This window comes from Gymnodraco acuticeps, unplaced genomic scaffold (assembly GCF_902827175.1).
Source record: "Gymnodraco acuticeps unplaced genomic scaffold, fGymAcu1.1, whole genome shotgun sequence".
NCBI lineage: Eukaryota > Metazoa > Chordata > Actinopteri > Perciformes > Bathydraconidae > Gymnodraco > Gymnodraco acuticeps.
In genome coordinates, this window is record NW_022992226.1 from 67,169 (window position 1) to 139,257 (window position 72,089).

Here is a 72,089-nt window from a genome sequence, read left to right on the forward strand (position 1 = left end):
TTTTGTTTTGTTACTGCACTATCTGCACTCAATTTGTTGACATGGTTATTTTGTGGTGGACCACTGATAAGCTTTATTTTGTTTTGATCCAATGCTGCACAACTGAACTGATCCAATGCTGCTGTGAAAAAAAGAAGCTATATCCATGTTGGATAGAATGGATAGTTGGGTACTGTCATTTCAATAAAAAAATAACCTTAAGGGACAACTTGAATGCTTTTTTTTCTCTTAATGCATTGCATAAAGATCGGATCGGGAAAAATCGGTATCGGCAGATTGTCAAAATCAAATGATCGGAATCGGATCGGGAGCAAAAAAAGGTGATCGGGACATCCCTAGTTCTGGTCCTGATGGAGAGAGGTTCTGGTCCTGATGGAGAGAGTTTCTGGTCCTGATGGAGAGAGGTGTTGGTCCTGATGGAGCGCAGCCTCCAGACAGAGGGTTGTGTTGAAGGCAGAGCTGAAGTCCACACACAGGATCCTGGCGTAGGTTCCTGCTGTGTCCAGGTGCTGGAGGAGGAAGTGAAGTGATAACTATTAGTAAACCATAATGATGGATGTTATTATCAGCAGCTGCCAATAGATCCCCTACATCTTGTATGATGGACCTTTGAAGCACAAGCGCACGCACGCACTATTGTGGGAACAATCAAACGCACCCTCCCAGGCACTGCGTGTTAGCGAAGTACAACTAGGATTTCGAAGAGGAAGATATGCTTGGTCAATTCTTAATAAAAAATAAAAACCAACAAATTGAGCACTTGAGTTTTCATTAGCAGTGCCTAGCTACAGCTGCGGAGCTTCGGTCAATACCACTAACAGTCTATTTCCTTAAAATGGTACATATCGCTGAATCTATATTTTCATCTTCAGGTGATGACATCTGCATAATGTCCCTGTACAATAAGATTCGAGCATTTTGTAATCCAGTGAGGAAATTCAAGACCAGTAAATATTGATTGATTAAACAACACTAAATAAAATGTTAGTGTTTTCTTCAAACTCAGACTCTCTGCTGCGGCTGTACCTCAAAGACAAAACAATTGTCTGATGATCTTTGTTGAACAAGGTCTGATTGTCCTGTACATGTACAATGTGGGGTATTTTTAAATACTTTACTAAACCACATTCAATATTATGTTAGATACAAGTTAGTTATTACTCACATATCAAAGTCTTTTCATCTGCAAGATGGAATAATAGCTGGGTGCTGCCTGGAGAGACTGATGAGAGGGACACAGGCTGGCTTCAGCAGCTTTCCACACAAAGCCATCACATCTTCTCTTCCATAGTCCTCACTGTCCACTGGTGCAGCGGGTAGCCCCGTTTAAACGTCCTTTATCGTCCAGGCCAGGCCAGTTTTTGGTGGCCTTTCCATATAGCGTAGTACCGGCTAGTGGGTATTTTCCCCCAGTTTTTCCGGCCCCATAAAATCGTGGTTCTAGGGCCAGGGACAACGAGGCTGAGTATGCTAAACTAGAGAGGGAATCGCTAGCAAGGGTGGTACTACATGCATACATATCTAGTAATCAAAATCATTGTATCTACTAAGTAGGCCTACATTGGGGTTGTATTGTTTGCCTTTTTAGAAAACTTTATTTTATATTATTTGGGCAGTACATGATATACACAATTGTATTGTTTGCCTGTAGTTGGCCTTTTAATTAATAAAATATTTGAATTTGAAGTTTTGTAGATAAGGATCTTTTGGATCTTTTCTCAATACAGCTTTTTCTAACACCACAGTGTCGAATTCCCTGTGTAAACATATGCAATCCAAGTCGTCTGTGTGATGCCCCTGCGGGTGCATCAGTAGATAGGGTGTGGCTGTTCTGTCTGTGCTGCATTGGCTCCAGTGATTGCACCGATTGCAGTAACTCAGGGCACCTGGGTCTGGTGCTCTGCAGCTATCTTAAAGCCTCTCTGCTCCTGTCTGCTCTCTCGCTCTGTTTTCCTGCAGGCACCCGGCTCTGATGAGTATAAATGTGTTGAATTGACCAGTGTTGTGCAAAATAAACACCTTTACCTACCCGTTGACATGTTGTGTCTCCTTTTTGTTGTGGCCTTTTGAGCCAGGTCACAACAAATGGGGGCTCGTCCAACGGGTTATTTATTTAAAAAGTTTGTGTAGTGCTCATTGAGCAGCTGATTCATTGTTGTGGTCCAGCTGTGTGCTGGCTCTGCGCTGCTATTTGGGGGACACATCATGTCTTTTGGGTTTCAGGATGCTTTAGTGTGTGACATGGCATCAGGGTTTGTGTGCCAATCAGAAGGTAAGATATTGCTGTTTGTTACGCTTTTGTAAAAGAGATTTTCCCCGCTAGGCTTAAGTGGCGTTTCCCCTTGGGTTCCGTCTGTTTGTTTTTTTCATAGTGTTGTGGCGACGTGGTTGGTGTCAGCTGTTTTCGGACAGCTGTCTCGGGGGCACATCCGCGTGATTTCTTGGTGTTACCTGCGTGCAGGTCGCTCCATAAATCCGCCGGGTTCCAGTGCGTAATTACCCGCCGCAAGCCACATGAAGACTAGGTGAGATTAGGAAGATTTTGGTAAGGCAGTTAGGGGGGAATTCTCTGTTGGGTTTTGTCTTTTCGCCCAGGCGTGTTGACAGTTGAGTACTTTGCTTTCTGATTGGGTATAGGCAATATATTATGGCTTCTTTGTCAGCGTTTGTGGATGCGCCCTCAGTATCTTTCTTGGATGGTTGCCAGAAGGCGCAGTTGATCGAAATAGCAGAGCATTATGAAATTGCTGTTGTAGGGAGCAAGCGGAAACATGACATTAAAGCTGTCATCGTGTCATCTTTGTTTGAGCGGGGAGTGTGTTGGAGATTTAAAGGGATATCTGATCCGCTTTTCAAATCTCCGCGCGTTCCTATGAAGCTGGTTATAATACAGGAAGGAATCCATATCTACAAAGTAACCGTTAACAATAATCTACTTTAATGGCAATATGACAATGCAATACAATCATTACAATACAACATGATATATTACAGTTATATTGCAATGCTTAAGGAGTAATGCCGGCTTACTCCTGCCCCGGTTCGCATACTGCAGAGCTACTTTCACCCGAGGGCAGCATGTGAAGAAGAGGCCGAACGCCAGGGATCCACCGGATATATACCAGAGTAAGAAGGAGGGGTTTGGTGTTAGGTCAGCTGGTCATCTTTTCAGGTCATCTCATTGGGAGACGCAACGCAGCAGGAAACGCAGCAGGAAACCAAACAGGCTCACTTTACAACAAAAGGTCTCAAGGCCTGCATACCTACACCTCCCCCACAGAGCAATAAAACCCTGTTTACTCCAACCAGCCCAGAATGTTTATAGCCATTTGTAGTCCTTACATTTATGAAAGGATAAAACAGAGAAATCAATATAAAACACAAACACAGGTATTGTTTGAACAGTATTCACTTAACTGCTACTATTGATAAGCACCAGAGAAACCCAAGGGACCTCTCTTAATATCACAAACCACTGTAGCTAGATCTAAGTTGAATGCAAATCAGGACATGCTCTCACCTTCCCCCATCTTCCTTTGTCCTCAAAAACACATGTCAACAGGCCCCAAATGCAGCTCACAGTTTTACCCAAATTATTCCCATTTTAAGCTTATCCATAGTTTGCTAACATGAATAAATACAAATATAACTCTACAAATCCCCCTTTTTATCTCCTTCTCCAGAGATAAACTTAGACAAGGCATTTTGAAATATACCCACTGTCATTATTTTCTACTGTGTCCATAAATCCATCCGAAGCTGGTATTTAGAGTACTTGAAACCTTCATGGAGACCGAACACCACTTTCCATGGCAGTGAAGGAACCATGAGGGGGTAGCTGAGTGCTAGAATCATCAGCCCCCCCCCCCCCCTCGGAGGAATAGCCCACAAGGACAGCTAATAGGGAGGGGGAGATGCAGCTTGCCCTTCACGGGTGGAACTGATCAGAGCGAAGTAGACTCCTCTGCTGCCTCGACAAGTTCCCTGTGCCGTCCTGGCTTGCCGTGTCTTTGTCTCCCCAAATCCGCTGACAGCAGCTTCTGGGCTGCCTGCTAGAGAGATGTCTTCCTCCTCCTCGTCCTCCGGCCCGCTGATGGCGGCTTCCGGGTCGATGCTGTAGAGATGTCTCCAGGGTCCTCCTTCTCCGGCCCGCTGATGATGCCTCCCGGGTCGTCTGCTGTAAGGATGTCTCCAGGGTCCTGCTCCTCCAGTCTGCTGCTTCCGAGTAGTCCACGTCTGCCAGGGCCACGTCCGTCCTGATGTCGTCCCCTGGTCCTAGCAGGTGGTTTCCCCGCCGCACACTGGCTCCCGTGGTACGAGCTGTCCCCCTTTTCTCCCAGGCAGACGGCATAAGAGGTCCGCTGGGTCACTCGGTCGGGGTCGGAGAGCCTGGGGTTGAGCCACTTTGTCCTCGTGCTTCTCGGGTCCCCCTTTTGGCGCCAGTGACCTGTGTGGAGAAATCTGATACAACTCCCTCAAGCCTACGCTCAGCTGTTTTGCCCCACTTGGAGCCTCTTGGTGGGGTGTCTTGAAACAACAGCCGTCTGTGAACAGGTTTTCTAAATTAATTGTAGACCTCCTATCTGCCAGTGCAGCTTCAGAATCTTAATACTTGGATTGTGCCAACTAAATAAGAACCTCAACATCTTTAGGTAAACTAAATAACATATTTCAATAGCTCTGAATTTCTGACAAGCATCCGTGTTTATTTTTAAATGAAATCCTATTTAAAATCTAAATATAATATGAACTGCTAATGTTTCTGGCAAAGAAACACACTAATGTTATGGATTCAAAAACAACCAAAATCACGATGCTAACAAAGTGAATGATTTCCTGGTGATACTGCTTCTACCTGTCAGTGCTTAGATATTATCACGCTGAAAAATGAATACAGAATTCCAACAAACTGTCATCAAATGTCTTTCTATTCTAAATTTAGATGAAATGTATATCCCCATAATGACCTAAACAATAAAGTCTATGGCTTTTACTTCTTTACCAGGCTAGTTACATGATGTTGTCTAAATTAAATTCTGTCTCAATACACTACTATGTTTTAGCTTTAACTGTAATATGTTCTTTCTACATTTCAAACCTCAGTTACTCTAATGTCTGTTAAAATATTACAAAATTGTTTAACTATCACAGGTCAACTTCTTCGGTTTCACAGTAGCCCCTTGACCACTGCTTCTGTGCTACCTGTTATAATTCAAATCAATATTTAGAAACATCTCAACCTTCATCAAACAGTATCTTATCCCCAGATATGGAGCAGGTTAATTACATTCAATGCTCAGTTTGAACATCTGGGTTGGGGTGCAAGGTTTCCGTCAATCCTTAAAAGAAAAATTTAAATTGTGAATTTTACAGCCATGTTGACATTTATACCTTATACTCACTCCCCCCTTTTACACATGAAATAATGTGTAACAAAAGCCTGTAATGGGAGGGGAACAAAAACTGTCAGGTAATTGGTTAGGGACATAACGAACATTATTATCATTATTTCCACAGCGAACACTTCAGTGAAAAGAAGTGTTCCTCTCCGTCCTTCAGGCCTAAAAGAAACAGAATCTTCAGATTGTAGTTTTACATTTGCAAACCGCCAACTCATGTGAGAGGAAAATATCACATGTGCGGTTTCCCCTTTTTGTGGAATTTTTAGGAAACCTCTCGTTTCCCTTGGAGCTCCAAAATAATATGTTAGTCCAAAAACATGCTTGGTTAATTATTGTTTTAGAATCATGCAGTTACACTGATCACATGCCGGCATACATTCACACTCACACTGTCTGGTTGTCATGTCAAGTTTGGTCAGGTTCACCCCAGAGTCAGTCATCCACAGTGCCTTGTCAAGTTACACTGTCGGTCAGGGTCAAAGGTCAGTTGGTCTCCGTCTTTTTTGGCCATGTGTCGTGCTCTGCAGAGACTTTGACATTTCAGCATAGGCCAGTATCCTTTGTCTACAAAAATATGTCACGATTTCAACTATAATTTTCAAGATGATTCTCACTTGTCATTGGGACTTCCGCCTCCCACTTTTCCTGAAACTTGGTACAAAACTCACTTCCTTCGAGTACCACTACTAATTAAAATGTCTAATGATCTATTTCAGAAACTTTTGTACAATAAACTATTATCTTGAGTCAAAACATTACTAGGATCTGTGTCGCTCTGCATTTCATAGCTCATTATAATTCTGGTCTACTTAAAAAACGATGTTAAACTCTTTAGCAGTGTGTGGAACCTTGGGTGTCCGAACATGCAACAATTACTCCCTCCTTTATCAAGGATTTAAAACCGAAGTCTGGTAATAACTATGCCACAATGGTGAAATCAACACTTTAGATTGGAATTGAATATGTGGCTTGGCACTAGCCATTAATACAAACAAAGATTTGTCCTATAGAGTGGTTCCTAAAACTATCCTTTTAATGGTGATCAATATTGTAACCAATGAGATCACTACTTTATTCACACGTGAATAAAAATGTCTTAAAGAATGAATTGTTAACATGATGAAAATATTGAAGAATATGGTTCTACTCTGTCAGTGTGTTTTAGGATGATTATCATCTTACTTTAATATTTTCCTCTTTACTGCTATTTTTAATTTACCAAATGATTAATAAATCTTTCTGTCTTTACGTATTTATGAAGTTAATTCAAGTTATTTAAATGTGCGTTTCGTGAATAAGTGTGTTTATGTGTAACTCACTCATTCCCGTTCTCCTTTCCTCCTCCCCTGGTTTTCTCAAGCCGTGACCCTGGCCTCCTCACTTCTAATCGACCATGCCAACTCCTCTGATTCTGTCTTCTCTTCAGTCCATCAGCTGTTGAATCCATCCGCTGTAACTTTTGTAGGCAGCCATTGGCCCAGTCACATCTGCAGCCCCATCATGCCACTGTTGTTGCACTCCTCCTTTACAGTCTCTCTGCTGTTTTTATGGAGGGCGGATTCTGCTCTCATGTCTATTGTGCCAAATCTCGCGGCGCAGTTTGGAACTTCATGTCCTGTTTGAGGGACCGATGAGAGTTTGCCTCTTTGTCAGCATACTGGTTTGGTTCTGGATGCCTCAGGTCGTTGTTGGTTCAGCTCTGGTTCTCTGTCTGTACGATGGAGAAGGAGGAGTCTCCTGTTGGGTTAGGTCTCGTTGTCTGCTTGGAGGGTCGGGATCAAAGCCTTTCTAACTCAGAGGGGGAGTCCAGGTCCCGGTACACATTACCTATAAGAAGTCTAGCACACTGATGTTAAATAAATCCAACCCTTTCCACTCTGTCTCTTTGTAATCATACTATCTGTCCTAGTTGTTAAATGCCATCTAAACAACATAATTAATGTCTACTTATGATATTACAAAAACTCACTCCAAAAATTGTTTCATCCATTGTTACATATTTACCCAACACAACTCTGAAATACTTACATGTTTCCAGCATCACATATTCCACACACTATGAAAGAACATCTCCATATCTTCTCTCATTTTAAATCCCACTGTTACTTCGAACAATAGTAAACCTGCAGAGCACACCAATCGGATCACAGTAATGAAATTTGAATCAAGTGTAGGCCTATGTCTTCTTTCTGAACATTTATTTATATTGTCTACATTTGCAAACAGTTCGAGTGTAAAATGTGTTTTGCACAATGTATTTACACTCTACAGATTCTTGAGTTTACTCATCTCCTGGTGCTGTCGTTGTAAAAAATGTTCAATCCCTTATTGTTTTGTACCAGTTTACCAAAATCAGTTATAATTAATATACTGGGAACGTGCTTCCCGTCTTCAATACCGGCCAGCAATGTAATGATTAAACTCTAAGCTCGCATAAGTTTCAAGGGTGTGATACCCCCTTTCAGCCACTAGATGGCAGCAGCAGAAGTTTCAAGGGTGTGATACCCCCTTTCAGCCACTAGATGGCAGCAGCAGAAGTTTCCAGACAAAGGGAAACGCTCTACCTTGGTTTAATATATAACAGACCTCTGGCTTTAAGCTTTTAGCATTGGTCTGTTATTTAAACCCCAGTTTTAAACGGCGACTCGATCTGATTTATCGAGTTTCCAGGTTTTGCCGTGCAGGATTCAAACCTCGCATTCACACAAACTGCACCATCTCTACGCCACTCAGGAATAAACTACCTGCAGATCCGCGCCAAACTGCTCTATTTTACGTCACGCAGGACTTTCGTCTACCTGTCGATCAACGTTTACGTTTTGTATATAACTTTCCTAACATAGTAAAATATGCATTGTATATTCCATTTAAACTATAAAAACACTGTGAAACGCCTACAGACAATCCTAAAGTTTTAGCGTATCCAATTACAGACAGGCGACTTTCATCGTCTGCTTACCTTATTTGCAAAGTTGCAGAGTCCTGCTGATTGTCTGAGATGTTTGAAAGCGTCTGAATTCTTCCTCAGCTTCGTTATAGACGTCGGGTCACCATTTTGTTGGAGATTTGGAGGGATAACTGGTCCGCTTTTCAAATCTCCGCGCGTTCCTATGAAGCTGGTTATAATACAGGAAGGAATCCATATCTACAAAGTAACCGTTAACAATAATCTACTTTAATGGCAATATGACAATGCAATACAATCATTACAATACAACATGATATATTACAGTTATATTGCAATGCTTAAGGAGTAATGCCGGCTTACTCCTGCCCCGGTTCGCATACTGCAGAGCTACTTTCACCCGAGGGCAGCATGTGAAGAAGAGGCCGAACGCCAGGGATCCACCGGATATATACCAGAGTAAGAAGGAGGGGTTTGGTGTTAGGTCAGCTGGTCATCTTTTCAGGTCATCTCATTGGGAGACGCAACGCAGCAGGAAACGCAGCAGGAAACCAAACAGGCTCACTTTCCAACAAAAGGTCTCAAGGCCTGCATACCTACACCTCCCCCACAGAGCAATAAAACCCTGTTTACTCCAACCAGCCCAGAATGTTTATAGCCATTTGTAGTCCTTACATTTATGAAAGGATAAAACAGAGAAATCAATATAAAACACAAACACAGGTATTGTTTGAACAGTATTCACTTAACTGCTACTATTGATAAGCACCAGAGAAACCCAAGGGACCTCTCTTAATATCACAAACCACTGTAGCTAGATCTAAGTTGAATGCAAATCAGGACATGCTCTCACCTTCCCCCATCTTCCTTTGTCCTCAAAAACACATGTCAACAGGCCCCAAATGCAGCTCACAGTTTTACCCAAATTATTCCCATTTTAAGCTTATCCATAGTTTGCTAACATGAATAAATACAAATATAACTCTACAAGTGTTACAGAAGAGTGAGTCTGGTGTGGCAGGGGTCGGGCCAGTAGTGGTTCAGACAGCTGGTTTGACATTCGAACAGCAAAAGGAGCTTTTGGCCATGCAGTTTAATCAGGAGAGATTGCAGTTGGAGTTGAAGTTGGAGCAGGAGAAGTTGCAGTTGGAGATGAGGGGTCAGCAGCAGGAGGTAGAGAAGCGTTTAGAGGTGGAGAAGGTGCTGGAGGTGGAAAAGATGAAATGTGAGGTGGAACATGCTAGATTACGGCTGATGGGAGAGGGCAAGTTTTCTCCAGGGGAGGATGGTGGTGCTAGGTTAGCATCAGGCAGTGGCGATATAATTTCTTACTTGCGATTAGTGCCAAAGTTCAATGAGCGTGACCCGGACATTTTTTTCACTCTATTTGAACACATAGCAGAGGCAAGAAACTGGTCAGATTCGGACAGAGTGCTGTTACTTCAGTGTGTACTCACTGGGCGAGCACAGGAAGCCTATTCAGCTATTTGTGGCGAAAATACTTTGGACTATGATAGAGTAAAATCAGCGGTGTTGAAATCTTACGAACTGGTTCCTGAAGCGTATCGTCAAAGGTTCAGAAGTGGGGTCAAGGGAGATAAGCAGACACATGTGGAGTTTATCCGTGATTTAACTTCTCATTTTCAGCGGTGGTGCGCGGCAGCAAAGGTTGCAAGTTTTGACGGTCTTTGTGAGCTCATTGTCTTGGAACAATTTAAAAACATTCTCCCTCAGCGTGTGGCCACATATGTGAATGAACAGAAACCTCCCACCGCGTTTAGAGCTGCTGAATTAGCGGACGATTTTGTGTTGACACATAAGGGCAGTTTTGCGGAGAAATATTCTAGGGGTGATTGGAAACGTGGAGAAGACAATGGAGATGCCCGTGCAAAGTTTTCACCAGGCTCCTCCCGTAGATTTGCAGGTACAGGGCGACCCGAGGGGGCCAAAGTGGACCAATGTCACTATTGCAAAGGTGGGGGTCATTGGAAGGAGCAGTGTCCATTGCTGGAAACGAAGGGGAAGCCTCGTTTGTCACCACATGCTCCAGCCATGTGTTGTTCGGCCGTGTTGGTTAAAAAGCCACAGGGTGTAGGATCGGGCATGGTGCCTGATAAGAAGCTGGTTTGTGCCGACTTGGATGTGGGTTCTGTTTTTGGGCCGTTCATAACGGAAGCCGTTGTGTCAATAGTTGGTAGTGACAAGTATGTTCCGATTAAGGTGTTGCGTGACACAGCAGCTAGATACTCATTTATTGTTGAGTCAGTGTTGCCTTTTTCGTCAGAGACAGAGACGGGGGATTTTGTGCTGATGAGGGGAATGGAGATGGGCTTGATTCCTGTGCGACGTCATACAGTAGTGCTGGATTGTGAGCTGGTACGGGGAGTTGTGTCTATCGGCGTGCGTCCCGCATTGCCACTTGATGGGGTACAGATGATTTTGGGCAACGATCTTGCTGGTTGTGTGGTGTGGGCAGGTGTGCCACCGCCTGTGGTGGTTTCCAGACCGTTGGCATCTGTAGAGCCAGATAAGAGTGGTTTGCAATTTCCAAGTGTGTCTCCTTTTTATACTATTATGCGTGTGCAGAGCCGTAGGATGTCTACTGACCTACCTGTTTCGGAGTCTGGAAAAAGTGGCCCAACACGGTCCTTTGACTTTCAGATCGAGACAAAGGTGAAGGAGAAGAAAGAGAGGAAACGCCGCAAAGCGAAGAAGAGGAGGCCGAAGGAGGTCAGCGCGCCCAAGAGGCCGATGAGCGCCTACATGCTGTGGCTCAACGCCAGCCAACCCAAGGAGGAGTGGGACATAAAGGCAGTGGAATCGAAGAAGCAGTACGAAATCGCAAGGCAAGAGCTCGAAGACAGAGGCGGAGGAGGAGCGTCCTCCAGTCCTAAGATGGAAAGTAAAAAGCTGGAGTTAAGAAGAAGGATGTTGGGTTGTCGTGGACCCCTTTGGGGCCCCGTCTTAAGGGGGGGGCTGTGATGCCCCTGCGGGTGCATCAGTAGATAGGGTGTGGCTGTTCTGTCTGTGCTGCATTGGCTCCAGTGATTGCACCGATTGCAGTAACTCAGGGCACCTGGGTCTGGTGCTCTGCAGCTATCTTAAAGCCTCTCTGCTCCTGTCTGCTCTCTCGCTCTGTTTTCCTGCAGGCACCCGGCTCTGATGAGTATAAATGTGTTGAATTGACCAGTGTTGTGCAAAATAAACACCTTTACCTACCCGTTGACATGTTGTGTCTCCTTTTTGTTGTGGCCTTTTGAGCCAGGTCGCAACATCTGTGAACAGTTTATTTTCAAGCTCTTCAAGCTCATGACAACATATGTTCATAAGAGGATTGTCCATGGCTACACACCGATCGCAAGTACACCATTCATGTACAGGTCTTCCTACTCGCCTCCCGAAATCAATTGCACGAGTAAAGGGATCGTCTCCAGCAAGATCACCGTGCTGTTCATCCTCATCGTCACTGTCCCTGGATTCCTGACGGTTCTGACTACTTGGCTTGAACCTGTATGGCTGAATTCCCCCATCCAATCTCTTCATATTGCTCAAAACTTCTTCCTCGGCTGACGAGTCCGAACTCAAATACTCCGCCATGTTTTCGTGTGTTTACAAAGTGAACGCATGGATGACGTCACGACCATCACGTGACTACTGAAAATGGCCAAAATGGCAGCGGCCTGACGGAATATACAGGTTTTGATAAAAAAGAGCTATAAAATCATTATTTACCGGGGAATATCGCTGATTTCTTCAGGGTATGGTTTAAACATAATGTTTCACTAAATACTGAAGTTTTGATTAATTATCTAATGAGTGGAGCATTCCTTTAAGAGTGGTGGGGGCGGGGAGGGAGCGGATTGACAGCTTGAGCAGCTGTCAACTCAACATTGTAAATAACCAACCAAAAACGATCGCCGGTTCATGTTGTTTTTGGAGTGAGAATAGTTTGGGCAGCGTGAGAGCGTGACATTGAGAGTGAAAGCGTGTGTCACACGCCAGATGCGTGAGAGTTGGCAACCCTGATTTAACGTGTAGATGTAAAACGATCTCGATATTAATCCATAAACTCCTGTAGCAGACATACAGACAGCTGTAGCTCCAGCAGGAGGAGACCCGCTCAAACTGACTTTGATGTTTCAAATGTGAACGACAGGCGCGGACAGTTCTCATTGGCAGGTTTCTTCGATGACGTTTATATTAACCAATCCGGAGTGTTGTGGACTCATTCCAAACATGCCTGACTTGTCTGCCGTGTTTTGGCTGAATTCTATTTCAAGTGCCGTAGCTCTGGCTGTCGGCCAGAATCCGAAAACCATACATTATACTGTAAAACTAAGGTTTATTACTGTAAATTGACCAATGGAAAAAAAAAGCACAGCAACATAAATAAAACAAGGATAACTGTGACTTATTGTTGAGTAAATAACATTGTGTGTTTTAAACCTTGGTCCTCCCTGCAGAGATTTCTCCACTTTCTATGATTTTCATTTTTTTTAATGATATTGTCAACTGTAGATGTTTACAATCTAGTAAGTTAGGAATTTCATGAAAACATATTTATTTACTTTTGTTTCAACATTGGATATTTTGTGTTTGTGGTGGATTCAATCGAATATTGAGAAAATGATTTATGTAAAAATTAGGGCTGTCAAGTTAACGCGTTAATAACGCGTTAACGCAAAAAAAAAATTAACGCCACTAATTATTTTAACGCGATTAACGCATGTGTATTTTTTTTTCTCGGCCGCCCCGTAGTTTCAGAGCGCATCGAGTTTAAAATACCATCTACAAGCTGATGCTGACAGCCCCGCTCCTGCTGCCCGCTTGCAGCAGACCACACTTCCACACTCACCGGCAGGCACCGACTGGCTATTGGGAGGACCGGGAGGGTGTGTGTATGTGTGGCCCGAGCGAGCGAGAGAGAGAGACCTTACGTGTATTGTTGTTGTTAGCATCTGGTGCTAGCTAGCTGCGCTAACGGATATAAGGAGCTGTTTAAATGAAAACAGAGGAGCGACATTTCGCCACAACTGCGCCGAGCACTTGACTTTATGCAGGTAGCCAGACAGTGGGACATTGTACGAAAAGTCAGTTGAGTTGCATTGCTCCAACGATCCATCACACACACACACACACACACACACACACACACACACACACACACACACACACACACACACACACACACACACACACACACACACACACACACACACACACACACACACACACACACACACACACACACACACACACACACACACACACACACACACACACACACACACACACACACACACACACACACACACACACCATTTGTATTGTATTATTGTATGAGAGTAGGGTTGCCAACTTCCAGAAATGGAGAAACAGGATACATGCACGTGTCCCCCGCCCGCGCGAAGATTTTCGGGTTTCTGGCGGATTTAGTTACTTTTTTTTGTTACTTTATTTCGGTTTTAGGGTTAGGGTCAGGTTAGGGTTATGTTATTTAATTATTTTGGGGGAGCCAGCCCCTAGGGTTCGAAAATGTTTTTGGGGGTCAAACCCCCCAAAACCCTCAAAATGCATAGAACATGCATTTCACACAATACAAACACAATGGTCTTACACCTGCATTAGGCTACTACATCACATTGTACATCAGCATGTTCAAATCGGATAGGTGGGCACTAGGGACATCTGGGCACCTCGATGTACAATTGTATTAAGTAATGCAAAGTATTAGGGCCGGGACTCGATTAAAAAAATTAAGCTAATTAATTAGAGGCTTTGTAATTAATTAATCGAAATTAATCGCATTTTTAATCACATATACATATTTGACCTGAGAACAGTGAGAAGCAATTTTTTTCACATGGATTTTAGTATACCATTAGGCGCATTCCCACCGCAGTACTTTTCCCACAAAGGTTCATGAGAATTTACTTCATGAGAACTCTTTGAACGGAGCACGAGACACTGTTCCCGGGATGACAGGGTTCCCTGTATCCCGTAGAACTGCGGGGGGGAGAGGCGAACTGCAGAGACTATCCTCTGCCCATCCGCCTGCTCATCCATCTGTCCATCAGACACACGCGCCGCCACCCTGAGTACCATACAGTACTCTGATAGCGCCGGGTGTACATTCTCTGGATGTGCTGTGGTTGGTGGCAAACCACGCCAGAGCCCTCCACACGCTGCATTCCACACAGGCTCTCAATATGTCGCCGTTTAGGAGAAGACTCGTAAACCACGCGTTCACACTCAACATCACTAAGGGATGAGCGGAGGTGTGTGCAGTGCTGTCCACACAATGCGTAATAATGGCCCTCCGTGGGCTTATTACGACCGTGGGTAGGAGGTACGTCTGAGACAGAGAAAAAATCCGTGCTGCCTAAACACAAAAAGTTTAAGGTAGATGGATTGAATAGTAAGCCCTGCTGTTTTATTAACCGATAAGTTAAAAAACCCAGCCGGCTTAGGCAGCGAGCCATGCTGCCAAGTAACCAATAGGCTATTGGCAGCCGGCTTAACCTGGGAGCCAAGCTGCATATTATCTTCCATCTGTCCATTGAATACACGCGCCACCACTCAGCGCGCCAACCTGCTCTGGATGTGCTGTGGTTGTCATGGTGACGAGCCATGCCAGAGCCCTCCAGACGCTGCATTTCACACAGGCTCTCATTATGTCCACTGTAACACATTTTCCTGTCAAATAACAGTAAAGTGCCGGCAGTCTCTTCTCTGCACTTCACTGTAACACCACAGTACTCATACTGTGAAATGACTCTACAGCCTCTTACTGTAAAAATAAAATACAGTATACTGCTGTATTTTTTCAATTAACAGTAAAATATTGGCAGCAGAGATGCCAGCAATACACTGAAATTATACAGTATTTATACTGTTGAACAATTTCAGTTTATTACTGTAAAAAATTAAATAATTCACAGTAACATTCTGGTTAGGGGGCTGCCAGTAGATTAGTGTTGAAAATTGGCTGTAAAATAACAGCAATTGCTTACAGTGTTACACTGGACACCGAAGTGCGTTCACGCTCAACACCCCTAAGGGATGAGCGGAGCTGTGTGCAGTGCTGTCCTCACTGTAATAATGGCACTCGTGGGCTCATTACGACCGTGTGTAGGAGGTAGGTTTGGGACAGAGGAGAAAAACTGAGCTGCCTAAAAACCAATAGGTTTTAAAGACAGCCGATTTATGCAGCGAGCCATGCTGCCTAAAACCGACAGGTTAGCGGCAGCCAGCTCGTAAACTGGACATTGAGGCGCGTTCACGCTCAAACCTGCTGAGGAATGAGCGGAGGTGTGTGCAGTGCTATTCACACAGTGCGTAATAACAGCCCTGGGCTCATTACGACCGTGTGTAGTAGGCACATCTGGGACAGAGGAAAATAACCGTGCTGCCTGCTAACCGACAGGTTAGGAGCATCAGGTTTAAACGTCAAGCCCTGCTGTCTAATAACCGCCTGGTTAAATACAGCTGGCTTGTGCCACGAGCCCTGCTGCCTGCTGACTGACAGGTTACAGCCGGCTCTTGCACCTCCACACGCTGTATTGCACAGCAGCTCTCATCATGTCGCCGTTTAGGAGAAGTCTCGTAAACCGGACATTGAGGCGCGTTCACGCTCAAACCCGCTTGAGGAATGAACGGTGTGTGGAGGCATATCTGTGACATAGGAAACAAGCCTGTGCTGTCTAATCAACCACCAGGTTTTAAAGACAGCCGGTTTGTGCCGCGAGCCCTGCTGCCTAATAACCGACAGGCTATGAGGCAGCCGCTTATGTCATCCGGAGGAGAGCTCTCCTGAACCGGGGGAACGGGGAGATCTCATTAGGCGGCTGCCTTTCCGATGATCTCCGGGAGTTCCTGGAGAATACCACCTATACGGCAGAGCCGAGATGGCGGATAGAGGGACCCGGTGTCAGCCCGGCAGCCGAACCTATAGGCTCGGCTGCCGGGCCGACACCGCCCTGTCTCCCCCGTCCGGAGGAGAGGGAGGATGGGGCCGGGGGAACCACATGGTGATCCGTAAATGGAGGGGAAGGAGTCGCCTGACTGCTGCCCGCCACTCGGATCCAATAATCAAGGGCTTGGTCCACAGATTAAGTCTCCTTGACTAGCCAATCATCCCCGGCCGCAGCCGCGAGAGCGTTCACTCTCCGCTGTCTGTGGGCCAGAGGGAGACGGACACAATGAGTGCACGACACCTGGGGAGTGCGAGCCGCGTTTGCGTGCTCCAATCCCCGGCAGGACTCACCTGTATCGTCTGTGTAAAGCCGCTTCCTCCCTGGAGCGAGCCAGCCACAGCCGGTCGTAACGCATATGTCGGCTAACACCGAGCCCCGCCTTGTCTCCCCCGTCCGGAGGAGAGGGAGGATGGGGCCAGGGGGAAATGTTTGCTTTCTAGTAAACAGCTCTGAAAAGAGCTTGTGTCTGTACAGTGCTTCTGCAACGGAGTGCTGAAGAAAAGTGGGAGCAGATTGTAGGAACTACTTCCTATTTATACGGAAGTGAGTCCGTAGGTGGGGCCCACGTCATAGGTGGGCGTGGATTAAGTCTGTCAGTGCTGCACACGTGCAGAGGGATTACCCAATAGCGATAGCCTTAGAGGGCGAAGCCTTATACGAAATAGAACAACCAGGGTTTAACCAGGTCACCCTCTGACTCTGAGATGAGGGAACCGGTAGTGGTAAAATGCTAACTCACTTCCGGGTTTCAGGACTCGTCACTGCACCACTCTATTGAATGAAAGTAGCACTTGAGACTCTCAAGTGTAGAAGTGTGTGTGTGCATGTGCTTTGTCATTGTATTGTTCTCTATTTTAAAACCATTTGTATCCTGTAAGTAATCCCCATTTTTATTTTGTTACCAAAAATCTGATATCTTTTTTTTCTGCAGCTGTAAGGTAATACAGTTACTTTTTAGTAACTTAGAGTTCCCATGTCATGCTTTTCCGGTTATTACCTGTCTCCTTGTGTGTTATGAAGGTTTTTATGCATGTAAACGGTCTGCATAGTCACAAACCCTCAAAGTACACCCTGTAGCGAGTAAAACTCTAACACAGAAAATACCTCCCCAAAACGCCTCGTTGAAGATTTCATGTTTTCTTCCTGGGTATCGTGACGTAGGGCAGGGCTCTCGACTAACTTTTTTCACCATCCTTCCGGAACCGTCCCGAAATACAATCTAAGCCGTCCCGAAATTAATGTGGACCGTCCCGAATTTAAAATGTTAGTTTTTCTACATTATCATTAGTTAAAATCATTCAAAGTGACCTTTAACATAAATAAAACATCATAATCATTAGATGATAATTCATCAACCTTTTTATTTGAGTAAATCATTCAATCACATAAACAAAGGCCAAATATATTTAAACAAACACAAACGAGAAAGTTACTCTAATATTGAATCCAATCAAGTCCCATCAAATTAACAAGCAAATCCAACACTGTCCTGAAGACAGAACCCAGAGTAACCACTAACCAGGATGACAGTCTGTAACACAGTCAGGAGGCCTTTACAAACTGCCCCGCCCCCTCGCACACAGACAGGAGAGAGAGATCTCGTCTGGATTGGAAAGCTCAAAAATACATCATAGAAGCATGTTGTAGTCTTATTGCATATTAGAAACGGAGTTGGCGAAACTAAAACTGCGATATAATATGTATGTAGCAATAATACATATGACATATATCTTTTAAATGTCTCCAGTACCGATAAAAAGTCCGATAACGTCGGAGCTTAACGTTACCACTGTCTTTAATTCCGGCCCGGGGCCCGTTTAATACCGGGGCTCGGTACCCATCCCTACATGGGGAGAGGCGCAGTATATAGCTAAGGACTAAATACAATGGAGGGTTCTCAGCCTTATTACCCATAGGGGATGAAGAGGAGTAAGTAAATAAAGAGGCCGGCGCTCCAGTGTCTGGTTCTGCTGTGCGTTTTTGTGATGTAACGGTAAAACATTTCAGAATTCCTCCACGAGATGCCATTGTCATTGTACATCACTCAACTCGCGAAATACACACACTCAGTAGCCTACATAGCTAGACCCGCGAATTTGCGGGCCAAGAATTCGCGGGCACAGCTGTAGCTACGTACTGTGTGTGTGTGTGTGTGTGTGTGTGTGTGTGGGTATTTCGCGGGTTGCTAAATGTTTTGTGCGTGTGTGTTTATGTTGACAAGGAGGTTTAATAACTGTGTGCTACACAAAACGTGCAGTCGGTTTCATTTTCATCGGCGTTTGTAGTAGAGTTAGCAGGGTATTTTTATTTTAAATTATTTTACCCAGTAGCCACGCCCAGAGCTATGGCCGCACCCTCTGCCAGACTTTCACGAAACAAGAGAGGCTTCTCAATTCTTAAATTTCCCCTCCTCGACTCCCCTCCTCGAGACTTAGTCCCGCCCACAGGAGATGCGAGCAGAGGACCGAGGAGGGGAACCGAGGAGAGAGGAGGGGAAGCTCCATAAACTGGTCAGACTACTGCTTGACCTTTCATCTAGAACCCACCTCACCTCTGCCCACTTTGACAACCTAGGATGGCTTAGAGTAGACGACAGAGTACAGCTACTTGCAATGGGCCTGGTCTACAAGATCCACTACACATCTATGGTACCCATGTACATGTCAAAATTATTCCCAAAGGTCAAGGAATACCATGATCATAACACCAGAGGGAGCTCCACAATTACATTACATTACATTGCATTTAGCTGACGCTTTTATCCAAAGCGACTTACAATAAGTACATTCGACCAGGAAGACACAACCTTGAAGAAAACAGAATCATATAAGTACATCAGGTTTCATAGAGCCAAACATTTCAAGTGCTACTCAACTGGCTTTAGGTAAGCCAGTCCTTTATTAGTATAAAAGTGCTTCGTTAATAGTTCTAACGCTCGAAGTGGAGTCGAAAGAGATGAGTTTTCAGTTTGCGCCGGAAGATGTGCAAGCTATCTGCCGTCCTGATGTCAATGGGGAGCTCATTCCACCATCCTGGAGCCAGGACAGCAAACCCACGTGTTTTCGCCGATGGGAACTTGGGTCCCCCTCGCAGCGAGGGCGCAACGAGTTGTTTGGCTGATGCAGAGCGTAGTGCACGCGCTGGGGTGTACGGTTTAACCATATCCTGGATGTAGGAAGGGCCAGATCCATTCGCAGCACGGTAAGCAAGTACCAGTGTCTTGAAGTGGATTCTAGCAGTTACCGGAAGCCAGTGAAGGCAGCGGAGGAGCGGAGTGGTGTGGGAGAATTTAGGAAGGTTGAAGACCAGACGAGCCGCTGCATTCTGGATGAGCTGCAGAGGTCGGATGGCACATGCAGGTAGACCAGCCAGGAGGGAGTTGCAGTAGTCTAGGCGTGAGATGACGAGAGCCTGGACCAGAACCCTGAGTCGCTTTCTGAGTCAGCTGGGGACGTATCTTCCTGATGTTGTAAAGCGTGTATCTGCAGCAACGGGTTGTAGCAGCGATGTTTGCAGTGAAGGACAGTTTGTTATCTAGGGTCACACCCAGATTCCTTGCAGTCTGAGTCGGGGAAACAACTGAGGTGCCGATGTTGATTGTTAGGTCAAGAGTGGGACAATCTTTTCCCGGGAGGAAGAGCAGCTCAGTCTTGTCAAGGTTGAGCTTGAGGTGATGAGCAGACATCCACTGAGAGATGTCAGCTAGACAAGCAGAGATGCGTGCGCTGACCTGGGTCTCTGAGCGGGGAAAGGACAGAATTAATTGGGTGTCGTCAGCGTAGCAGTGGTAAGAAAAACCATGCGGGCTAATGACTGATCCGAGCGAGTTTGTGTACAGGGAGAAGAGGAGGGGACCAAGAACAGAGCCCTGAGGGACCCCCGTAGTTAATTGACAAGGGTCGGACTCAGACCCTCTCCAAGTCACCCTGTAGGTACGGTCTTTCAGGTATGAGGTGAGGAGGGAAAGTGCAGAGCCTGAAACTCCAAGTTTTTGGAGAGTGCGAAGGAGGATCTGATGATTCACCGTGTCGAATGCAGCAGACAGGTCCAAAAGGATGATGACAGAGGAGAGGGATGCAGTTTTGGCAGTGTGCAGTTCCTCCGTGACAGCAATGAGAGCAGTTTCTGTGGAGTGACCTGCCTTGAAACCAGACTGGTGCGGATCCAGAAGGTTGTTCTGATTAAGATAACAGGAGAGTTGTTTAAAGACAGCGCGTTCAAGTGATTTAGACAGGAACGGGAGGAGAGAGACAGGCCTGTAGTTTATAACATCAGACGGGTTGAGAGTGGGTTTCTTTAGGAGAGGGTTTACTCTTGCCTCCTTGAGACTGTTTGGAAGTGACCAGAAGTTAGAGAAGTGTTGATGAAATGGGTGAGAAACAGTAGAATATCAGGAGCGATAGTCTGAAGGAGGTTTGAAGGGATAGGGTCCAGAGGACAGGTGGTAGGGCGGGCAGAGGTAATGAGGGTAAGAACCTCACTTGGAGAGAGAGGGGAAAAGGAGGTTAGTGTGTTGGTGGAAGGAGGGTCTGGTGACCCAGCGGTGAGTAAAGGTGAGTCAGAAAAGAAGAGCGAATATCATCAACCTTTTTTTCAAAGTGGGTAACAAAGTCGCTTGACAGAAGTGAGGAGGGGGGAGGAGCTTTTGGAGGGTCCAAGAGGGTGGAGAAGATGGAAAATAGTTTTTTAGGATTGGAATAGGAAGATTGGATCTTATCTTGAAAGAAAGTGCTTTTTGCCTGAGAGATCGAAGCAGAGAAAGAGGAGAGGAGAGCTTGATAGGTTAGGAGGTCGTCACGGTGTTTGGATTTCCACCATTTCCGCTCTGCTGCCCTAAGGACGGTTCTATTAGCACGCAGTGCATCATTTAGCCAGGGAGCAGGAGGGGACTGACGAGCCTGCCGAGATGTGAGAGGACAGAGCGAGTCCAGAGTGGATGAGAGAGTAGAGAGGAGAGTTTCTGCAGCAGAGTTTGGAAGCAGGAGTTGGAACGAATCAGAGGAAGGGAGGGCTGAGAGCACCGACGAGGCAAAGGTAGAGGGGGAGAGGGAGCGAAGGTTACGGCGGACAAGTGTAGGATGGGAAGAGATTAGTTTGTTATGTTTGGAAAGGGGTAGAGAGAATTAAATGAAGAAGTGATCGGATGTGTGGAGCGGGTTTACAGAGAGGTTAGAAGTAGCACAGTTCCTTGAGAATATGAGATCAAGGACATTGCCAGCTTTATGAGTCGGTGGGGACGGAGACAGTGAGAAAGCGAAGGCGGTTAACAGAGATGTTAGTTCGTCTATCTTCCCCGTCTGGAGGTTGAAGTCTCCGAGAAGGGACCAGTTTTAGGGATGAGTGAGAGGAGATTATCTAATTCCTCCAAGAAGTCCCCCAAGGCGCCTGGTGGACGGTAGAGAACAACAATGGTTAACTGTATAGGATGGGTTACTGTGACGGCATGGAACTCAAAGGTGGAAGGAGTGAAGTTAGGTAGCTTGAAGAGGGAAAAGCTCCATTTGGGAGAGAGCAGGAGACCAGTGCCACCTCCTCTTCCAGTGGGTCTGGGTGTATGGGAGAAGGAATATGCAGTGGAGAGCGCTGCTGGGGTGGATGTGTTGGATGGAGTAATCCAGGTCTCAGTGAGAGCAAGGAAATCCAGAGACTGCAGGGAGGCGTAGCCAGAGATGAAGTCAGCCTTAGGAACAGCTGACTGGCAGTTCCACAGGCCACCTGAAACTAGATGTTGGATCTCAGTGGAGCACGTGGGATAGACGAGAGCAGGCCGGTTATATCGATTACGAGATACACGGACGGGGCCAGTGATAATTGCGAGAAGACACATGAACAGGAATGGAGAAAATACACATGATTATAGCATGAGGGGCTAAACAACAAAATAAAATGAAACAAAATAGAAAATAAAAAAAAACACCAGCGATACTTAGCTCAATCAAAGTAGGATTTGCCTCCTCTTTGCCTCCCTCGTGACTCCTGTAGGACTCCAATGTCTTTGTCAGTCTTCGGCTGTCTGACGCTGAAGCTCACGCTCCAGGAAAGTGATACCTAAAAATGGACGCCTGATTGCTCAGTTCTCACAGCTGTAGGGGCACGCCCCTCTAATTAGTTAACTATCTACAGCTGATGGGCGACAATAGACTGGCCCTGCCTATATTAATAATGCAGGCTTGAGTGCTGAGACCTGTGAAACCCAGATTTGGCACAAAAAAGGGGGAATACACGTTTCGCAATTATGCCACATCAAGGTGGAACGCTCTTCCCACAACTGTAAAGGAAAGTAAAACTATACTTACCTTCAAAACCTCTCTTAAAGAGCACCTTCGGGGGAGAGCATTGCAAAACTGGCCCCGGTAATGGTACAAATCTCAACCTGTCGTTCAATGGACAGCTTCCCCCCCCCCATCTATGTATATACTCGCATTTTAGACTCTGTTACTAACTGTATATCTGTAGACTTGGTATGTCTTAAATGTCCGGTTAGGATGTATTAGAACGAAATCTAAAATGAAAATTGTAAACAAGCAATCTGTATGTAAAAAAAAACCACCTGTATGTAAATTGTAAATAAGCCATCTGTATGTCAAATATGTCTTATATGTCTTAAATGACATGATGAATTGGAAATGGGGGACCCTGATGTAAACAAGACGAAAGTCTTTCTCTGGTCTGCATCCCCTTAACAATTGTATGTTTTGAGCTGTACTGTACTGTACCCAATATACAAGCTGTTAATAAACGTTTCAATCAATCAATCAATCAAGCAGCAGACGTTTAAAGAAATGAGAACTCCTCTCCTCTGAGCGGTCATATTAAAGCGACGTCCGTTCATTATTACTTGGCAACAGCTGCATCAGCTGTCGAGTGTTTTGTCATAGAGCTGTATTTTATAATCTCTGTTAGATCAGCTGAACATTGTTCCCCCACATATTTACTTTGAATTCATTGAGAGTGCGGTATAATGAGACAATAACAGGCTACATATGCGGACACACACAATTATTATTTGACGGTTATTGCTGCTCCCGCTGTGCATAATCTGTGTAATATGTAGCCAATAAATTCCACATTGTTGGTAAAATAATATTTTGGCCTGCCCCGAATGTTTTTTCTGTAGCCCCGGACAATTCTACCTCAATAATATAATACATTAACCGTGTTTTACGTGAACCTCATCGTGACACTAGAGAGGACGACAGGACTGTAATTTCCCGTGTTCAGTTAATGCAACAGAGGGCAAGACACCAGACCAATCAGAGAGTTGCATGGAAATAAAAGTGTGCTTGTGTCATTCAAGCTCGGCTGTGTGTGTGTGTGTGTGTGTGTGTGTGTGTGTGTGTGTGTTGTGTGTGTGTGTGGTGTGTGTGTGTGTGTGTGTGTGTGTGTGTGTGTGTGTGTGTGTGTGTGTGTGTGTGTGTGTGTGTGTGTGTGGTGTGTGTGTGTGTGTGTGTGTGTGTGTGTGTGTGTGTGTGTGTGTGTGTGTGTGTGTGATGGATCGTTGGAGCTATGTGCAACTCAAGGCATATGCTCGAACGGGAGCTGCCTGGACGCTGCAATCGTGTTGCGCACTTTCCGTGCTGAGTGTGCTGACTTTTCGTACAATGTCCCACTGTCTGGCTTCCTGCATAAAGTCAAGTGCTCGGCGCAGTTGTGGCGAAATGTCGCTCCTCTGTTTTCATTTAAACAGCTCCTTATATCCGTTAGCGCAGCTAGCTAGTACCAGATGCTAACAACAACAATGCACGTAAGGCAGGGGTGCCCAACCTTTTTTGAACCGAGAGCTACTTTTAAAGTTGCCAGTCTGCCGAGATCTACCAGTCCAAATAGAGAGGCGTAGCCATTACTGAGCCTACTACCAGTTAAATACACACTTCTACTTGTATAAAACTGACCTTTGTACGATGAATACTTCCGAAAATACTGCAGATCCTTTATCTTACCTCTTTCTAATCTACACACATACAAGTATTTAACTGAAGTTACACAACAGTGTTGTTGATACAGAGTTGGAGTTTATTCACACGTCACTACAGTGGGTAATGTTTTCAAGAAACATTGAACAGTGCTGCCACATATGACACAAAAAGAAAATACTCTGAACCCTTTCTTTGCCATTATATAAAAATAGTGTTGCTACAAAAGTATAAATTAGGCTTATTAATAAGAAAACTCAGATCTGAAGCTACACAGGAATCTGCTGCCAAAGTGCAATAAAAAAGACAAAATGAATAGAATCAAACCCTTTTTTGTAGCATTTTAGTAGAGTATAAAAATAAATAGGATGCAAGCAACACTAGTTTCTTAACCTGAATTGATAATAGACTATAATCAATTTAAGTTTGCATTCTTATACCATTTTGTACAATAATTATAATGAATAAGTTCAAACAAACTAAAACTTACAGCTGATTAATAACAGTATCTAACTTGAGTTTTTATTATATCAAAAACCTGTTGAAATGCTACTGTTATTTTTACTGTCCCCCAAAAGCGCATCGGCAGCCTCCAGGAATGCTTCTTACACAACTTCGCCGTCTTTGAAAGACTTGATAAGAACATGACTGACACGATAAGATGCTATGGTAGCAGCCTTGCTCTTGTTGTTGGGCGTGGTGAAAATGGACTGCTGTGCATTTAGCCGTCCTTTCAGGCCCCTCCCCTTTTGGGAGCGTAGGACAGAATTAGGAGGGAATTCCGTCTCGTAGTGTTTGTGCACTGTTTTGAAATGCCGCTCCTAAATTACCCTTCTTCGATAAAGCCACGCTCGCATTGCAGATGAGACAGATGGAATTTGAATTGGAATAGATACAAAAATAATCATCCTCCCACTCGGAGTGAAATTATATATTTTGGGCTTTTTTGCTTCTGCCATAATTGCGGTCTTGTGTGTGTGCGGACTGTCACTCCTGTTGACCGTTGACACGGTTGACACGCACAACGTCAGCGAAATAGTGCCCACTGCCCACCAGCCACGCCCCGACACATGGGGTCACACCGGCCAATCACAAAGCTTTGATGTGTTCAAGTGCATTATTCTGGCACAGGAAGATTATGTTATAGGACATTAACGATAAAACAGAATATGGTTGTTCTATTTTTAGACACATCTCGCGATCGACTGGGAATCTCCCCGCGATCGACCGGTCGATCGCGATCGACTGGTTGGGCACCCCTGACGTAAGGTCTCTCTCTCGCTCGCTCGGGCCACACATACACACACCCTCCCGGTCCTCCCAATAGCCAGTCGGTGCCTGCCGGTGAGCGTGGAAGTGTGGTCTGCCACAAGCGGGCGGCAGGAGCGGGGCTGTCAGCCTCAGCGGGGCTGTCAGCATCAGCTTGTAGATGGTATTTTAAACTCGATGTGCTCTGAAACTACGAGGCGGCCGAGGAAAAAAAATACACATGCGTTAATCGCGTTAAAAATAATTAGTACCGTTAATTTTTTTTTGCGTTAACGCGTTTTTAACGCGTTAACTTGACAGCCCTAATATTTACACATGTTCATTTTGTACATTTCTAAAAATAAAGTTTGATGGAAATACTTAGTAGCCTTTCTTCCCTGAATTATTTGCTCCTATACTAGGGCTGCACGATATTGAAAAAAACTGACATTGCGGTTTTTTGTTCCCCTGCGATATATATTGCGTTTTTTTAACCTGTTAAGCCCCAAGGTCCCGGCGGGTACTTTACTTTTTTTTTCACGACACTGTGTCTCAGGGGATCTTAATATTTAAGAATATTAATGTGTCATACCAGATTAACGGGAATAATCTCAGCTAATTGACGATACAAACCATGTTTACCAAAACAAAACACAAGTCTCATAAGAAGCATCTAAATGACCCCTGAGCGAAAAATGCTAACGGACTTTGGCACAGAACTCAAGATAAAAGTACCCTTATTACTTATCGTAGCTGCGCATACAAGATATCCGATTAAAGCTGAGGTTCCACAGATTATTTAGGTATATAGTATCATCACTGAGTCATCCGAACTCACGACAGGGGAAGAAAACACAGACATCACGTACCTTTACGGAGCTTCTAGGGGAGATCGTCTCACCATAGCTGTCAATCTGATCAAAAGACGTGTTCAATGGCATTAATACGAGAAAAGACGCGGCTGAATCGGTTAATCCATAGGTTTTTAACGTCTATGTATAAAAACATTATTTCATTTATAATCCATAATTCAATTTTTATGTAAAAATCGCAGAGCAAAAGTTAGCTGCTAATGGTAGCCACCAGAGTGGCTGATGCTTCCGGTCTTGGCTATGCGGCAGTCTAATACACACATTACCAAATAAGGAGTGAGAGTGACGCGTAGCCAAAACCGGAAGCTGCATACACTCTGGTGGCTACCATTAGCAGCTAACTTTTGTGCTCCGATTTTTACATAAAAATTGAATTATGGATTATAACAATTGCTTCAAAGCCACAGATACATTATTAACCTATGGATCAACCGATTCAGCCACGGTTTTTTCTCGTTTTAATGCCATTGAACACGTCTTTTGATCAGATTGACAGCTACGGTGAGATCTCCCTAGAAGCTCCGTAAAGTTACGTGTTGTTATGTCTATGTTTGCTTCCCCTGTCGCGAGATCGGATCGCTTAGTGATGATACTATACTTAAATAATCTGTGGAGTCTCAGCTTTAATCGGATATATTGTATGTGCAGTTTCGATAAGTAATAAGGGTATCTTTATTTTGAATTCTGTGCTATTTAAAAAAAATGAATAAAACCGCACGTCCCTGCGGTGTGAATATCGCGCATGCGCATATCGCGGTTATCGCCATGACACGGTATATCGTTCAGCCCTATCCTATACCATATCATTCATATATAGCAAACCATGATTTGATTTTCATCAAACAGTAGTAGTTTATTACGGGTAAAAATAACTTATTATTCTATAACAACAGTTGTAGGTACAGTTCGGTTAGTTAGCTATAACATATACGGCTGTATATGTTCAGAGCGAGCCAAAAAAAGCACTGTCAGACATGGGCAAAGCCTCTCTGGTGGTTGACTAATCAGAACAGAGTGGCCGAGCTGACCAATCGGAGCAGACTGGGCTCACAGGGAGGGGGGGGGGGGGGCAAGAGCTCCAACGAGCTGTTTAGGACAGAGTGAATACCGGTGAATACACATACTTTACAGAGATGCTGTATGCGAAACCAATGTGAGTTTGGAAAATTGCACAGGATAAATCTATTCTAGTATACCTCAACAATGGAATTATGATCAGTGGAAATGGCCATGACATGGGACCTTTTTAAATAGTAGACTTTTTAGTAACCTATAAATGATCACGAAACATGATCCATGACCATTACTCCACAAACCTGGTGTTTTAATTACGAGTTCAGAAATATGGAAGGAGTCAAGGATGAGAGAATGTAGTTTAGAAAGAGGGAGAAAGAAGAAAACAGGACGTATGCTGGAATGCATCAGTTCTTATAGATTATTTAAACGTATAGTTTGTAGGGGTCTTTATTATAAGAATCAGGTGATAAAGTAGGTTTACACATGCAAAGATTTGGTTAGGTCTACAATGGTGCATACATAAACACAGTACATACAATAAAGTTGTAAAAAATAAATACTTTCCAACATATTTAAAGTTTAGAAATCAGTCAGTACAATAAGAATATGACGATTTACAATTATAAAAAAAAATACATGCAGTATATCAGAATCTAAATGGAAGAGCTGTGCTGTTTTGAAGAGGTTGCATTGAACGTCATGGTGTGTTTAGTTATGTTTCTCTAACATATTATCTATTGCCTTTTCCCTCTGTCACACACACACACACACACACACACACACACACACACACACACACACACACACACACACACACACACACACCACACACACACACACACACACACACCACACACACACACACACACACACACACACACACACACACACACACACACACACACACACTTGTTTTAGTGTTTTTATTGACATTTATGTATGCATTAAGAGAATAATGCATTTACAATATGGCATGTATAGTGCGTGAATGTGTTTCCGCTCACTGTTTTCACACCAGCTTTTCCCTACCAAACACACACACACAGAACGCTCCCCGCTCCTCCTCTATCTCTCTTTCTCTCTCTTTCTCTCTCTCCCTCCATCTCAATCTCTCGCTCAGAGCGCTGCGTTCGGCAGAGCGCTACAACAGAGTAGAGTGTGTGTTTGCCGTGGCGTGTGTCCAGAGCAGCGATCACAGTGAAAAGGGATAGAGAGATAGACGGACAAGGCAGATTGAAGAAGAGAGAGAGAGAGAGAGAGAAAGAGAGACATCCAGAGGCAGGACTGAGCAGACAGAGAACACACCGTGAGTACTCCACTATATATACATGCTTTCTCCATTCACTCTTGAGGGGGCTTCTTAACTAACTGAAGTGTGCTGTACAGTAGACAGGTGGACACTGTAGGAATACAGTAGGAATGCATGGGAAGATGCACATGGGCACTTTGATAGTGTTGGTGAGACTGAAGCTGCAGAATATGCTGTGTGTGTGCGTTCATAGTGTATGTAAAGGTGGATATGGCATATATGGAAATGTGTTGTTTGTGCATTTTACAAAACCACCCTATGGATAACTCAAATGTCTTTATCTTGTTTTTTATATTGCATGCAACTAAAGCATTTTCGGTTGTAGTTACACTTGCAGACTTTTCCCGCAGGCAATTGACATTTCTGAATAATGTTTTTGTGTGAAATGTAATGCATTTTCATTGTAATACTATTTAAAACATATATGATATGCACTGCTGTTGTGCATGCGGTTTTATAGAATCGGATCAAATTTATTAGGTAGGTTTACACGTACAAGGAATTTGCTTTGGTGTATAATGGTGCATATGTTAACACAGTAAGAGGAATTCAGTTGTGAAAAAGGAGCAAACATAGAAATACTAGACAAAATATTTAAAATATTAGAAATAGGACAACATTTGACAATACATTTAAATGTAGAAAGAAGTAAGTACAATAACAATATGACAATTTACACTTAAAATTTAAATATGTGCATTATATTGTAATATGAGATATGTGCAGCTTTTAGAATGAGACTAATGTTTGTTAAGTCGAAACAAGAATTTGATTTGGTGCATACATGAACAGAGTAAGAGGAATTAAGTTGTGGATTAAAGTTGAAGGGATGCGCAGTGTAGGAGAGGTAGCATTGAACGAAAATGTGCAGAATATGCTGAGGAATGTGCAAGATATACACTATAACATTGTACAAGATCTAGACTTGTGGTGTGTTTGACTTTTTTGTCTATTTTACATTTTTTCCTGAGAGGGTTTTCCTTACTCTTACCTTCTTTATATTCTGAACTGAAGCGATGTAATGTTTTTTTCTCCAGTGGTGTTTCCCAGCACCCGTCTAAAAATGTTCCTCCCCCCCCCCCCCTCCTCCTCTCCCCACCACCACCCCTGGAATCAGCTACTGTAACCGTCTCTCCACAGATAAGATGTGTTCATTTGTAGTGTTTTCACTTCTCTCAGATAGTGTTGGCAGCGAGGGCTGGAGAATACCAGAGGCGTGTTGTAGGGAGCAGTGTTGATGCTGAGGACAGCAGAGGAAAAAGGGTGGGTGGGGGGGGGTGGCGAGGAGAGGGATTATGATAACCTCTTAAAAAGAAGGATAACTGCTGCTTCCTTTTCCCCTCTTCCTCCCTCAAAGTAATTATTTCTGGAAAGCCACTTTCTTTTTCTGTGGCTTTTGTCAGCTCTGTTTTCTTTCGGCAGACGCCACAAAGTCAGAACTATGAAAATTGTTTCAACATCTACTGGCGTCACAAAGAATGTTTAGTATCGATTAAATCACATTTGTTCAAGCTTTCTCTGCCTTATTAATGGATACTTTAATTTAAAAAAACGTAATTATCCTGTGTGTATGTTCCAATACGATAGGAAGCATATTTCTCTCATATTTCCACCTGCAAATAAACATTTATCAGATCCTGACACCCCAATGACGTCCATGTTTGTTTCCACACATGCATTGTGTGTGTGTATTGTTTCTTTCTGGGGGGATGAAGGAATGAATGCTGAAGGCCGTCGGGCTCCGGAGGGGAGGATATCTGAGGCTTTTGTCGGGATTTACTCTCACAATAAGGATTTAGTGGGTGACACTTGGGCAGGGTGTGTCTACATCAAAGGGGCTTCTCAGCATGGAGCAGCAGCGAGCAGCAACACATCAGGAAACACTGCTGTGTGTGTGTGTGTGTCTGTCTGTGTGTGGAGGCAGAGCAGGGAGACAGTTGCATTCATTGTTTTTTGTTGGGGTCATCCGCAGCATTAACTTAAAGCACTGCATAAATGAAACGTTGCAAGAAGACACATGGAAAAAGGGACACACAGCTGGGACCGGAGCACTTGTTGACGTTCGGGGATTATAAAGTTGGACAACTGTCAACAATAACAACACATTCAAATCCCATCCATGTTCATATTGTGATCAAAATACATTTTGAGAAAACAGCATTTGTGAATATTTGGCCAATATTATCAAATACTTATTCCTAAATTCAATGTTCTTTTTCTCCATATTTTTTTTAACATTGACGTTCAAAATAAATGTGATTTTTTTTAAAGTGTTGTCATAAATGATTCCATTTACAGTGTGTTAATCCAAATCGAAATGTATTAGTAAATGAGTGACCTACAATATAAGTTGTCCCAACTCAAATAATTTGTTAATCAATTTAACAATTTAATCAATAGCATTTATGTAAATGCTTTAAGTTGTTCTTACTTAATTCAGATAAATACCATTAATACATTTTCAATAGCCTTGGAGAAATTAGTTAAATTAACTGAATTTAAATTGGTACTATTAACTTTATTTACCAAAGATGCCATCACCATAAATACTTTAGTTACTTGGAGTCTATCAGGTTATTTTTCATGCTTACATTTATTTGAGTTATTACACTTTCATTTATTAAAGCAATAGGTTTGTGTTGCACTGATAAATCAGGTTTGTATGCATTTAAATGTGTGGATGCACCATTCTCTATAAAATGTGTTAAATGTGGTGCTGAATGAAAAATGTGTCCGTCTGCTCAGAATGAAACTAATGGAGAATAAACCTCCACGGTCTAATTGCCGACTGTTTCATCATCATCACCCCATCATTTCTACAATAACATTTCATTCTGACAGACAAATTCCATTAACATCCTTTTTCTTTCTCATAAACATCCATTTTCATTAGAGAACATTACACTTTACCCTTCAACTGCTGCTGTAATTGATCACACACACTTTCCTGGCTGTCAGACGCCATTCAAAAAGTTTTCCCTCTGAAAGCAGCTCCCCTCATGCATACCAAAATATTCTTTCCCTACAGTATTTCGCACACGCCTGATCTCTTTAGGCAGAGATCCTATCCCATGATGAATTGTATCTTGAATGTAGCTTGTTGGACCTACAAGCTGTTTTTAGCGAGTTTAAAAGTGTGTGTTTGTTGGTATTGTCTGGAGTGTTGTACTGACAGCGCAGATAAGTATTTTGTCCTGAGGCCTAATCCCTCCTTGACACAAGAATGAGAGATGGATAGAGAGAAAAGATGAGAGGGAAGGAGAAATTGGTGTTGTGACGAGTCCCTTTAGAAAGTGTGTGTGTGTGTGTGTGTGTGTGTGTGTGTGTGTGTGTGTGTGTGTGTGTGTGTGTGTGTGTGTGTGTGTGTGTTGGTGAAGACAACGCAGCGACGGAGGCTTTCAGACGGAGCGAGAGCAGGATTTGCATGTGAACAAGGGCTTTACCGGAGCCGTGAACCGTTAATACGCATTCACAGAGGTTTTTGCAGCGGGTGGCCGGAGTTGTTCAGAAACAGGTGTTCTGCAAATCACAGCAAACACTCTCTGCTCGGAAAATATTTTCCTCTGCTGCTCCATTCTCTCTATTCTCCTGAGCCGTTTGCTGTGCCAGCGCTTTCACTAGGACTTGGGCTCCTGTTCAGAAAAACAAACAAACTGAACTGCATTCATGTTCTATTTTGTCCTTTTAAAATAAAACCGTGTGGACATAATAGACTGGCACTCAGGCAAGGCAAGTTTATTTGCATGGCACATTTCAACACAAGGCAATTCAAAGTGCTTACAACAAACATTGAGAAATAGTGCAAAAGAAGCTCATATAAATTACATTTAAATACTATTAAACACATTTGTTGGACAATGTCTTGGGGTGAATGGCATTGAACCACAAGCAGTCGGCTTTTTTACATCAGCAAGCCTCGCTAACACTCAGAGCTAACCTGTACTGTAGAGCAAATGTGTTTAAAAAGCAGAACATAAAAAAAGGAACTCACCTTGTGATAAAGCTGCAAGAGAAAAATTATTTGAGCTCCATACTGTTTCAGAAATAATCCTTGATGTGGTTTAGAACAGGATGGCGTTTTATTGCAGCAGAATTTAACTTTATCTCCGGTAGAATTCTGATCAGGCATTAGCGCCTCCTCCTCTTTTTTATTTGTCAAGCTAAGGACCCAAAATCCGCGCTTCTCTAAACAGGGCTGGAATAGAGGGGTATGAGGGATGTCTAAAATGCATGATCTGTTTGTATTTTGAGAAAAACACATCAGACATGTTTTTATATATTTGTATATATCTGAGACCCATAATATATGCCTAAACATAGCATGATAGGTGCACTTTAAGGCAAGCTATAGGCGACTTTGCAGCGACTTCAATCATCGGTATATGGGACTCAGATAGCTCTTTTATTTGAGTCAATTATTTCACAAATGGTATAATAAACCGAAGAAAGAGATACAACCAAACCTTAATGAGTGATACAGCCATGGTAGTTTGTTCTAAATGTACGGCACTAAAAACAAACTAACTATAGGGATAGAAAGCAGACCTGGATGGTTCATAATGTAGTGTGGGAGATAAACTCGCTTTGGAGGGAACACAGGGACTTTAGCCTTTGCAGACCATTTACATGCACTAAAACCTATAGAACTATATAGACTACAGGGAAGGAAAGACCCCAAAAAGCATAATAGTTCCTCTTTAGTACAACAGCAGTAGTTGCCAAATGTCGGACAGTTTAACCTGTCCAACCCGGAGGCCCCCGCCGTTTTTTTTTCTCACAAAACTGTGTCTCAGGGCTTCTTAACATTTAAAAACCTATTAATGTGTCATACCCACTTAACGGAAAGAAACTCAGCTAACTGACGATACGAACCATCTTTACCGAAACAAAACACAAGTCTCACAAGAAGCGTCTAAATGAGCCCTGAGCGCACACTTAGCACAGAACTCTAGGTATAAATACCCTTATAATCAGGGGCGGACTGGCCATTGGGAATACCGGGAGTTTTTTTGCCTAAATCCTACCGGCCCACATTTGTAAATGTTCCGGCCACTCCCTTTTTTTTTTTTTTGCTTACCTAAATTCTACAGGACCACATTTGTAAGTGTTCCGGCCCAGCCCAGCCCAGTGGGGTGTGGCCAGGGTTGGGTTGTAACGGAATACATGTAACGGAATACATGTAACGACGTTACGTAATCAGAATACAAAAATCAAGTAACTGTATTCAGCTCGCATTACATTTGAAAAACTAGTAATCTGATTACAGTTACTTTCGTAAACCTGAAGTGAATACATTTTGGATTACTTATTGGAATTATTGGTGGAAAGATTTCCTCACAACATTTAATATTCATTACTAAAGGTACAGCCGAATCATCACAGCGCACAAAACCGCGCAGATGGACCAAAAAGGGGAGCGTTTGAAAAAAATGTGCGGGTCCGCTCAGTGAAACGATAACAACGTAACATGGAGGAACAAAAGTCTGCGTTTAAATCGTGTGTGTGTGTGTGTGTGTGTGTGTGTGTGTGTGTGTGTGTGTGTGTGTGTGTGTGTAGAGGTGTGTGTGTGTGTAGAGGTGTGTGTGGTTAAAACACATCAGCCACACCGCTCTTTAGCCTTTCTAATGATTCTGAAGGTAAACACAGTGAAGGCGGTGCGTGAAAGGCGGTGCGTGAAAGGCACTGCGCGCTCCTCTTCTCAGAGGCTGAGTGAACCCTCCCGCTGCCTCCTGGTGCTGCAGAGATTTCATGAAGTGAAGGAGGTTTTCCTTCTATCAAACAGCTGTGGGCAGCAGATACTGTGAGAGTCACAGACATGAATACATAGATCAAGGCAGACTGGTGCACACACTCTCCTGTTTTGACAATCCGGTGCTTAAACAAATATAGCTCTACACCCCTGGCCGAAATGTCCTTAAAATGAAGTCCGAGTTCGACATTTTAATTCATGTCCTGCCAACACTGGCAGGACAGAAGGCGACAAACCCTTTCTAAGCCATGTCCTCACATCCCAAGCTGCATGTCCGGTGCCTTGCTCAAGGGCACCACGGCAGGGCAGGAGGTGAACTGGGACCTGTCCAAGTAGAAGTCCACACTCCAAATAGGTCTGGTCGGGGACTGCCATAGATTTAGTCCCTAATTTTGCTCTCAAAATGGACCAGATTGATGCATTTAACTTCAACATTTAAAAACAAATCTTCCCGGGGGAGCTTGCCCCCGGACCCCCCCCTAGAGGAGGTGAGGTCCACCACCTGCCCACACCCCCTGTTAAATTGTCTCACCCACATTGAGGATGCTTCCTACGCCCATGTTTTATTCCATGTGTCAAGTCAGGCAAATTGGGTCAAAATGTTATTGCATCAATGATCTGTTAACATTAAAATCACTAAATATATGCCGTAACTATTTGCTCTAGGCAACTCAAGGGCTCAGGTAATGTGATTACTATATGAATGAATTGAATTGTCCAAAATAACATAGGGTTTTTTGTTAAGTAACATACTTTCGTCGCCGGCCGGCCGATACATGCCGCGCATTAAGTGGGCCTGTCTGTCAATTAATCCCCGGGCCACTTTTTCCCCCCAGTCCGTCCCTGCCCTTATTACATATCGGATCTATACAAACAAGATATCAATTAGCAAGCTGAGATTCCACAGATTCTAGGGGTATAAGTATCGTCACTGAGCGATCGGAACTCTCGACATGGGAAGCAAACACAGACAACACAACACAGAGTTTTACGGAGCAAAAACGGGACATTGTCTTACCTATGCTGTTGTTCTGATCAGAAGTTGTGTTCAATGGCATTAAAACGATAAAAACGCTGCTGAAGGTTATCCATAGGTTAATCCAATGTGTCTGAAATGATTACTGATAATCCATCTTCATATTTATGTCAATAACGGAGTTTTCATATATAGTTGCTGCTTCCGGTTTTGGGCATTCTGGCTACGCATCACTCATTCACCAATGGGTAATGTTTAGATGGATTTAGGAACTTCCCCTCGATTTTTTAATTTTTTTAAAAACCTTTATTTATCCAGATAAATCCCATTGAGATCATTGAACTCTTTTACAAGGGAGACCTGCTCAAGTAGGTTCCACATGAAACATAAAAACATAAAACAACAAAAAGGACATCTTACATCATCATCACAGGGATTACAATTTACATAACTATCCACATGTACAGGTACCAACAGCTTCCGATTGAGTAGCATCCAACCGAGCTTTAAAAACATTTAGTGGCACCAGCTTACTCAGTTTCCATTTCAGTTGCAGACTATTCCAAGACAGAGGCGCTGCACATCTAAAAGCTGTCTTCCCTAAGACAGTCCTAGCAGTTGGCACATTTAATAAAACTACAGCATGCAATCTCAGGCAGTAGCCACTTACAATTCGCCGTGAGATCAGGGAGCAGATATAGGATGGAAGTTTCCCTAATATGGCTTTGTAAATAAAAATGTACCAGTGACTGAGCCTCCGTACAGTTAGTGAAAGCAAACCAGCCCTTGCATACAGGGTACAGTGATGGGTTAATGCTTTACAGTTTGTCACAAATCTTAACGCGCTGTGATACGCAGCATCTAACTTGACCAGGCAATTGGCAGGTGCATTCATATACATCAGATCACCATAGTCCAGCTCAGGTAAAAAGGTCACAGTGACTAGCCTTTTCCTGGCCTCAAGCGAGAAACAGGACTTGTTCCTGTAGAAGAAACCTAGCCTAACCCTCAGCTTTTTAAGCAGGTTATTGACATGAAGTTTAAAAGTGAGACAATCATCAAGCCAGATACCAAGGTATTTGTAACAGGTAACCACTTCAAGTTTTGTTCCTTGTGTAGTTACAATATCTAAAACATGCTCTGGTGTCTTTTTAGCTTTAGAAAAGAGCATTACCTTGGTTTTCTCAATATTTAAAAGAAGCTTTAATTCAGAGAGCTGAGTCTGAATAATGTTAAAAACAGTCTGTAATTTAACACCAGCCTCCTGAATGGAGGGACCTGCACAGTACATCACGGTATCATCCGCATAAAAATGAAAAGTAGCTTCATCCACATTTTCACCTAAACTATTGATATATATGGAGAATAAAAGTGGACTCAAAACAGAACCTTGAGGAACACCATTAGCAATATTTAACCACTCAGAAGACAGCCCATCAAAGTGAACACATTGGGACCTTTCAGAGAGGTAGTTTTCAAACCACCCCACTGCATGGCTGGACATGCCTATACTGGCTAGCCTCTGCTTTAAAATGCGATGATCGACGGTGTCAAACGATTTGGACAGGTCAATAAATAGAGCTGCACAACTCTGCTTATTGTCTAAAATACTCGCCACATCATTCACCACTTTCATTGTGGCAGTGATGGTGCTGTGTTGCTTTCTGAAGCCTGACTGATGTTTAGACAGGATGTCATTTGTACATAAAAACACCTTTACCTGTTCACTCACTGAAGCGTTCAAGAACCTTAGCCAGAACTGACAACTTAGAGATTGGCCTATAGTTATTTAATAAGGTGGCCTCCCCACCTTTTAGTAGAGGCAGGACATACGCTGACTTCCACAATTGTGGAATTGTGTTAGTGCTGAGGGAGAGGTTAAAAAGAGTAGTGAGCGGTGGAGCAATAAAATCAGCAGCTATCTTTAAAAAGAAAGGTTCTACGTTGTCCGGGCCAGCCGGTTTCTTAGGATCTAACTTGGTTAAAATTTCACAAACAACATCAACAGTAAAAGGAGTAAAACTAAAAGGGTTTTCCAACACACGTTTTTCAGAGTTACAGACTGTGGTGTTCACAGAAGCAGAGTTAGTGACAGAATCAAACAGAGAGCCACAAGACACAAAATGCTCATTAAAACAATTTAACATAGTGGCCCTGTCCGATATAGTGCCAGATGCTGTGGTAAGGCACGGAGGTAGCTCATTACGGATATCACCGGTGGATATCGATTTTATGGCTTTCCAAAATTTTCCAGGATTATTTAGGTTTTCTGTGGTACTGTAACTGACAGATAGTACTTTGATTTAGCACTTTTGATTTGCGATGTGAAGCTATTTCTTAGCTGCCTAAAACGCAGCCATTCTACCTCTGAGCCTGATTTCCTAGCCTTTGCCCAGGCCTTGTTTCTCTCATGAAGGAGACTAGACAGCTCAGCAGAAAACCAAGGATTGTCTCGTCCCTTCACTCTAAAAGTACGCAGGGGTGCATGTCTATCTATAATTTCCATAACACCAAGATACAAATAAGACCATGCAGTTTCTACATCAGGACACAGATCGATTTTACCCCAATCAAAATCAAACAGATCATGCACAAAACCCTGCTCCACAAAATGTTTTTTTGTCTCTCTTACTGATAATGCGAGGTTTAACTTTTAGGACCTTAGTGTCCCTAATTGTGGCTACAACACAGTGATCACTCAGATCATTCGCAAATACTCCCACAGATGAGTATTTATGGGGAACATTAGTTAAAATTAGATCAATTAGGGAGGATTTATTTGGGGACTTAATGTTAGGGCGAGTAGGACTGTCAACAATCTGAGTAACATTCAAGGAGATACAAAGGTTTTTAAAATCCTCTGACACTGCAGTTAACCAGTCCCAGTTAAAATCACCAAGCAGTACTATTTCCTTGTAGTCTAGTTGAGATAAAAGTTTTGCCAAAGAAGATAAAGAGTCCTTGACAGCTGAGGGGGGTCTGTAGCAGCCCACCACCATGACCTGTTGCCCCTTTGCTACTTCAATATTTAAAGCTAAAAATCCTAGTTGTTTACTAATAGATTTGGAAACCATCTTGGTTACACAAAACTTATTTTTCACATAAATGGCTACGCCACCACCTTTTTTAATACGGTCGGTACGATATACACTATAACCATTTAAGTAGATGTCAGAGGCCAAAATAGATTTATCTAGCCATGTTTCTGATAAGACAATGACATCAGCATCAGTCGAGCTCCCCCAAATGCGGACAAAATCTAACTTAGGTAACAGACTACGCACATTTAAGTGAATGAATCCCAACCCAGATCTAGAATTAAAATCAGCAGGAGTAGCGATCTGACTACTACTGCTGCTGGGCGGTCCAGGGTTTAGTTGTACATTCCCTGATAGTAATAATAACAAAAAAACCAAGCACTTTTTCCTCTTAACCGATATACATACATTGTCATCTGCTTTAAAGTCACCAGTAAACTCTGCGAAAGTGAGATTAGAGCTCAAGAAGCAGTCCTGAAGAACCATCATAGCAGGCAAGTGAGCAAGACAAACATTTGTCGAACTGAATGTCTGTGACAAGGCAACCAGTAATTGTCTGTGTAACACATCCGAACCTTTACAGGGGATGTCCACTGCGGGCGGCAGAACAGACCTGAATCCAGTCGACTTCTCAGGATAACGAGAGAACTTCTCATTGTCCAAAATAGCTAACAGGCATAGCAGAATCACGATATGGGCCATTTTCCCAGACCAGCACAGCATCCGGATAGGCGCGCAAGCAGGCCCGAAACGTGGAGGCACTCCGGTCTCTTCGCGATATCCCCGGTGCAGAACCTCCTCAGTACAGCAGGATAGGCGAAGCAGGCCCAGCTCGAGGCGTAGAGGCGCTCCGGTCTCTCCGCGATATCCCCGTGGTAAAACGTCCTCGGCACCGTAGAGCACGACAGGTGGAGCAGGTGGATACAGGCCTCCGCTACAGCAGGTGTAAAGCAGGCCGCAGCCCGAACGCGAAGCCGCTCAGTCTCTCCGCGACTTCCTGGGGAAAAAACCTCCCCACAGCAGCACAGCACAGGTGTTGTGTTCACTGCCCCTCAGTAAATGTGACACCTCTCTGGTTGGAATTGTCCAATATTAGCTTATTATATTGGCTCTAACGGCCCGTCCACACAGCGGCGTGCGTTGAAGCTTACAACGCTTCTGCCCATTCACTTTGAATGGGGTGACGTCACTTTTAGCCGAACTGCGTTTTGGGAAGCGACGTGGAGCGTTGCTGGCGTTGCTCGCTTCAAAAGTTGAGCAATGTTCAACTTTTGGCCAATGAAATCCCGTTTATGCAAATCTGCCAGTACAAGCGCTAGCCAATCAAACCGCGTGTATGCTGGGCAGTGGCACAGCCCCACCTAGTGTCAGCAGAAAGTATTAAAATAATGATTACAACAAAATGCAAAAAATAAATTAAAAAATATATGAAATATATTTTAAGATCATGTTTAATCATCTGATTCGTCTGTACATTGCTGTTTTAGTATGTGTTCTTCTAATTAGTGTCTACAGTGTGTGCCTATTGAGCTGTTTAGAGCCATGTGGGACAAAACCCGATCCTGCCCCTCCCTCTCACTGTCTAAGTGAACGGTGACTGTAAAAACTACACTGCGCATGTTCAGAGTATTTTTTTGCTATTTAATGTGTGTGGCAAAAAATAATGACCATAGGGGCATAGAGCTGCCATCCCCACCATACGTCATCTCACATAATTCAGAGCTGATTGGCTGTAAGTACGTGTGCCGCGAAAAGTGTGGTGTGTGAAGAGCAGGTGAAGAGGAGAAGAGAGACGCGTCCTAAAACCAGGAAGTAAGCTGCGCATGGCTTCCCTCCACAAAAAAGCAATGAGATTTCTCCATAGGATTTTAGAAAATAGCTCAAAATAAGATCTGTGGGAAACGTAGCTGTTAGATACATGTACGTTTTGTTCAGCCGGATAATATCCACATGTCTACCCTACTTTTATCATTTTCGAATCATAAATCCATCATTTAGATTTATGATAGACTTTTGAAACTACAAGAAGATAAGGAGGACTTTTACAAAAAAGTAATAGAGATTTTTGTCCAGAAGGATAGGCAAATGGACTTCATCTTCAAGTCAAGGTAAGACCACCATTTTATTGAAAATGGGATCTTACTAAGAGAGAACAATTCAATATTTAAATGATAACACATTTTTTTTTTGGGTATCCTTCTGTTGAATTGTCTGTTTAAAATTAATTGAAGCATCAGACTAAAAAAGATAATATTATATTTTGATTTAGGTCAAAATATAATATTTGTAAACCTGAAGAGTGCTTCACCAGCCATGAACCTCACTGCAGAAGCTTATATATAGACATCTGAGTTTTTTGTGCCCCACCACTTTTGTACATATAGAAACGCCACTGATGCTGGGAGAGACTACGCAGGTCATTTCCTCATATTCCAAAAAATGGAGGGAAAATTCATTTTAGCGGTAATGAATCACCCGGTGCTGAATGATCAGTCTCTGTTCATCTACCGGGATACAAACCGGAGGAGCGAGGCTTGGAGGGAGGTGGCAGAGACAGTGGGTGAAACTGGTAGGTTTTCGCCTGTTTGGGGATTTTATATCCAGTTTACTTCGTTTTAACATTGCTATTGCTTTGTATGTCGGGGGCGGGAGATTCATGTGATTGGTTGTTGGTCGCGTTGCTCGCAAAAAATCCCCAAGCTTCAGACACGCCCACCGCCAAGCGTCAACGCACGCTGCTGTGTGGACGCTCCGTAACGGTTAAAAAGAGGTGTCAATCATCAAAATCGACCAAGGGGGGCCATAGATATGGAAAATCCAGCCAAATGACCCCAGAAGTGTTTTTTTCTAAACTTCTCTAAAAAGGTTAAATGTCACTTGTTTTGCATCAATCTTGATACAGGGTACTTATTATATGTTATAGTTTGGATTCCTAAAGCTTTAAGTCTACTATCCCATCATTCAAGAGTGGTTTTCACTATAAGTAATGTTTTATTTTTGGACGGACACAATAATTTACATTTTTTTGTTCAATCTGAATTTACTTTAAAATAAAACAAACAAATTCTATATTGATTCTGACTTTTCTACATCCAACTCACAGGTTTATCATTACTTTGAGAAAAAAGATCATTAATGTAACCCTTTTAGAAGTGTAGTTATGGTCATTTGTTCTGGGAATGTCATTTTCGAGCCTGAGACCTGAAAAACAGGCTCAGGGCTTAACAGGTTAAGAGTTTAGAATAAAAGTTTGTATCCAGAACTCTATTTATAAGGTTAACAAGTAACATATTGGAGGTGAAGATGTAATTGTGCTAATGGGGGTATTATTATCTCGCAAAGCACACACTTTAATTCCTCTGTGATTAGTTTAATATATTTTGTCAAATCTTCAAGTCTTCTGCCTGAAGACATCTCAGTCTGTACTTTGGGGATTGTCGGTGCCATTACCTTAAATATAGAAACTCAGAGTAATCTGGGCCGCGAGCTGTGCCATCATGACACGCATGGTGTTCTTTTTTTATATATTATAATGAAGTGCGAGCTGTGTGCTCGAGTCTTCCTGCCTGTCGGCTCTGCTCATGGATGTATAACGGCCCGTCCACACTACAGCTTCAAAAAAAGCTTGGAGCTGGGCGTGTCTGAAGCTCGACCAACAACCAATCACAAGAATCTCCCGCCCCTGACACACAAGCAGCGGTTTGATTGGCTAGAGCTTGTACTGGCATATGATTTGATTGGCTGACGCTTCCACCGAAAGCTTCAGAAGCTTCAAAAGTTGAACATTGCTCAACTTTTGCAGCCTGAAATTCCAGGAAGCTTCAAAAACGGTTTCCAACGCGTCTGCCCATTCACTTTGAATGGGGTGACGTCACTTTTCGCCGAACTGCATTGTGGGAAGCAGAGCGGAGCTTTCCTGGTGTTTCAGGCTGCAAAAGTTGAGCAATGTTCAACTTTTGAAGCTTCTGAAGCTTTCGGTGGAAGCGTCAGCCAATCAAATCATATGCCAGTACAAGCTCTAGCCAATCAAACCGCTGCTTGTGTGTCAGGGGTGGGAGATTCATGTGATTGGTTGTTGGTCGAGCTTCAGACACGCCCAGCTCCAAGCTTTTTTTGAAGCTGTAGTGTGGACGGGCCGTAAGAAGGCTCTGCTGCTCCGCGATGATGGTCTAGCTTCAGCAGCTACATTACCTACGGGTGCGTTCGTTAATATTAACTGTGCGGTCCGGAGTCACTGTTGCACAGACTGGACCGCTGGTGAACAGCTGTTAGAACGGGCCGTTCAGGTGTTCAGAGCAGAGCTCCCTGTCGGAGCGGCAGAGCGTGATGTGCACTGAAAAGTTTTTCTGTCGCAATATTATCGTTGAGCTAGCTAACTAGCATACATTGTCACTATCTGCTAACGTTAGCTTTTTTTCATAGGCTATAAACGGAGGTGGTATAAGTATAGATCTTGTTGAGTTAAAGTAGAAGCACTCAGATCTTGCACTTGATTAAAAGTAGAAGTACACAGATCATGTACTAGAGTAAAAGTAGAAGTACTCAGAGTGTAGGAATACGCGTTTACAGTAAAAGTACTGCATTCAAAATGTTCCTCAAGTAAAAGTATAAAAGTATTATCATCAAAATATAGTTAAAGTAGCGACAGTAAAAGTAGTCATTGTGCAGATTGGTCCATTTCAGAATAATATATATGATATGTTTTATAGTGATTGATCATGAAAGTGTTCTCAAAGCTGGTAAAGGTGCAGCTAGTTTGAATGACTTTGTATACTGCAGGGTAGCTGGTGGATTTACTCCAGGTGGAACTGGTCTGATTTAAGAGTTCATTACATTTCACATCATTCATCCAGATCTGTAAAGCAACTAAAGGTATTAAATACATGTAGTGGAGTAAAAGTACACCATGTCCCTCTGAACTGTAGAGGAGAAGAAGAACAACGTAGAAAAACATTGAAATACTTAATAAAGTACAAGTATCTCAAAATTGTACCCAAGTATAGTACTTGAGTTTATGATCTTAGTTAAGCCTTGCACAGAGGCATGAAAATACATTTTCAAAATGCTCAACAGCACTGCCAAAATTATAAACTGACTGCTACACAATTCAAATAAATGCTTTTATATATTTCTATATGTGACTCTTTGGCGTTCCTGTTATTATTAACACTGCTGCTTTAGTTGTTCTGACTGCTACAATCCTCTGTTATTCCTAATTTTAAAGCCGATATTCCGTGGGGTCGGGGGGCTCGGATCCTTGTCACCTTTTTCATACCTGATGAGTTAGCATCCCTTGGCCTTTATGCCCCACAAATAATTGTATGTTTCCTACGGCCACCATGGCCTTTGTGCCCCTCACACTGTTACAATCTCGAAGTTGCTTTAATAGCGTCAGAGTAGTGGTCTGGTCTCTGAACTGCATTAGCCTGCGTTCACAACAGACGCGATGCGAATATTTGCATTGCTCTAATCGCTGGAGTTTCACTACGGCTGTCAGCTGTGTTTACCCCTTGTCATTCAAACAGGACGCGCTGGAGAGGGGGCAGGGCTTATCTCCATGTAAATACTGTGGTAGACTCAACTACAACAAAATTAACATATTTTACCGTGATTTAATTGTAATACACGTTTCAAAATGATGCCCAAGTAACAACATACTGATAATGGTTAGTAAAAAACATGAACTAATGCTTTGACAAGTCTGCAGACAAGAAGGAAGGCGAAACACCTTTTAAAATACGTGTTTTCGATCAGGCTAAATTAACCTGTGCTCCGTCCACACTCACAATAACATGATACAGACACAACAGCGACTGTATTCACCATGACACAGACAGTCTGTGGTTTGTACTTGTTTAACTTTTGTCTAGTTTCTGAACAGATATGAGGAGCTGTGAGCTCTGTGTGCTAAATAACGGTTGAGGTATTGGTTTTCTGATTCAGTGGCTGAGATCCTCACTGCTGATTGGCTACCGCGAGAAGAAGTCACACGAATTTGACTCTCGAGTTGAATTTGTTATTAAAGAGACTCTCGTACACACACATACACACACACACACACACACACACACACACACACACACACACACACACACACACACACACACACACACACACACACACACACACACACACACACACACACACACACACACACACACACACACACACACACACACACACACACACACACACACACACACACACACACACACACACACACACACACACAAAGTGTTTTGCATTTCAAAGTATTGCTTGTTCATACAGTTGGATGTTGGAGCTTCACTGTGCACTGCTGAATGATGTATGTGCAGAGTTGGACCCTTGAAGGCTGTTTCTTCTGCTCTGAAATGGAATATATTTGTTACATATGAATAGATTTTTAAATTTTTTATTTGATTTCCGAATTTTGTGAATGGGAGAAGTAGTAGATAGAAAACATACCAAACACTAATTATTCAAAGTAGAGTATTTCATTTTATATACGGTAATAGGAAGGAGGAATAGGCCTATATGATTATAAAGTTATTTATTTATTATTATGTAAGCTCCAAAACCAAATGTTTCCCTCAATGGCCTTTGTGCCCTGGCATGTGGCCTTTGTGCCCTGGCATGTGGCCTTTGTGCCCTGGCATGTGGCCTTTGTGCCCTAACAAATGTTGTGATACCAAAGGCCAAATGGCCTTGCCCCTAAAATGATGAAATTCCAAGCCTGCTGAGGACTGGGATCATTAACAGTTTTGTTCTTTAATAACCTCTCTACCATGGTTCAATTTGGGATTCACTCCATATGCAAACTTGCTTCTTTCTCTACTCTGACTTATTTTTTCAGAACAATGCTAAGAGAATAATTCCAGAGTTGCCTAAAGCCATGCATTTTAATAAATCGTGTAAAAATTGCTGGCTTTTGATTAAGTCTGTCTACATGCCCCTTGGCCATGTGACTCACATCAATAGCATGCCTGATTTGAATTCATGTCTGATTTCTTTGTTGTTTGAATAACTGGCTTTTATTTATTCATACGTATTGAACGAAAATCAATGAGCGGAGGCTGTGATGCTTCTTTAATTGTATTACACTGGCTCATACTTAGACATTACTTTTTCGTACAGAGTTAAACAAGTACTGTACTAAAAGTTGGCAACAAAAAGTGTAATAATTGTATTGATTTATCGTTAATGAAACAATTGCTGGCTAAAAATAATAATTCGTCCACATTTAGATTATTTTATTGAGACAAAGTATTTATAATTGAGCTACTTGTGTCTAGCAAACAAAATAAACATTATTATTATGGAACTTCCCACTTTCTCCATTTGATGTCACATATACTTTCAATATTGTCTTGTCATGCTTTATTCTGTCCAGTCGGGATTACTGATTTCAATATTTAGCATTTTACCAGCTGGTAAATGTCGAAGACCAGATGTGTCATACTGTAGTTATATTACGATATATATGTATAATTAACAAACAACCAGTTAATAAATGACTGCATTTGTTCAAACCCCACTGCAGTCAGCATGTCGTTGTGTCCCTGAGACACTTCACCCCAAATTGCTCCTGTGCTCACTTTGCGTCATAAAAGCGTCTAACAAGTAACATGTCATGTGATGGAATGAATGAATTAATTAATTTCAACTATGTATTTGAGGAATGGCTTTTTAATGTTTGTCATTGTGGACTGTATATCTCTTATGAGGGACCTTTTTATTTATTTCATGGTATACTAAGTGCAGGATGACATGTACCTCTCTTGCGAGTGGATCAACATCAGGGGCGGTATTCAGGGTTAGGGTGAGAAAAGACTCAATAAATATCCAGCACAGTTTTACAATAGTTTTGTAATTACTCAGCTACAGTTCATCCTCTTGGGTTTGCAATGTGTGAAGATGAAAGTACATTTCATTGAATGAATGATTTGTGTTTCAGAGTGTGTGATGCCCTGGTAGAGATGTTTGGCAGACATCCTCGCTTGGCTGCCTCACATTTTATTTAATTTTTGTGTATGCTGTTGATGCATACACAAAGCCAAAGTAAAGCAAAATCAACAGAGGCTGACATCCTAGGTGCTGACCTCTCCTGAGTGTGTGTGTGTGTGTGTGCGTGTGTGTGTGTGTGTGTGTGTGTATGTATGTGTGTGTGGGATGAATGGCACTCTAAAGGATCTACTTGATTATGTTCAATGGAGAGCTTTCTCCCCTCAGCCTTATTTATGTGTGCACACTGCAGCGTGGACAGACACCTATAAATCTGTTCCTGCCGCAGACCGCACACACACACACACACACACACACACACACACACACACACACACACACACACACACACACACACACACACACACACAACACACACACACACACACACACACACACACACACACACACACACACACACACACACACACACACACACACACACACACACACACACACACACACACACACACACACACACACACACACACACACACACACACACACATATATATTTGCTCCCCTTCCTTTCCCCGTGTGTTTAAAGGTATCTCTGCATGTTTCTCAGGCACTTTCAATTGTCATCTTCTTTCAAATCATAAACTCCGTCACCAGGGGTTTGCGGCTCCCTGCTGTGCGATGCACCGACTGACTTCCTGTGGACCACCTTTCCCCCCCGCAGACTGTTGCCCTCATTGTTTCACTCATTCATGCATACCCACCCCCCCCCCCCCCCCCACATACACTTATCCCACACCTATCTCTGTTTGTAGCAGTAGCCGGGGGCCAGAGCTGCTTCATGACTCGCATCCTCTCAACTCCTCACCTCTGTATGTTTAAAGGTTCTTCTCAAACAGAGGATCCCGAGGAGAAGGATGGAGAGGAGGAGAGGGAGGGTTCTGAGAGATTGAAAATCAATCATGCGGACTGAAAGGAGGAGAAAAAGTTGAGTGAGCGGAAAGAGACATTTTCAAAGAAAAGCACCACGCTGTAAGCTGAGGAGGAAAGGAGGTAGGGAGTATAAAGAGAGGGTAACTTTAATAATGCAGGCACACACACCTGTTTGAAAAACAATGTAGATCTTTGGATTGTTCAGGATAGACATTTTGATTTGAATGAGAGTGTATGAATAAGAATAGAGACACGCTGTTGATCTTTAGACACAGTTTAATATATTTCAGTGGGCTATAAAGCTCCCGTGTGGAAAAGAACCATCAAGTGAACATATCATTTGATCTGGTGTCATAGATACATTTTTGGCAGCATGGACTTTATTTACTGCTGGCCACTATCTCTGTACATCTGACAAATCTCAGTTTATTCCGAAGTGAGAAACAACTTTAAAATGTAAAATTCTTTGATGTGCAAAAAGAACACATCATTAACATATGAGTGGTTGTAACATTACCTGGGGTGCAGTGGTTTATCCGATTACATTTAAGATGAAAATACCTTTTGACTCTACTACATTTATGGGATGGCTGATGTAAAGCACTCGTATAGATAAAGTACTGTAGACCAGCTGCCCCTGAACTACTACAACTCTCAATACCAATGAGATATTGAAACATCAGTAATGTGTTGTCTTGTAATATATACAGTAATTAGGTACTGAAAGACCTGTCAATCATACATACTCTACTATACGCTTGGAAATATTGTATTCCAGTAATATAAATCACATTTTCATAATTGCAAAATGCTAATTAACTTGCTTTTTTTTAAAACTAGAAGTTTCACAATCTGTCTTCCGGCATTGAGAGCACTTTAATAGTGTTTTTCCTCTTTGAATTCATATGAATTTTATACACACATTTCAGAGTTAAGGAGGGAAAACAATTAATTACTGGTATGTGTGTAGAGAGAAATATGTGGTAATTAGTGTTCCATTGGAGCCTACTGAAAGTGCAGTGGAGACCCAAAGCAATTGAAGTGAGTTAAAACCTCTCCCACCAGACAAGCACGTTTTTTAAACATGGGGTAATCTGTTAAAAATAGGCAATTTTTCTGATGTCAAGCCAACCTCTTGAATGCAACGTACAGCACTGAAAGCACGGTTAGCAAACAGTGAGCATCTCTTCCTCAGCTGCAGCGCTGTGGTACACTTTCAAACAGCTTTATATTGCACTTCAATGCCACTTTAATCACACCTATCAACCAATCAAAGTGCATGATTTCACCAACCCATTGAAGGCCTATATGTATCACCTAATATTTTTGGAATAAGCCTGTTCCACTGCTGAATTTCGTGACTGAAATGGTCTTTATGTATCACCAATGTGTTCAGCCAGCAGCAGGTCACATGTTTCAGATTGTAGCAAAGAGAGGAACTGCTTTGGTGTTTCAGACCGAGACTCAGACATACAATAGACAGCTTATATTCACCCCCTCCCTTACAAGTCAGGGAGGATGGAGGAGGGATGAAGGTGGAAGGGAGGAACCAATGCATCTTGGATGAACAAAATATGAATTTTCAATATTTTGCCATCCTCTCTTTGCTCCGGCTCTCCCTCTATTCATAAACCTTCGACCTCTCTATCTATCCTTTCATCTGTCAAGCCTATAGTCTCACATCTTCTTCTCTTGAATCCTCCACCTTGTTTTCACTGTCTCCTTCCTCTGTTCCTATTTTTGAATCGTCTCCCCATTCCCTTCAGCCCCCTTTTTTCTATCCCGTGCTGTCTCTTTCTCTCTCACCGTGGTCACCCTTAAACCCCCCTACCCTCTCCGGGCTGATTTGCCTCGCCCGGGGTATTTGACAGGGCTGCTGCTGGTAGATAGCGCGATTGAATGCAAGTCCTCAGGGTGGGAGGAGGAGGAGGGTAAAAAAAGGGTGAAGTGGTATTAGCTGGTGAAAAGGGGTTGGCACCAGCCTATGACGAGGAGAGGAGGGGAGGGGGTGGTTGGGATTTTGGCTGAAGTAGAGGAAGAGCCATGCATGTGGCTTAGGGCGAGCCAGGCACAAGCTCCGCAGAGAGAGAGAGAAATTAGCTTGATCAGAAATGGAGACGGGGAAAAATCATGTATCTCCAAACTGTTGGGGAGAAACTTTCGGCATGATACATTTTTAGTTGTTAAGGACGGGTCTATACGCTTGGTGTCTTTCATGTCATGGACTTTGAGTTTGTGGTTTGTTTGACATCTACTCATTTCACTCTGCTGATATCAAATGAGTTGATGGCTGACATGCCTTTCAAACTGTCGTACTATACAATACAGGGATGCCATATTTGAGCAGGCTGACCCTGAAGTTAGCAAGGGCTCCCTCGACAAAAAGCTGAGAATTTTCCATGGATTTTGTAATATTGCAGGAAATAAGATCTGTGACGAACACACCTTTATGATACTTGTGTTTTTTTTCAGCAGGATAATTTCCAAATGTTTACAACACTTTTATGATTTTTGAAGTGTAAATGCAATAGCTTGAAGTAAAAAGCTAACTTGCATCGATATATTTCATTTTTATGATGACCTTTAGTAGTCTCATTGAGTCGCTTGTTGACCTCTGATTTTTTGACACATTGCACATTCAGACATTCACATGTGAAGTATTTAATCACGTATTTTATGGCGTAAAACATTAACCTGAATCTCCTAAGCTTGTGTTAACCAAAGACCTTATTTCAGGTATCTAACAAAAACACTTTCAAAAAACTGTTGACTTTGAGCCTAGGGACCCAGAAGTCCTAAAATGATCACTTATGTTCAGGTTTTAGGACTCATTCCTTCACCACTATACCCATTTTTGTTTAAATGCTCTTTTAACACTAAATGATTGGTCTCTTTCCTTCAAATAATGCTTCCATCATCTAGTCAATAATATGGTACAGTGACCGGTTCAGACAAGGACATTTCCCCTTCTGACACGAGGGCCTGACCTCAAATCCTTAGACAGAGAGTCATCGAACTGTTGTACAAGACAGTCTTTCTTTGCTTCTTTTCTGTCCTCTCTGTATCTTACACACTCCTGTATCTTACTCCTTTATTTCCCCTTTTGACTCAGTCTAATATAGTGGGTCTTTATTTAGACCTACCCTGTCATTGTGTATAAAAGAGCTGATCTGGTATCATCCAGTTTCCTCCTCTATCTCCATCCTCATTCTCTCCCTCCATTCTTTTTTTCCACCGATCCACCGGCTCACCTCCAATCACCCTCATGAATCTGACAGCCGAGCGAGACACAGAGAGTGAGAAAGAGGAGTGAGGAGGAGGGAGTACAGGGGGTCGTCAGATTGCTGTAGAGGGCCTGAGAGTTGACAGCTATGGGAAAGGACAGCTGACCCCTCTTATATAGAAAAATAGAGTATAGATAGTGGTGGGGGGAGTGGGGGGGGGGAGTCTTGCGTGAGATGGAATGGAGTAATATCAGTGCTATAAAAAGTCCATTCAATTTAACCATTTCGAGCTCCAGTTCAATCTTCTCTTTCTGTGCTTGTGTGTGTTTGTGTGTCTGGTTATGACACCAGGCGAACGGCTGCTTAGAGGTGAGATGTTATTGTTCTCTGGTCAGTGGTGTGATATCATATGTCCTTCTGTCATTTTTACATGTGTATGTTTAACTTTTATTGTTACATGTGTAAGTGGGTGCATGGGTTAAACCAATGACAAACATACAGTAAAAACGAATTAAAGTAGTTTCAGCTTTCCTTTGGACATAATGTGGATTTTTGTATAAATCTTTCAACAAAATGTCACATAAAAGCAGTTGTGGATGGAGCTAACCAAATCTGACCCAAACTTCCTACAGTAATTCTGTGTGGATTTGTACCTGTATGGTAACATGTTAAACGCAGATAACACAAATATTCAGGAGATAGCTTCAAATGTGTTCAACGGAAAATTCATTTATTAAAACTTCCAGGTGGAACTTTAGATGAAACTTGTGTGTGCATTTTGCAGTGATGAGCTTTTTTTGGCCCTTCGAGATGCACATGTTTCCACCGAAACACAACACATCTATAGTTCCATCTTGGGGTAAGACACATCTTTGCCAATGTTGCAAAAGATGCTAGCTTTGCACTGGCAGAATGTCTTTCAACAAAGCAACAATAGCTATCTTAACCAAAGCAACCACTAAATGGATCACCATGGACTGTAGACCTATCAACATTGATGAAGACCAGGAGTGTGAGATAGTGGTCAAGGTCACGACTGTCGGAGCAGATAGTGCTCGCAATGTGATGGCGGCAGCAAGAATGGTACGATATGAGCATCTTCCCTGTGTAGTGCACAATATACGGAGGGCAGTCAGAGCGGCTCTCCATGACAGGTTTGTCAATGCTTTAGCTAAGTGTAAGAAAATGGTTGGCCATTTCAAACGTGGTCCAGCAAACACAGCAGAGCACAGCAACATACACAAATAATACTAATATTTTAAACCTGGGATTAATCATGATTTACGAATTGAAACCACTACAATATATACAACAAGGAGAAGGAATCTTAAAAGTAATACAAACTATGTACAATTAAATATGAAGGACTCACTGGAATACTTGAAGCTTCCACCTACTCTACACTCTCATGGCTTTTAACATTTAGTCACCTGGCTCCTGCCCTCGTCACACTGACTAAAGGTTTGTGGTGCCACTCCACTGAATTGCTGTTGTGTGTCAAAGCTGAAACCACCTGTTGTCCAATCAGGAAGCATTAGCTTGAGGTCCCACAATCTGCCAGAGCAGCACCTGAGGGAGCCCAGAGGAAATGTCCCATACTGTATCTAAATGCTAATCACTTATCAAGTCATTAATGAACGCAGAACAATCCAAATATATTCAGAAGTAAGTATCTTGCCTCTTAGAACTTAAAAGCATTAGTTATAATAAAAAAAGGGTTATTTATTATTTTCAGTCGGTAAACAATTTCAACTTATAGTTTCAGCTTTAATCGGGCATGTCTATCGGAGGACTTAAAAAAAAATCATCAACAAAAGCAGACGTAAACATGTTGATGGAGTAGTTAGAGGAGGGTAATGAAAGTGCAGCAGCTTGTGATAGTGACAAAAGGAACACTAATTTAAATAAAAATGACTTTATTTTAGGAGGTGAATGAGTGTGGATTGGGATACAAGTGTGAGTGTCAAACTCAAAGTCAACTTTATTGTTAATCTTTCAGTTTGTGTGTACAGACAGAGAGATCGAAATACCGTTTCCCACGATCCCGAATACAAGAACAAAGATATATACAAATATGTATAAACATATATGTATATACCTATATATATATATATTAGGGCTGTCAAACGATTAAAAAATTTAATCAGATTAATCACAGCTTAAAAATGTATTAATCATGATTAATCACCATTCGAACTATGTCCAAAATATGCCATTTATTTATGTATATTGTTGTGGGAATGGAAAGATAAATGAAAGAAGGCGGATATATCCATTTAACATACAGTATCTATGTTTATTATAAAAAATGTCTGCGTGTCAAAATGAAAGACAACCCACACACCTATCAATCATCAAACCGTGGGGTCTTAATTCATTACGTGTTGATTTCTATCAACGGGGGAGTACTTCAGGAAAGTCGACGGGGGGGGGGCGGCTAGTGGAGTACTTCGTGACCACAGAGTGTGAACGTTGTGATCAGCTGTTTTAGTGCAGTTCTCCAGTGAAGGGGGGGAGTCTCCCTCCGCAGCCGGTTGGCGTAGTTTTGGCACAATTCCGTTGTACAGACCGACGTTAACAGCAGCCCTGTCTGTGCACACGGAGACCGACTCTGTCGTCCGGTGATCTAACCGCCTTCTGGAAAAGCTTCACAAGTACGTCGGTACGCAAATGCACTTTGTGAATTGGAAATGGGGGACCCCGATGTAAACAAGACGAAAGTCTTTCTCTGGTCTGCATCCCCTTAACAATTGTATGTTTTGAGCTGTACTGTACTGTACCCAATATACAAGCTGTTAATAAACTTTCAATCAATCAACACAAGTGCTGGTACGCATTTCAGAGAGATTACGCACATAACCTGCGTACCAGTTATGTGCCCCCCTGTACTACAGCAAAAGTATTCTCCGTCGGGACTTCCTGCAACAACACCACGCCGTTATCAAAGATGTTCTATTGAGAAGACGATCACTACGTGACAAACGTTTTCAAAACCGTGGCTACTGAAATCAATCTTACTAACTGCTGTCTGTGCAATTTACTCCGCGCGAGTTGGCAGACTTTATTTTGCTTACTTTAACATCATTTTTCATGGTGGGGCTAAGCCATTTCTTGGTATGGGTGTAGCCTACCCCAGCCATACCCTGGCGCTGCCACTGGTGGCACGTATGGGGCGGGCCATTCTGCACATGTGTTAAATGCGTTAAATATTTTAACCCAATTAATTCAAAAAATTAATTACCGCCGTTAACGCGATAATTTTGACAGCACTAATATATATATATATATATATATACACAATTAACAAACACATTTGTACCTATGCACACATTAAGACATAAATAAAACCACAACAATCAATATATACAAAATAACAGTCACTTCAATAACTTTGAGAGAGTGTGTTGGAATTACAGAGATCCAGATCAGAGGCAAAGACCAGAGGCCTGTACTACGAAGCCGGATTTTCTCTTAGCGAACTAACTTCAGGGAAAACTCTGGGTTTCCGGTCCTACGACGCTGGTTCACTTCTTACTGGGCTAGATCTCCATGGTAACTTATGCTGAGCGGCTAACCTACTCCGGAGCAGGTTAGGTTCCAGGATAAGAGATCAACTCAGTGAAAGCACCGCCTGCTGACCAATCAGAGCTCAGTGTGCTGAGTTTAAAGCGATCAAGTCATATTATGATAAAGGAAATACAGAAAAGCTGCCGTTGCAGGAAAGACGGCCGGCAAAAATCACCGACTGTGTGAACGTGAACATTAATAGAATATCCCCTCCCATCTTCAGAGCACTATTATAACATTAGCGTTAAGAAAGCTTACTTAAATATCTGCCACAAGTTAACATAAATAACCGGATCAAAGTAACATTACTTACAGTCCGCGGCACTGTGAGTGCAGACGTCGATGTGTCCCATTATCATTCATATCACATCATAATGTATGCAGCCGTTGCTTTTATCCTGGATAAAGTGTTTAAAGTTTAACGTCTTAATATTTGTCCACTTTTCATTCAGGAAGAATGACGCTGCGCTGTCAGTACACTTCTCCATGTTTGTGATTGGTCAAATGTTGCTAACCCCGCCCCTTTTATGTGAACGCGCACATAACTAGATAGGGCAAAGCTGGCTTGAGTTAACGAGTTGATAACCAGCGTCGTAGGACCGCTTAGCGAAAGCGTGTTTGTTTTGGATTAGGTAAGCCGGGTAACTAAAACATATCCAGGTTATGTTGAACCGGCTTCGTAGTACAGGCCTCAGGTGAAGGATGCAGAGTTAGCGGAGGTGTGTGTGTGTGTGTGTGTGTGTGTGTGTGTGTTCCTACTCCCCATATGGCACACAGCGGGGTACTTCCTGTTTTGGATGGCATGCAAGGAACCTGCTCTATACTGTGTCTTAGACCAGTGATTCTCAAACTTTTTTCAATAATGTACCCCCTTTGAAAAAAAAAATTCAGCCATGTACCCCCTGATCAGCGCAAACACAATTTGTTAGGGGAAAGATGCCTATATAAAGAGGTACAGTACAGCGCTGCACCATCAGTGTCTGATTTATTAAAACAACAACCTTGTAACTGAGAAACACTTAATTGCTACATTTCAAATGTTTACAATCCATCACTAAATTCATGGCAAACTAATTTTAATATCATGCAATAACACTAAGATGACATTAGCTGCATTGAACTGATCTTTTTAATAAGTTGTACTTACAATGTAGTGAAACATGGGCTTGTGCTTCACTGAGGATCTTTGTCATGCTGACAGGGAGGCAAACTGCAGTTATTACACTTCGCGTTTTGAAATATGTGTAACTGTTCATATAAAACCCACACTGCTCAAACTTCCTTACTTTTCCCAAAATTGGTATTTTTATCTTTTTTTTCATTAACAAAATACATCTCACGTACCCCCTGCAGTACTCCAACGTACCCCTAGGGGTCCGCGTACCCCCATTTGAGAACCACTGTCTTAGAGCACTGGGTTTTGGCTTCAGATTTCCCACAATTTTGTAAAAGTGTGTGTTAATGTGTCTATGGCGTGTGTGTGGTTGAAAGAGAGTGGGTCTATATGATTTAAATTATATGTACAGTATTATATGTGTAGGTATCATCATTGATATTAGTTATAGCATCATGTATTCACCAAGTTAACTGCTGATATGTGATAACACTACATGACCAAATCTGAGGGGAAGAGTATCTAAAAATCTACAAACCAACAGTTTATCGAGATTATCTTAACCACTTATTTTTGAGGTAAAACTCAAAGTGATCATACCACAATACACATATAGACAGTTCAAACCAATATGATAACTACGTTAGGTCAAAGCTAAGCATAAATTGGGTCTGTAAACTGCAATGGATGGTTTTTAACAGACCAAGATTAGTATCAGTTACTTATTTTTCTCTTCCACTTATATTCACCAACTTAATGGATTCTTTAAATCTGTCTCTCTGGATTAAATATTCAAGATTCAAAGGCTTTATTTATCATAAATGCACAATAGCTACAGCGTAGTTTTGGCAAAGAAAATCTGAATACCCAGGCTCCTCCAACAATGTATATTGTACATATACTTAAGACATGAAAAGAAACAAAAGTAGTGCAAGAAGAAAAATATATGAACGATTGCAAGAGACACTGTGGTGCAAGTAAAAGGCAGACAAATAAACGATATACTTCTGAAATAAAATAAAAAAGATCAACAGTAAAATGTTATTACTTATACACATGGCCAAAATCATGAAAATATTAGTAACCATAAACAGTAATAAGGATATTCTGTGTGTTTGTGTGAGCATGTGTACTTAACATACTGTTAGTCTATGAGTGCTCTGAAGTGATATGTCTCTTGTGCGTGTGTGTGTTCATTTTGCTGCTCTCAGTACCCTTGTGTTTGTGAGCATGTGTGTTCTGCACCGCTGCATGTGTGTGTTCTCCGGCCCTGACGATAAATGAAATAATCAAATGTTTATGGTGCGTAAAATGGCAATTGGCAGCAGTGGTGACCCTGCGTGTCTGTGAAAGTGAATATGTGTGTGTGTGTGTGTGTGTGTGTGTGTGTGTGTGTGTGTGTGTGTGTGTGCACGCAGCCACACTGTCAGATGCAAGGTTGTTATTAACAATGCAGAGAAATGGAGCAGAGGCAGCAAGAGGGTGTGAGAATAAGCAGTAAAAGTGAGAAATATGCATATGTTTTTTATCTACTACACACACACTTGTGCAAACACTCGACAACAGTACGAGATTATTTCAGCAATCTGTAGGTTCAGTTGAAGGTCAGAGGCAATGCGTGGCAGGTTGCTTAGCTACGGCAGAAATTAAAATAGGTTAAAATTAGACAGGGATTTACAATACGCTCTGACTTCCAACAGAAACGTGGAGTAACTGCAGTATAACCTTTCCCGGAGACTATTACGTTTAATCATTTGTGGTTGTATGTGCTGGAGACGGCGTGAATGAGTCACAAAACCACATTAGCTTGACAGGCATTTGAGTAAACAGAGAGCACACTTAAACAGAGCGGCATTCCAGTTCAATCAAATAAGTGACAGCTAAATTACCCACTCGGTGCAGCTACACCCTCTCCATGCTCTTTTTTTATCAATCAAAGTGTTTACAGGCAGATTTGTAGTGAAGTGGGAAAAAGCCCTTATGGAAGAGAGCTGCAGCTTTATGACGACTATGAATGTTAGATGGAGTGGAAATCACACCAACACGTCTTGAGTCAGCAAAACTGCGAGTAACAAATCACATATAGTCTGTTTTTTGTGGTTAGGAAACTTTTTATATGCTTTTGCACCACTTTTTTGGAAGTTCATTTACAAGTTTGGAGAAATATGCAGCCATTAATTTAGAACAAATCTGCACTTTATGAGCATCTCTCCAATATAAGCCATTGCATGAATATAACACAATATTTTTTATAATTTCTGTTTAACTATATAACTGATGATCAATTTCACAGTATATCATAAGCAGGATGTTTATAAAGCGGTATAAAGTCTTTACTTGTGTTTTTGGAATAATTAGAAATTAAATCAAATCAGTCTTCACTCAAACCTTACCTTAATACAAACAATTGTGATAGTCCAACATTTGTTGTGGCATGATGTATAAAATGTTCGAACAATTATTATATCCAAGGAATCTTTGGATATGATTAAACATATATTGTTTCATGTCATTCAGTCCAGCTAGTCTGTTTATTCATATCAATCAAGGCTTGATAAAACTGAACTGCTTTCGTTTTCCATCTTTAACCACAGCAATAAAACAGCTTCGCTTGATGTAACTGTTACCTTTGATACTGTCAAATCATGATATCTTCATCAAGAAATGTAAAGATTCAGTTGAAACTAAGATGTTCTCAAAAGTTCCACAACAAGTTTTTAATAATGTCGCAAGTGGGAGCATGTACAAATTAAAAACACATAATATCTTATCATTCATATGCAGATGATACACAGCTATTATGTCCTATTATTATTTTAGTCCTGTAAGCAAGCTGCCAGATTATATTGATTACATCAACCACAGGATGCTGTTTTTTTTACAGATAAATATCAGGTTGTTTCTAGTCTCTACTTTGATATCTTAACTTTTAAAGGAATGGTATGCTCATGACACTCATTTTTAAATAATTATCATCCGATAAAAAAGACCAGTTTCTGCCAGTCTTTTTTTTAATCCGATGACATTATCAGTGATTTTAAACTGATTAATTACCGAAATAACACCATTTTACCGGACGTGACGTAAACCATGCGTTTGGTTTCGAGGACACGTTGATGTTCATGTTATTTACTGTAGTTACTCTCTTCAAATATGCCTCATTGTATCGCGAAACATTGCCACAATTCTGATAGGAACAATCCACGGAATGCTCGGTTCCATCTGTTGCCAAAAGGTAAGCGTAGGAAGTACGTTCGGAGGCAGTGGCTAGCGAAATGTGGCCGGCCCGAACCGAAAGATCCACAGGCGCATGTATGCAGCGAACATTTCAAGTTTCCGGACGACTACTCTGACAGTATGATAAAACATAACATGGGATTTATTGAACAACCATTACTTAATGGAGATGCAGTACCATCGGTCTTTCTGGTGTCATCACCGACCAGGACACCAGTTCGGCCAGTTGAGAAATCGCCCTCTGCAAGTGTGAAGCGACGGAGGACCAGAAGTAGTGCTCGGAGTAAGAATAAGGTATGTTATAGCGCATTTCCATTGCAGCGGGTAGCCCCGTTTAAACGTCCTTTATCGTCCAGGCCAGGCCAGTCTTTGGTGGCCTTTCCATATAGCGTAGTACCGGCTAGTGGGTATTTCCCCCCAGTTTTTCCGGCCCCATAAAATCGTGGTTCTAGGGCCAGGGACAACGAGGCTGAGTATGCTAAACTAGAGAGGGAATCGCTAGCAAGGGTGGTACTACATGCATACATATCTAGTAATCAAAATCATTGTATCTACTAAGTAGTACTAAGTAGGCTCGAACCTGTATGGCTGAATTCCCCCTTCCAATCTCTTCATATTGCTCAAAACTTCTTCCTCGGCTGACGAGTCCGAACTCAAACACTCCGCCATGTTTTCGTGTGTTTACAAAGTGAACGCATGGATGACGTCACGACCATCACGTGACTACTGAAAATGGCCAAAATGGCAGCGGCCTGACGGAATATACAGGTTTTGATAAAAAAGAGCTATAAAATCATTATTTACCGGGGAATATCGCTGATTTCTTCAGGGTATGGTTTAAACATAATGTTTCACTAAATACTGAAGTTTTGATTAATTATCTAATGAGTGGAGCATTCCTTTAAAGTCACTTCAGGAACTTAGTCATTGCAGCTATTTATCACTTAAAAGCTGACTTATGAGAGGCTAGTTAATGCATTCATGTTAACCAGGTTAGATAACTGTAATGCTTGAGTCCTATCAAACGCAGGCAAAACAAACACACCAAGCTCCCAGTCCAAAAATCCACTTAAAATAATATGTGTAAGCTTGCATGTCTCTGTAGTTTTTGGTCTGTAGGTTTGATGTGTAGTTTGTCAATTCAGGCAACTAATTTACCTAGATCAACATATGCATGTCTTACATTTGCTGCCTAAACAAACTCTTGTCCTCTTATGGATGTATTTATTAGAGCTAAGATAGGCAATTCACTTTAGATGCATTAGTGTTTGTATTCTATTTATTTACATTCCTAAAGAAATCAATAAAGAAATTGCTACTGACAAAAATAAGGAACAATATCCTGTATCTAATGTCTTTCGTTTTTTGTAAAGCACTTTGAATTGCCTTGTGTTGAAAGGTGCTATATAAATAAACTTGCCTTGCCTTGCCTTATCTGTGGCTGTCATAGTCAAATAATAAATATCTCCAATCCTTTTTATCGCTGCATGAATTGATTGAAGTCCTTCCTGCCTGTCTACTCCAAGTGTTGGAGTTTCCCAAATGCTAATAGCATGACAGCTGTTTGAGTACCAACAATAGCCATGTTTGTTCTTTATGCTTGTTAAACAGTGTTAAGTGTTCCCTTACATCTGAATGAGACATGAGGAAGTTGAGTAATGATAGCAATAACAAGCGCTCCATTGAATAAATGGCGAGCGTTCACACACGTTCGCCATTCACACACGTTCGCCATTCCAGCGGGGCGGATGGCTCCGTTTGCCGGGGAGGAGGATGACGAGGACTTCTCGTTGTCGGGCACTTCGTCCACGAAAGTCCACTGCCCAGGTCTGTCCGCCAGGACTTCCCCCTGGTGCTGACCATGGTGGCGGAACATGTAGGGCTACCACTGCCGCCAAAACCGGTGAGCCGCCTCCGCCAGGGGTTCTACGGCCCGGTCCGCCCGGCCCAGCCAGCTTTCATTTCGCCCCCGTTGCCAGATATCTGGCAGTGTGTGGAAGCGCCGTGGCAACAGCCACTGAAGACGAAGGCTCCAGTGGCTGGTATGGTGGGGATCCTCAGGGTGCAGGGCCGCACGGACACAGCGTGTCCCGGCGTGCCCCCCCTTAATGAGAGCCTGGCAGCCCATCTGCTCCCACAGGCAGCAGGATGGGCGGAGGGTAAGAAGCCTCTGCCCCTGCTGCCTCGTGACCAGGGGCGGATCTAGACAAATATTCATGGGGTGGCAAGAGGGTGGCAGGAGATTTTGAGGGGTGGCATCCCCTGATAGAAGTATATGCTGATTTAAATCGCAATCATATCAATCAATTAGGGGTGTAACGGTACACGTACCCGTACTGAAATTATTCGGTACGGGCCCTTCGGTTCGGTACACGTGTGTACCGAACGAATATAGCGTTAAACGTAAAAAATTGAGAACATGAACAACTTTCTGGAAGTAATCTATATCATAGAGCGACCAAGTCATTTAATTGGACGAGAGGCATACTATGAGAGCTGGTCACAGGGATGCGTTCAAATGTAGTCAGTAATTTGAGGAACTGTCGAAATGGCGAACGCAGATAAAGTTGAGCTGAAAATCCTCCAGCATCATTGAAGTCTCCGGTTTGGGAACATTTTGATTTCGCAGTTACGTACAAGGATGACGGACAAAGACAGGTGGACCGAACCAAAGCTGTTTGTCGGCATTGTTCAACTAACATTGGTTACGCGGCTGGCAATACATCAAACTTGCACACTCATTTGAAAAGGCATCACCCGAATGTGAATATCACCGGTACCAAAAGAAAAAAGACTGAAGTGCAAACCCAACTCCCACTAGCATTTAAGCCTCCACCACTCGCAGAGAGTTCAGACCGAGCCAAAGCTATTACAAACGCCAAATATCCTTATGTTGCCATGTTAGCAAAGCGCTACCTGGCTGTATCTGCTACCTCTGTCCCTAGCGAGAGGGTTTTCTCCACATCAGGAGACATTGTTAGTGCCAGCAGATCTGCCCTTTCGGCAAGCAATGTGGACAAGATTATTTCAGTTCATCGAAATGCTGCACCTTAATGTTTATTTTACTATATTTTGTATTTATTTGAATACATTAATCAGTTTAATAATAATTTAAAAAAAATATTTAATGTTTTGTGATAATTTTTTCTGCTGTACCGAAAACGTACCGCACCGAACCGTGACCTAAAAACTGAGGTATGTACCGAACCGAAATGTTTGTGAACCGTTACACCCCTACAATCAATGTTAACTTGGAAAGCCACAATATTAATATTTTAACTCAATCACATAGGTGATATTATTGTGGCACATCAGTAAAGCCTTACATATAAGGTGGCAGACGTAATTTAATGAATTTTAACTGAACAATAACTGAATGAGTTTGTCTCACTCTTAGACCAGCAGGGGTTCCAAATCTATGCAGACTGCTGCAATAAGTACATTAATTAACTGTCTCATCGATGTTTGAATAAACTATATTTTTTGGAGGAGTTAATGATGAATGTTCATCAAGATGCTTGCTCACCCTCCTTCAAATTTGAAAAACAAGTAATTATATCATTATTGATATACAGTTACAACCTTGACTTTACATCAGAAAGAACAAACATTAAAGAAGTGACTAACTGCATCAGTTAGGGTTAAAAAACGTGTATTCAACTAAAACATCGCTGCAGTTATTATCCAGTGGAAGGTCCTTACCTACTGGCCTAGTTAAATCAAAGTGGTTACTTTCTGTTGGCTGGGCAGTGTAGTTTTACACACCGTCTTATTTTACTTTCTCAGGACTTAAAACTGTTTTTTGGGGGCAGACCCCCTCAAAGAAAAACAATATATACACGCATACAAGGTCATCATCTTAACAGTTTGTTATTCTCATCGAGTAATCCGTGAGCAGAGCATCAAGTTGGCATGTCTATTACAGCTGAATGCGGCGATTACTATTTTGTTCAGCAAAACGCCTCACAAACTTATTAAGATCAACAGCTGTAGTGCGTTTTGATTCAATGCTGAGTACAGCCAAACTTGACATTCTCTTCTCTCATTGTAGACCGCAAATACCTCATTCCTTCAGTGCTTGGGTCCGAAAGGCTTCTCGTTTTGCGCCGTCCCCCCGTTCAAGTGAATTCGCCACCAATCATATTTCCACTCTCGCGCCAGGACCGGGGGAGGGGTTACATGACGTGCATATTGTGCTGCATTCACTTGCACTCGGACATTAGAGACTTTCTCTCATAAATGTCCGATGAGCCACAACTTTTCTTTCAAAACAAAGATGCCAACTGGGGTGGCAGCTGGGGTGGCAAGGCTATTGTTTAGGGTGGCAGTTGCCACCCCATGCCACCCCGGTAGATCCGCCCCTGCTCGTGACCGAGAGACGCTGGAATATTTCGATAACATATTCCGGCTCGGAGCTAGGGTTGGGTATCGTTTGAATTTCCACGATTCTGATTCCGATTCCGATTCTACTTATCGATTCCGGTTCTTAACGGTTCTCAATTCCGATTCTTTGAGGGGCAGGGTAAAAAAATGATACATGCTTCTTCCACCAAAAAATTACATTTATTCGAGAAACTTTTACACAGGTTAGTTTACAGTAATATTCACATTAATCAGTCTGTTTATATTCACTGCTATGTAACTGTAACCTGAGAACCACTGAAGCTACAACAGTGCAACAGTCCAACTTTTAAAGGAAACCCCCCCCCATTTAAAAACAGTTCTTGTTGAGAAAAACAAGCATATCTGCCTTCTCAAATGTTTGAACATTTTAAAGTAAAATGCTTCAATCTGGTGCACTTTAAGCAGAATTACTAGAGACTAGATCTAGGGGGTACAACTCTAAACACCCATATGAAAAAGATCGGTTTACATTTTAATAATTAAATAAGTATGTGAACATAACCAATAACCTACCATAGCCAATAACAAATACATGTAACGTGTTTTATTTTTGTTGTTCATTCATATCTTATTTTACTATTTTATTTATGCATATTTGTTTATCTCCAGTTTAAAACGATATGTCTGGTTTACGGTCCTATAGTATACATTGGAATGATTTCAAACCTGTTTTCTCCCAATAATTATAAAGGAGTGCCTTGGAAATATGTGTTTACATAAATTGTGATCAAAACGTTTGAGACCCACTGAGATAACTTAGACTAAAGTGAACACTCAGAGTTCTTTACCTCACTGAGCTGTAGTTATCAGCCTCAGTCTGACTGGAGAGGACTCTCCCTCCACATCATTGTAGAAACATCTTCTTCTTCTGTTAGAGCAGCTAGCACCAGATGCTAATAACAACAGCGCTGGTACTGGTGCACCCTCCCTTTCTCCCTCGCTCGCTCCCACGCTCACTCGCACTTTGGCTGTGAGCTGCGGGCGCCAGATAAGCCAACATCCCCCATTTTCATCACTTACAGCGCCCATCGTACAGGGCAAATGAAAAGTGTAACCGGGATGAAAAGGGTGTTACATTTACTTAATTATGAATGTTGTTACATCAAGGCCGAAAATTAAGATGAGCCCCAACGGTCAAAACTTTTTTTCTCCTCCCAGAGCTGTCAGCGCAGCGCCTCCACAGATCTGGCGCCCTAGGCGAACATGATTACGCTGTAGGAAGTGTAGGTACAACGCTACATTTCCCGCCCCGCCGCAGTCATACAGTAGGCTACGGATAGCTGTGAGAAACATTTCCTCAGGCATCGAAAAGCAGAACCGAAATTCACATTTCTAAATGATGCCGTTGGAATCGAAATGTTGGAACCGGTTCCGAACCGGAACCGGTTCTCGGTACCCAACCCTACTCGGAGCACAGATGGCGGCAGCGGCGAATAATCTGGGTGTGTTGAGCGTGTCGCTGATTACTCCTCAGCAGGACGCCCCCGCCTCTCCATCTCAGGATTGGAGTGGTTATTTGGACCACAGCATCGGGCAGATGAATCATCTGATTCATGGTGTGGCCGCCGCAGCTGGCCGTGTAATGTCCCTGGCCACAGTGGGATCACGCCACGTCTGGCTGGGACTCACGGCTCTCTCCAGGAAGGACCGTGATGATCTCCGAGGGGCCCCCGTATCAACGGAGGGGCTCTTTGGATCAGACGCTTGGAGGAAGAAAAGTCGCAGTTTAGCTGTATAGAGGAGAGTCACGGTGAAAAGGAGGGAAAGGTGCCGATTTAGAGCACCCATGGCTCCCGCTGCTCCTTCTTCCTCCTCGGCTGGTCCTGCGGAACCGGCTCAATACCGGCACCCGCGGGGACAGGCTGCGCGATCCCGACAGGCCTCTGCTCCGGCTCCGCGCCGACAGAGAGCTTCGGGGTGGGGTGGGCCGTCCTCCCGGATATGATGGGCTGTGGGAGGAAGCGTCCCGGCGGCAAGAGCTGTGTGCCTCACCACCCAAGACGCGAGAGCTAGTCATTTCTCTCCACAATTCCACATTTCCCCATAATGTCTCTTTGAATTCGGCAAGCTCCGTTTCATACGATGTTAACTGGGCACCCATTATGAGACACGGTTCCCCACTCGCCGCCCCCGTTGTAACTCCAGTAAACGAGGCAGCCGGTGGGCGGGCGCATGTGAGTGTGATAAACCGCAGGAAGTGCCGTCAAAGCACTATGCGGGTGCAGGGACATTATAGCCGGCGTGTTGTTGTCAGAAAACACACCTCGCCTAGTGTGATAGCTCCGATTATTGCATTTCACCGTCAGTGTGGCCACGGCATTATGACGGAGCGCGCGGCCCCGCGAGAGCTGGCCGCTCAGCTACTCCCTGTTCCCACGCATGTTCAGCAAATGTGTGACCACAGTGCTTTAGCCGCTTCGCGACCATGGCATGAGGGTTTTATTTTATCTCAACGACCTCATAGTCATGGCCAGCTCCAGGGAATGTGTGGATGTTCCACACAGCCCAATTGATCTTACACCTAACCAAGTTGGGGATTTGTTGTCAATTGGAAGAAGAGCAGTCCCATACCACACCAGCAGCTGGGGTATATGGGGATTTTGCTCAATGCAGCCCCCATTGAGAGCGAGGGGTACGCCCCCATAGAGAGCGAGGTGTACGCCCCATCGAGAAGGAGGCAGGCTACGTGCCACTCTGTCAGAGGACAGACAGACGTGGTGTGAGGAAGGGAGTCTAGAGCTTATGTCCGTTACATTGGGCTCTATTCTATCCTAGCTATAGCTACTGGTGGACAAGGGGCATGCCACAGTCCAGGTGTATGCAGCAGTCATCTCGTCCCGTCATGTGAGATTTGGACGGAAGACTAGTCTTTAGCCAACCACTTATGAAGCGTTTTTTGCAGGGGATCAGGAGGTGTCTCCACCCCGCAATGGGAACTGCCATAAAATAATGATGCTCGAGGCTTTGGTTACAGAACCGTTTGAGCCTCTGGAGCTCTCCTCCCTGTAGGCGCTATCATTGAGAGAGAGAGAAGCAAAAAGAAACAGCTTTGCTGCTTGCTTTGACTTCTGCCAAGAGAGTATGCGAACTGACCGCTCTATCGGTGCACCCGAGTTGCCTTCTGGTTCGTGGTGACCGTAGCGGGGCGACACTCAGACCAAACCCCTCCTCTGTTCCCAAGAACCTAAGGAGTTCTTCCAGGTCGAGGGTTAAACAGCCAGACAGCTTTAGTCGTCCACCTATGCACCGCGGCATCTTGGTCTACGCCGGGCCCGTTCATAAGGTAAGTATCTCTTAGACTCTATTTCTGGCTCCTTTTTCATTGTCGGTGCTTGCTGGTGCAACACAGGACTGGTGAAAGGAGGAGGGCTGTGGGTCAGTAAGCTGTATCTGACCCCCTTGGACATAATGCACTTACGTTGTCTATGGCTAGGCGTGGAGAGCCTTTCCCATTAGGGTCCGTGCACACACTACACGAGGTAAGCGTGTGAGTGTGGAGGACATAGTACACTTACATTTTCCCCATGCTCCTTAGGGACCTGGGAAACGTGGTGCGCAGTGTGTAGTCACTTGCGCTGGCACCTGCAGGGTGGAGCTATGGGCTTATTCAGACCAATTAGGCTCTACCCAGCCAAGTAAGCTGCGGCCCCGACTTCTCCACGGTCTCAACCGGGTGATAGGAAGTTGGGTACGGTGGCTGTTAGCCAAAGGCCGGTCAGAGGCAGTGTGGTGGGTCGATGTGGTGGGACGACAGGGCGTTTATCCATCGGGGCTCCACCCACTGTACCCATTGAGTCCAGTAGAGGGCGGAGCCTGTGTGAGATAGAACGGTGGGTTACGTATTGTAACCCTAGTTCTATAAGCACAGGCGGAGCCCTCTACCTAGGGGCCCTGTCTTTCCTATGCCGCTCGCTGAAGATTTTGTAGGATGACAGTCAGGAGGCGTAGCCGCCTTATATACTGTGAGCTCCGCGCACATTCAGGTAGGCTCACCCTGATTGGCCGGCTATGTTTATACAACTTCAGTGTGTGAATGTATCATTGATGAGAGTAGTACCCATAGAGTCCAGTAGAGGGTTCCGCCTGTGCTTATTGAACTAGGGTTACAATACGTAACCCACCGTTTTTGCCAAAGTTGCCTACCCCAGCTTCAAAGTACTGATGCCAGGAAGCTAAAGCAGAGGTTGCAAAGGTTATTGCTTGACATATAATAGATATAGAAGAGATTACATGTTACTTGTTAGACGCTTTTATCCAAAGCGAAGGGACACAACGACATGCTGACTGCAGTGGGGTTTGAACCTGATCCCCATACCAAGGCTCTATCCACTGCGCCACACGCCTCCCTCCACCTCCTCCAGAGAAAACAAGGTAACAGGTTCATGGCTCTTAGCTATTTTGAAAAACAGAACAACAAAACAAGGATTTTTGAGGAGTGTGAAGTGCTTCATCACCAAGAAACTTCTTAACATAGCCACTACCTAGACATAGACATGAAACTCACTAACTGTATGGTTTAATTTGCTATTTTCTGCTTATTTGCAACTTTTTTATGTCACTTACGTATGTGTTGTCACTGAATAACTCCAACCCATTGAGGTAAAGTCTACAGTACTTCAACTGGCTTTCTTCCAGCGCTGCTACTCAGTAGGGGTGTAACGGTTCACAAACATTTCGGTTCGGTACGTATCTCGGTTTTTAGGTCACGGTTCGGTTCGGTACGTTTTCGGTGGAGGCTTAAATGCTAGTGGGAGTTGGGTTTGCACTTCAGTCTTTTTTCTTTTAGTACCGGTGATATTCACGTTCGGGTGATACCTTTTCAAATGAGTGTGCAAGTTTGATGTATTGCCAGCCAATTTGAGTTGAACAATGCCGACAAACAGCTTTGGTTCGGTCCACCTGTCTTTGTCCGTCATCCTTGTACGTAACTGCGAAACCGAAATGTTCCCATACCGGAGACTTCAATGATAGTGGAGGATTTTCGAGCTCAACTTTATCTGCGTCCGCCATTTCGACAGTTCCTTAAATTACTGACTAAATTTGAACGCATCCCTGTGACCAGCTCTCATAGTATGCCTCTCGTCCAATGAAATGACATGCTCGCTCTATGACGCGTTGAACCCAATGTGAGCAAATTACTCTGAATGCTGCGACGCAGCACCTGACATACATTTATTTATTCAGTTGGAGCTTCTTTCTGACAAATCACCATCATTCTCAGCTTTGATGAGGTTCTGAATTATTATCCTCTCCACAGTGATCCGTGTAGTGCTATCTGAGATTCACAGCCTTATCTGCTGCACCATCAGCAGCTGAAGCACAGCAGATCCATCATGGTGGCCTTCTTAATTCTCCTAATCTATCATTTGCTATGGAAATAAAAACCATGACACCTGTTTCACTAATATTAAAATGAGGTATAATATTTCATTATTTTTTGCTTAAATGGGTAGAACATGATGTTCAGTGTTGAGCAGATCGTCCTCCAGGACTTGAATGGAGACTACGTTTTGAGTTATCTCCGGAACGTTTGGTTTCTGTAGTCACATGTACTCTATTGGATTGATCCTGATATTGTTGCTATTGGACATTTTAGAACCTCCTCAGAATATCACGGCCCCACAGGGATGAATCGACACATGATCGCAGTCTTATATCGGAGTGACCATTATAAGCTTCTATCTCTTTTTCTTCTGATAAGCTTAATGATAAGCATGGTTTGTTGCAGGGCTGCTGTATTAGATTGATTGATACTGTGTACATACTATTTTTGTTTAAGATTGGTGATTTGTATTAGGAAGTAAACAGTGCCTAAAAGCAAATATCTGTGCCAAGAAGAAGAGTTGTTTAACCTCCAGTGACATAAGACATTGCATACAGAGTTTATAAACACCTATATATATTACTGAGAATATAATTGAGTCATATTATATTATGTCTTTATGTAAAAGTAATGCATAGTGTATACTTCTGACAGAACATAACAGATAACCCATCGAAATGGGTAAAGATGACATATTCATATTGATTGATTGTTGATTGTACCTTTAAAAAGGCTCATACCATCACACAATGGTTGGATTGATAACATGACGTTTTTTTCTTTTCTTACAAGTGTACATCAACACAATAACTAGAGAATGCAATTCCTGAAGAAATTGCTTGTGGGAATGCTTTATGCTGAAAAGCTGACGATGAACTGCTATGCTGAAATGTAATGTGTAAGAAGAAAGTGAAGAATTTAGATTGAAATGATACATGAACACTGGGGGCTTGAATGTGTGATAGGAGAATTAAAGAAAGTAAAAAGGCTTGGAAAAGCAGCAGAATATTTGAACTGCAAACTTTTGAACTAACTTGATGGCGAATGATCTGTCGCCATGGCAACGGCATTTGATGACACCCCATAATACGCTTAGATGCGTTAATGGCTGCATTGTTACCAAACCTGTGAAATGTTGGGCCGTTTGTAGCATTTTCACTGAAGTTATGAGAAAACCGTGTTTCATGGCGAGCATTGTGTTGCCATGGCAACGGCATTTGAAGAAACCCCATAATTGACGTAGAGCTGTTGAGGGCTGGACCGGTGATATACAAGCGAAGTTTGGGGGGCGATCGGACCGTGTCCATTGGACTTACAGCAACATCTTGCTTCATGGCGAGTGGTCTGTCGCCATGGCAACACCCCATACTACGCTTAGATGCGTTGATGGCTGCATTGTTACCAAACCTGTCAATGTGACATCATCGTGTTCCATGACACAGGTGTTTATATTTGAGCTAACGACGACAGCTGTGTGTCACCACTCACCAATAATGTATAAAATATGTGGAACATGTTGAAGTCAGTATGAAGTCTCCATCAGACAGAAAAGAATAGGCTCAGACAGTCTGTTAAAGTCCAGTGACCACCTCGTTAGCTCAAACACAACACCTGTGTGTTACGACATCATCGTGTTCCATTACACAGGTGTTTATAGTTGAGCTAACGAGGAGGTGTGCAGAGATCAAAGGTTTGCATTGTTCTGAATGAGAGATGAACCTCTTACATGTGAACGTTTTGTGGAAGAACCGTAACAGATATCTGTGAAATTTCAAAACGTGAAGCATGTCAAGGAAGTTGAGTATCTGAAGTGTAATTTTTGTGTAGTTTCGGGTTAATAATGTGGCCTTTTTGGCAGTTTAACTAAAGGTGTGCGGCTGCTGCTGTGAGGAAATATCAGCCAGAAATTACAATGGGCTTTAATGGAGACATGTTGAAAGTTGTTGTCACTTCATGCCCTCAAGAGGCATTTTGCTTAATTATTTGTCATTTTTCAATCTAGGAGATGTTTTCCTACGTTTGTCATGATGAATTATGTCTCAGGAATGTAGGGTTTGGGAATTATGGCAGTTTAAAAAAAAAATATGAAGACACATTTCAAGATTTCCTACCCTCTAGCTGTGACATCACGCACTCTAGTTAATGTTAAAATCTGAAGAAAGCCTCTTTACCAAGGTCTGAAACAATGTTTAATATCTCTAAAAGTAAGAATCAGATTTAAAAGTTGTTTAATATGAATAATGTCAGAAAGATGTGTAACATTTTAAAGTTGGAATGAGGTGTCTGAGTGAAATTATGAATGAACAGTTAGCAGTTGAAGTCGCATGAAGATTTTGAAGATTTTTCAAGTCTGAAGAGTTTCTCCATTGACTTCAATGTTAAAACATTCATGAATTATGGGATATATCTCTGGAGTTATGAAAGTTATGAATGAGAAAAGTAATAGCAATCGATTCCCGACCGAGCTGAACGTTTTGATGTTGGAACGGAGTTTCAGCGATGTGGAATGTGGGAGGAGAAGCGCAACAAATTAAGCCGGTGGAATAATACACTTTTCGTGCGCAGCATAACAAGTAGTTGGAATGCTGTAACAGCATTCCAACTAAATGAGTGTCCTTGTGCAGGCCCATACAATGCTACAACACTGTGCTTTGAACATCACAGACACCCAGTCCTTCTAATGCAAACTTTGTTGATCTTTATACTGCATCACCTGTCATGGCATATGATTACTAGTGTTATATAAGAGTCCTTTGAATACATGAATTACAGAGCTTTACTTTATCTTGGGTATAAGTATAAACAGTGTATGAGAACAGCTCTTCACAATGATGGAAAACAGAAATCCATCAAATTCTTACAGTTGAGAAGCTGATATCAATAAATTACCCACATTTCTACAATTATGCTGAAGGACTAATGGTTAACAATTTTAAAATAGGAGGTAGCTGCTTCGAAAACAGACATTCCCATTAATGATAAGTAATCTCATAGGAAGAGGAGTGCAAACACCGGCAAAGATTACATTGAAGCGAGGATGCTTGATGATTGATTAACACTTGGAAATCACTCCTACGTGTTATGGTTCTGTATGCAAAAAATGATTGAACAATATATAAATGACTGCAGCAGGCTTCCATTCGCTCTAAAGTTAACATGTTCATCCTTCGTTATTAAGTGCGCACTTTTACATTAAAATGCGTCTGAGAATAGAAACATCTCGCTGATTCTGACACCCTTACCATCCTTTATTTCCCCCCCTCCACACACCTTGATCTCTCATCTATTTGAAATGCTCTGAGGAGAGACTGAGCTGCCTGTAAACTCAAACTGACAATACATTCCTTTTAATTAAGCAATTACTATTGGTTGACAACTTTGTTGGGTGCATCGGTTATTCTAATGTGCCGGAGAGAGATGTTCAGGAATGACTCATGAGGCGAGCATCGAGAGGGGAGAGCAGTGCCATCACATACAAGCTTTATTTCCTCTTAGAGAGACCATTATCTGCCGCTGGGGTGGGAAGCACACTCATGGAAGTGTAGGTATGCTTAAGGAGTGTGATTCATTACTCAAGTTTAGTGATGTAATGTCAGTTTTATACAATATAGATCATTGTGTAGGATCAGATGGAGAACTTGACATGAAATGCATAGAATGAAAAAGAGTTGGATTGCCAATCTTGTTTTCACTGATGGTGGTCATCAGTAAGAAAACGGATCACTAAAGCTGCCTCACATGAACAACGATGACATGGCTTTACGTGACGTTGCGGTTGGGTTTCTTGGAGAGAGTGGCCGACTAGGCGGGAGCGCTACCTTCGGCATTGCACGTCACTCAAAATTGTCGCAGAGCGCTGTGCTCAAAGTTCAAATGATTTAGTCTTTGACCTCGATTGACGCTGACTTTTTGACACCCAACGAATTATAAGAGCTTTATGA

At 42.8% G+C, this 72,089-nt stretch overlaps 1 protein-coding gene across 1 annotated transcript; it reads left to right on the plus strand.

Annotated features, from left to right (window-relative positions):
- The first annotated feature begins 2,088 nt into the window (after nt 1–2,088).
- On the plus strand, nt 2,089–60,627 carry LOC117539789. The gene is made up of 4 exons (XM_034206113.1): nt 2,089–2,815; nt 9,298–11,209; nt 11,573–11,817; nt 60,262–60,627. The coding sequence occupies exons 1-4, from the start codon at nt 2,648–2,650 to the stop codon at nt 60,625–60,627; spliced, it is 2,691 nt and encodes an 896-aa protein (XP_034062004.1). The 5' UTR covers nt 2,089–2,647.
- The last annotated feature ends 11,462 nt before the right edge of the window (nt 60,628–72,089 follow it).

Coding starts and splice junctions, on each gene's coding strand:
- LOC117539789 (XM_034206113.1), top strand. CDS start 2,648: ATGGCTTCTTTGTCAGCGTTTGTGGATGCGCCCTCAGTATCTTTCTTG. Junction 2,816..9,297: donor CATCTTTGTTTGAGCGGGGA/GTGTGTTGGAGA, acceptor ATAACTCTACAA/GTGTTACAGAAGAGTGAGTC. Junction 11,210..11,572: donor CTCCAGTCCTAAGATGGAAA/GTAAAAAGCTGG, acceptor CTTTTGAGCCAG/GTCGCAACATCTGTGAACAG.